Source organism: Patiria miniata, unplaced genomic scaffold (assembly GCF_015706575.1).
Source record: "Patiria miniata isolate m_02_andy unplaced genomic scaffold, ASM1570657v1 HiC_scaffold_26, whole genome shotgun sequence".
Classification (NCBI taxonomy): domain Eukaryota; kingdom Metazoa; phylum Echinodermata; class Asteroidea; order Valvatida; family Asterinidae; genus Patiria; species Patiria miniata.
In genome coordinates, this window is record NW_024037065.1 from 6583234 (window position 1) to 6645315 (window position 62082).

General features: G+C 40.8%; 1 protein-coding gene across 1 annotated transcript; it reads left to right on the forward strand.

Moving 5' to 3' along the window:
- The first annotated feature begins 4040 nt into the window (after positions 1 to 4040).
- Positions 4041 to 58366, forward strand: LOC119733921 (proteasome maturation protein-like). Its single transcript, XM_038207284.1, has 5 exons — positions 4041 to 4135; positions 41700 to 41760; positions 47627 to 47728; positions 48590 to 48683; positions 58156 to 58366. Exons 1-5 carry the CDS (start codon positions 4041 to 4043, stop codon positions 58221 to 58223), a joined length of 420 nt encoding a protein of 139 aa, XP_038063212.1. The 3' UTR covers positions 58224 to 58366.
- Positions 58367 to 62082: the final 3716 nt, after the last annotated feature.

A 62082-nucleotide genomic window follows, 5' to 3' on the forward strand; every position in this document is an offset into this window, starting at 1 on the left:
ATTGTTGCCTGCCGTGATATGGGGTCCACAGTGTTTTGTACACCCTCGGGAGCAAATGGCACCCTCGGTTCGCCTCGGGTGCCATTTGCACCCTCGGGTGTACAAGACACCATGGACCCCATCGCAACAGGCAACAATTGTGTAATGTACAATGTACAATTTGTACATCCTTAACCAGACTTGTATGATTGACTTGTGACTGGCTTGTGAATTGACTAGTTATTGACTTGTCACCGGACTTGTGATGGACCAGACTTGAGGTGAAAGCAAGGAAATCACTTGTTTCATCAATAATCAAAAATCAATTTAGTAAAATTATTTGAGGTTACCCTCGTGATCATGACTCATCCTATACGCCACGTACCGGTACCGGTACATGTATAGACACATTGCTTCCTGAATTTAAATGAAACATTTCTGCACCATAATGGTAATTTCATGGTTCCTCCTGAAACGAACTCACCGGGAACATTTTGAGCTAAACTTAGCAACAAAAGAAAAAAACCCTGGAAATGCATTGTACGTGATCTTTGCTTTATTCCCGTCACGGACAGCGAAAGCTTTTCGTTGGCACAGTAGATGCCAAGGATCTGTTCAATTAACGTTGCGGCAGATACGCGACAGGTGGCAATCGAGTGAAACACACCGGTAACTCGACATTATAAAACTGGGGGATATACCATTAATTGATTTTCTTGTCCAAGGGAAGTCCGCGTTTAAGTCTTCCTGGAAGTCTGGCCCATGGGAATATTGAACATGCACGTCGATGCAAAGATTGAAAGTAATTCAAATGTTTTGTTTCACATGTACCAGTACCAGGGTTGAGATTTGTCAGATTTTACCTGATTTCAGGATTTTTAAAGAATCCCTTTTGAAATATGGAATCCATGAGGTTTTACCATGAAGGCACAACGTATTTTATACAAGTTTTTATAGGACCAAAGAAATGAGTATTTTTAAAGATATAGTCCATCATTTGTAATTTGTGCATTTTGTTCGTTTGAAGCAACAAAAGTGTTTAAAATCTAATAAAGGGTAATGAACAACTAACCTGATGAAGGTTCAGCTCAGCTTCAGCTGTACATTCCGAGAAAAACAACATTCTAGGATCTCAATTTCAAATCAAAAGTTGCTGAATCATGTTTTGAATTGCAGCTATACGCGATGTCGCGTGCCAATGCTTGCGCACGCTGTGCCGAATAACAAAACAAACTACTAATTTAAATTTTCCAATGGTGCGTCTTAAGACGCACCGTTGGAAAGGCCTTCTTTCGTTGATTACTTCAAAATGATAGCTTGCCAGAAAGAATAATTTCAAAGGGAGTTTAGTCAACTTACTATCTTTCAACCAAGTATGTTTTTTTTAAATAATACGTCAGTTACTTTTTCGGATGGCTGCAAATGATGGACTATAGCTTTAAGGGGTACCTTCAGGCAAATAAAGACTGCCAAAAGAAGAAAAGAAAGTCCTCATTCATTGGAGGGGTCATAATTTTGAATCTGATCGTCTTATAATGACGTCATTTATATACGGGGTGAGTAAAAAAAACCCGAATGTCAGGACCATTGTTTTAGTGAATTTCTGCATGTAGCACTTTCAAAATCTAGGATATGAAAGCCCAATTCATTTGCTTTCTTTTAGTATAAGAATGACTCAAATCACTCATGTACTTTTCAAGCTACGGAGTTTTAAACACAACCACTGTTTTAAAGTTCTGTCCACCGATCACAAAAAGGTAAGTGTTCTTTCAGCAAAACGAAAGCAACAGGGATGTGTGTGAAATGTTTTCGTTTTGCTGAAAGAACAGACACCTTTTTTGTGATCCGTGGACAGAACTTTAAAACGTTGGTTGTGTTTAAAATTCAGTAACTTGAAAAGTACAATCTGATATGAACGATTCTTGTACTAAAAGAAAGCTTATGAATTGGGCTTTCATATCCTAGATTTTGAAAGTGCTGCATGCATGACTTCACCAAAACAATAGTCCCGACATTCGGGTTTCATTTTTTTTTTACTCACCCTGTAGACCTTTGGGGAATGTTGTTACTAATGGCTTAAAGATAGTGCCATTTCTATCTTTAACCCTAACTCCCTAGTGTCTTTTACTAGGAATGGACCAAGTCCACCAAAATCCATCACTGACCCTGCTTCACATAATGCTTTGGGACCAAATCTTTGGGACTGAAATCCACCACAAGACCACTACTACTATAGGTGGATTTTGATGGACATTGTACTCATGGCTTGCCTACCAAAATCCCCAAAATGGGGCAATGGATTTTGATGGATTTGGGAAGGTTAGGGTTAAACCAAGGATGCTTTTCAACAATAATTTCATCAGTGACTTTCTGGATAACTGCAAATGATCTACTCTATACCCTTAATGCGGCCGAAACTGGTCACCAAATAAGCATGTAACCTAAGCTACTTTTCCTTGCAAAGGGGCATACTGCATAGACGCTGGGAGTGATTCAAAGCAAACTCTATTTCAGGAAACCGTTTGCGGTTGATGAAAGATGGATTAAGGAGTACTACAAGTTCCCTCCACTCCCCCTATCTTTACCCCAAGGGGGAAGGGGGAGGGTCCAGAGGATCAGTGAACTACCCCCTTGGAAAGAAAGTGTTTTTGAAGAGTTCGGTCGCGGCACAAACTCTGCAAATGGCGAGTCGCAGGTGCGTCACGGGAGTGTGACTAATAAATGTGTCCCTCGCAAACCAGGAAAGGAGGAGCCAGTGACATTTTGACATGGCTGGAAATTGGCAACAGCTTTTTCATTTCCTTTCAGTCCCCAGCGTGAATTTGGATTTTTATTTATTTATTTTTTTTCCTTTTCGTTTCCTTGGAAGTTTGTCATCATCAAGTGCGCCAACTTTCGGTTCGTGGAAGGATTTTGATATCAGACAGCATTTCAGACAAAATTGAAGTTGAAAGATTGCAACCCAAATATACATGTGCATCTCATTGATAAAATGTACCCGAATGCGGAAAAGACATTCATCAAGTTTGTTGGGTGAAACAAATTTCTTGTGTCAGGAGAAGACTTCACTTTTGCTTGTAATAAATCTTAATTCTCACGAGGACAAAGTATGAAATGTATTGCCAGCAGATCTTTTAGAAACCACATTTTTTTTGACAGCCCGGTTGTCCGAAGGTTCGTTAGTCTGAAGGTTTGCTTGTCTGAAGGGTCATAAGTCCAAAGCTTTGTTAGTCCATAGGTTCAATAGTTCGAGGGGCCCATTATTCCACAAATAGAAAGTTAAATTCTTCTTCGAAACCAAGGCTCTAGGCCGACACTCGATCGTACTAAACGAGAAGACATTGCAATGACGTCCAGACGATATACAAATTCAAACACTATTCATCAAGATGACCCTAAGACCGATCTTAATTTAAGACAAGTTCAACCGCGCTGCTCAAGAAATGAGAAATTATGTTGAATGTATCTTTAACCAGTTCACGCCAGGATTATTTTGACACGAGTGGACTCAGGCACAGGAATGTTTTCACGAACCTCGATGCCAGACGGGTTCAGGCTGTCATTGGCAGGTAGCACACCCTGATATATCTGGCCTCGCAGCGAGCGAGCGGGTCGCAGACAGATATTTCAGGCCTCGCTCATCGCGTGTTTATCTGTCATCCGTTTCAAAGACTGCAAAATCTTTGCGTGTATACACATCATCCAACATGAACTGGTTAAGTTGGGTGAAATCGGTCCTATAGAATGAGTTGCGAGATAAGACGAGTTAGAGTTTTGTAAAATCAGCCCCAGTCAAGGTAAAAAGAAAAAACTCAATTTAATAGGTCGCCCAAATGTGCGTTTTACTTGAAATACTCCATACGTGTACATGTATACATCATTGACAGTCTTTTCCAATTCAGATTTTTGAAGCAGATAGGAATGGTTAGAAATCATGGGCCAAACTTCAGAAACGTTTTCCAATGTGTCTGCAGTGCAATTAGTGTGAAATTGCTCTCTCAGTTTTTTTTCTGGTTCTGTTTTGCTTGTTTCACGTCTGCAGAACTTTAGAAGAAAAAAAAATGGCAGACCAAGGATTCAGCGCCCAGCCGGTCGGAGCTGTTGAAGTAGCACATGACAGCAAGAACTACGGGGCACCAGACCTCATGCTGAATGGGTGAGTGTTTTTCCTCCTCATTTCTCAGATTAAGTAATAAAGAACAATACCACTTTGTGTAGAGCCTTATTGCCCCAAAAAGTTAGTGTGTACAATAGGTTCATGTACATTTAACATTACGATTTGCGGTTACACACCTATGTTCCGACACACCTATGTTCACACAGTCGTGTTTTACTATACGCCTGAGGACAACCTATTGTGTTTCCCTTTGTCCCTGTACTTTAACACTTTCCCATAGACTAAGCACGTAAACGTACGATCGAGGACCGTTTCCAATAAAAGACCCAATGCCCGGGGACTGAAAGGATCTTTTGTTCTCCCTTTGTGTGTCGGTCCTCGGGGGTTATGTAGAACAGTACACACATACCTATTGGGTGTGTTCCGACACACCTATCGGCATGTTCCGACACACCTATATTCCGATTGCACATATTCCTATCCCCAACCCAAAACTAACCCTAACCCTAACCAGGAGTAACACAATCTTATGTGCAGCTTGTCGGAACATACCGGTAGGGGTGTCGGAAGATACGCGGTCTTGTATAAGCGGTCACAGCTGGTCTGTTTTACGTTTACTTACCTTTGTATTTTAAAATATTGTATATTTCTATATTTACTTGTCATTTTTTGTTTGTAATTTCATGCTGATTTTAAACTTATTTTTTTCATTTTTCTTGTTAATTCTAATAATTACTTTGTGTTTAAAGGGATTTTCTATATGTTACTTTGTAAGCGCCCTGGAGCATTGTTTTTTCGATGGATTGGGCGCTATATAAATCTTTGCTTATTATTATTATTTGCTTATTAAGATAGGGGTGTCGGAACATAGAGCAATCACCGTACTTGCACAGTTATAGATTTTTGGGATTATTCGGGAAGGTTGTACCTACCGGTACTGCGGTACATGTGCATGTGATATGTAAAGTGCCAAGGGTATTCGGTAACTCGTGTGTAGTCCCTACAGTTACGAAACAAGCATCGGTATGTGTGTTCATGTATGCATGTACATCATGTGTGTCATGTCAGAGTTGTAATGACTCGAGTCAATGACTCGACTCGAGTCCGACTCGAGTCACAATTTTTGGTGACTCGACTCGACTCGAGTACCTAAGGGTAAATGACTCGACTCGACTCACTGCGAGTAAATGACTCATCAGAAGACTCGACTTGACTCAAGCGAAGGCTAATAAGACTCGAGTCCCAAAAATAAAAGTGCAACTTTGCGAAAAGTATTTGCAATGACTTACGGTGCAAAATTTATGCTCACTTTACTTTGCGAATAGCAGTCATGTACAAATATACAACGTGTCACAGACTCCCATCTCATGGTTCTAGAACGCACAAAATACTATCCAGGAACCAGATTTTTAAACACATTTTCTAATTCGCTGTTTTATCATTGGTTTTGGGCGATTTCTTATAAAGCTCTTGGATTCGAATGCTGGCTAAACTTATGGCCTCCTTTTATAATTTTGGTATATACCGGTAGTGTTCAAATAATCGTGACTCGAATTGACTAGAGCTAAATATTTGACTGGACTCGACTCGACTCGACCTTTTGACCTAATGACTCTACTCGACTCGAGTCACTTCTTTAAAATGACTCGACTCGACTCGAGTCACTTCTTTAAAATGACTCGACTCGACTCGAGTCACTTCTTTAAAATGACTCGACTCGACTCGACTCGAGTCACTTCTTTAAAATGACTCGACTCGACTCGAGTCACAAAAATCAGTGACTCATCGTTACAACTCTGTGTCATGTGCACGTTCTTGAAACATGGATCCGTCTTTCCTTTGTCTGAAAAAAAAAATCCAGAAGCATCATTCAACAGGTCTACACGTACATTAACATGTTAATTTGGAAAAACCTTAATACAAACATTTATTTAAACAAAACACATTAGAAATGGAAGGGAAAAATTATCAGTTTCAATGTAGTAAAGAACTCAAAGCAATGTATACTCAGTGTGTTTAAATGTTGGTGAAGGGCAAAACCTAATTTGATTTATATCACCCCGACGCAAAATTGCATCTTATAATAACTCTAAGCAACACAGCGTGCAGTGAGTTGCTAAACCCGTGCAACATGCGCAACACGTCTCCAAAGTGTCGTTTTTGAGTCACCGGTAACCCATCAACGGTTGGCACGCATACTGCATATATATCACGGCCTGTCTTATGTCACAGACAGGGTAGCGGGGGACCGTTTGATGGGCCACATCCTTGGACAGGTGCGCTGTGACGTTTTGACGGGATCTTTCATTACTTCGTTGCTTGCGCAGAGTGTTTGTCAATGAAATGGCATGAACTACGTGTGCATTTGCACTCCCTTAAAGGGACGTGATTTCCAGCACTGGTTTCATACCACTGAACCATCCACACGCAATCTTTAACTTGATCTCTGTAAGTGTTGGTTTGATTTTCAAAAGGGTTTCGAAATTATTTGTGTTCAAATAAAGGCATGTCAAAAACAAACTCAACCAATTTTAAGGAAAATCAATCATGAGCATTTCTAACAATGTGGAAATGCATCATGTTCTTGATGTGACGATCTCATTGGCTTTTACTTTCTGTGTTACCTTTTCTTTTTGATCCACGTAGACTACACCTTAAATGAATTCACGATGTTGTTCTTCGTTTCAAGTTCAACGTTTTTTTTTTTTTTTAAATCAACTGTTTTTTTATATTATTTCAACAGCTTGTTGACGTGACTTTGCATCTGATGTACCGCATCATCTTTTTCCCTTGAAATCGGTTGAGTTTGTTTTCGACACGCCTAGCGCCTTTATTTGAACACAAAGAATTTTAAAACTCTTTGAAATGTCAAACCAATACTCACCAGGGATAAAGTTAAGATTCCAAGCTTTAAAATCGTATATAAATAATGGTGGTACTTGTTTCCCCACCGACGCTGAGCCTCGCAAAAATAAAGTTTCAGGTACCGGTAGTTGGGACGCGCTGTATAAGATTTGAAAAACACATTTTCAGGTTTATTGAGTGAACTGCTAAGAAGTTCCTTCACGGATATTACATAATGCTGGAAATGACCTGGCCCGACTTCCAGTGTATATATTGGAAATTGGCTTATTTCTTGTTACAGGATGCTCATGCAACAACTCCCATTAAAAAAGATCTATCGATATAAGAAATGCTTAAAGTTTACTTTTATTGCACCTGAGAGAGAAATTAAAGTACAGGATGTGTGCGTTTCATCATCTTTGAATCTCTGGTGACTTATTTGTGACACGGGAGCCAGACTGGCTTTTCATGGAAAGTGAACAGAGGTCAGGGGCAGACACCTGGACTTAAAAAAGTCAACAGGTGTCCAACGTTACACCTTTACTCAGCAAATTACACCTAGGTTTAAAAATAGTGGTGTGCATCGGAACCGGGTACCCGAGTACCAGACTGCCGATGTCAAAACCGGTTCCAGATTATGGGATTGGGGACCCCTAACCAACTTTACCTGTTACGTAGCGTAGTAACTTTTCAGACAATGAAAAAGAAAGGTTTTGGATGCTATTTGTGGGAATTTTCAAAATGAAAACCAGGCTACATTGCAAATCACAACGCCCTTTAGACAACATCCGGGATTGGAATTGTGGGTTTGGGTTTCTTTTACATCTTAAAGATATAGTCCATCATTTGTAATTTGTGCATTTTGTTCGTTTGAAGCAACAAAGTGTTCAAAATCTAATGAAGGATACTGAACAACTAACCTGATGAAGTTTCAGCTCAGCTTCAGCTGTATATTCCGAGAAAAACAGCATTCTAGGATCTCAATTTCAAATCAAAAGTTGCTGAATCGTGTTTTGAATTGTTTTGAATTGCAGCTATACGCGATGTCGCGCACTGATCCGACGAATTATAGCAACCGCACGCGCCTGGGCGTCGTGCCAAGGCTTGCGCGCGCTGTGCCGAATAACAAAACGAACTACTAATTTAAATTTTCCTACGGTGCGTCTTAAGACGCACCGTTGGAAAGGCCTTCTTTCGTTGATTACTTCAAAATGATAGCTTGCCAGAAAGATTAATTTCACAGGGAGTTTAGTCCCCGTACTATCTTTAAACCAAGTATGTTTTTCAACAATAATACGCCAGTTACTTTTTCGGATGGCTGCAAATGATGGACTATAACTTTAAACATTACATGACAAGATTGCTGTTATGAAAGGGAGTAGGTCATTGGTAATACCGGTACAGTAACTTAAAAAAAAAAAAAGGGTAGATACCGAATCAATGAGAAAACCGTTTCTAAACTAAGTGAAGAATTATGGACCAGTGGTTATTTTCATGTGAAATTATTCTGCCTGAAATGGTATCGTTCTGAAGAAAACAGCCATTGAAGGTGGGTTTAAAAAAAAAAAGTGCCTGCACTGTTTTTTACATGCACTGGCAATGGGATTCCGTAACCAGACCAAAACGAATTGTGGGTATATTTTATCTGTTGTCTCTTCATGCACAAAAGCCATTGAGCTCAAAACTTCTTCAGGTTTGTTATGCACCCTACATGTACTTATTGTTGTTTGAAATGAAAAAAAAAATGCATAAAGAGCATGATCCTATGGTATGGACACAGTGTACCGTTAAAGGTACAGTAACATCATTTGCCGCTATCCAAGAAGTACATGTAACTGACAACATTATTATTTAAGAGCTTATTTTAAGCATACTTCGTTTAAAAATAGTAATAACACGAAAATCCCTGTGACATTATTCTTTCTGGCATGCTGTCATTTTGAAGAAAACAATATAAGAAGGTCATTTCCAAATATGCGTCTGAAGACGCAATTTTGGAAGTTTCCGTTAGTAATTGGTTTGAATTTGGCGACTGGTGCGCCCAATCGTTGACACGATGCACACGCACGCGCGATTGCTACAATTCGTCGGTTCAGTGTGTGACATCGCCTAACTGCCATTGGCTAAATGAGAACGTGTCCCAGATGCTGGTTTCTGGTGAAATTCAAAACATGACTCGGGAACTTTTAAGTTGAAATCAGACCCTCGAATATTATTTTCTTGGGAATGTACAGCATTCACTGAGCTGAAAAGTTAATCTGGGGCCAATTTCACGGCGCTGCTAAGCACAAAAATTTGCCTAGCACAAAAAAAGTCTGACTTATAAAAGCAGGTTACCAGCCAAAACTCCACTTGATGTATATTGCTCGTGATTAGTATTCAGCTGTTGTTTGCTTAGCATGAAAATAACATGGACTTTTTGGCTGATAACCTGCTTCTATAAGCCAGACTTTTTTTGTGCTAAGCAAATTTTTGTGCTTAGCAGCACCGTGAAATTGGGCCCAGGTTTAAGTTGTTAAGCTCTTTTCTTTAGATTTTGAGCACTTTTGTTGCTTCAAACAAACAAAAATGCATAATTGACAAATGACATAGTCGACATTTAAGCACTACACAAGGTGCTCAGCAATTTTTTGTGCTTAGCAGCACCGTGAAATTGGGCCCAGGTTAGTTGTTAAGCTCTTTTCTTTAGATTTTGAGCACTTTTGTTGCTTCAAAAAAAAAAAAATGCACTATTGACAAATGACTACTCTACCTTTAAGCACTACACAAGGGGTAGTGCATGAATATTTTGTGAGTTTTATGACAGGGTTTGATTCAGTGCCCAAGGATAGTACCTACCCAGTTGGCACGTGGCCAGAAAATTGCAGACTCGTGCACCGATCAACTCAAGGGCCAGGTCAGCGGTGTATACTACAGGGAGCGTTGGACGCCAGGGTGTCAGGTTTCATGGAGGGGGGAGGGGGGGGGGGGCAGAGGAGTGATGGGGATCTTTGGACTTGCTGGTGTCAGCTGGGAGGGGAACCAAGTTCACCAGGTCTGGTTTCCTGAGAGCTCTGTCGTGATAGATGATTGTGCATCCAGGTTTTGACTGAAAGCCTGTTTTTTATTTAGAGTCTTTTTTTTTTCTTTGGGGGTAGTTTGTGAACAGGAAGGCGCATGTACAGGAAATCAGGGTTACACATTGGGGACATAACATTTTGTGTGGCTGCTGCTGTAAATACTGTTGGAGACTGTCAAGTTGGCCTAGATCTGTAGTTGGCAAGTTATCCATGGTCCTTGTGTACCGGTACATGTACACGGTAGGCTTACATACATGGCTGCCAACTTTGAGTAAGAGCTGAGGGTGAGAATTTGGCGTCGGAGGTTGATCAGAATTATCATGCTAATGCGAGCGGGAAGCGCGAAGCCCTAACGGCGTGTGGTTCGGGGCGTGGTTCGGGCCCGTGTAAGGACCCGCAAAATGTTGGATACTAGACACTCTGTGGTGCGATCTGAGGCAATTTCTGACCTTTTTAACCAATTTTTTTTTTAGCAGAAGATCATCATTTCAACATCTTTTTCAAGTTTGGAGTCAATTTTAAATTTGTTTTTTTTTCAGGGGTGAAAAATCCTGTGTGTGTGTGAGAGCATGAGAATAACCTGAAATGCGTGGGTCTCGTGCTCAATGTGTGAGAGTGGGCAGGCCTTACTGCCTACATATATCATCAAGATGATTGGTTACTCTCTAGATGTTAGTCCAGTACAAACGCCCCTGGAAGCCAACCTCGATCTTGCTGCGCCGTGTTGTTTCCCATCATGCCTTGTGCGATCTTAACCCCTGGAATTGTGTAATTTAAATGTGCCAAATAGTGACACATTTAAATAAGGACTACAGTTGATGTATTTAACGTGTGACGCAGTGCTTAACATTTTGAAAGTTTTTCTTTTTGGAGAATCAATCCTTTCGAACATGCGATTTCAATGTCAATTATTTAGCAATGATTTATATTAAATGTACGTACCTCAACTTCGCGTTATTTAGCAAGGACTTAATTGTACTAAATGTGTCCTCGAGTCACCATAATTGACGCAGATAACGCTTGCAACGCGCGCGCGTTGTCCAACGCAAATTGAATGTGAGTGCGTCAAAACATATCCTCATCATTTTAGGGGGTCTGACGATACCAACCTCTTTCGTCCCTTTACAACACAAGATGCAGGTTTGTTTCCAGGGCGAAAAACGAGGCTTCCTGAATACATATCCTACAGGCATCGCGCAGTCTTGAAAAAATGTTCGTGACGTGACGTTCAGGAGATAAGGCGTGCAGTCTTCGAAATACGCGCACAGTATGCTCTGAATAGCCGGGTCAGCATACTTTACGTATTCCTCATGGCCAGGGGTTAGTGAAGGAACGCGCACACGCCCATGTAGTCAAGGCTACCTGGAAACGTCCATTCTGTTAATTTTCTCAAGTTCAAGGGTTAGTTTTACTGGTTAACTTGCTTATATTCAGTTATTTTTTAAAGAAAGTCATTGTGCTATTATGGACATTGTTAGTCATTTTAATATTCTTCATAGCAAAGCATTATTCAGTGAAATTAGGAAACAACAAATGTCATGTATGTTATGATGAAAAAGGATACCACGACCAGTGAATGTAGATGTGTGTTTAGGCCTACACTGTACATGTACATGTGTAGATTCCCAGCTCGGTTACTTTTGCTATGGTGTTGGTAAACATTTTTCTTGAGTCAAAATTGTCTTGGTAAAATTAGTTCAATGCGAACATGGCCTTTATAGATACATGTAATTAAGTAATTTTTGGATGGTCTATTCAAAACCAGGGGCGGTCTATTCAGAAAAACCATATCGAATATTCAGTGGATAATCGAATATTTGGATATTCAATATATAAATGTATTTAGCACAGCCCTAACATACATGTACTTGATCCTAATATTTTCTACGCAGTTATGTGTTTCCTACCAACAGCCAACCTCGGGTGAATTTCTAGAACTGCTAAGCACAGTACTTTTGCTAAGTGCAGAAAATACTTGCTTTATAAGCTAAAAATAGGTTCACCACACAAAATGTCATGGTCTACATGTAAGGCTCTTGATTGGTACTTCGTTTCATTTTGCTCAGCACAGAATTTTACTTCGAAATATTTTCTGCTTAGTACCATAAATCTGCTTATCAAATTCATGAAATCGGGACTGGGTGAGCAAGTTCCACATGCAGCACCCCTTTGCCCCCATTACTGGGTCACTGCCCGAATGCCCATCCCTATCCCCTTGCGCAGATGGGATACCCATAGAGGGCAGTGTACCCCCCCCCCCCCCCTCTTCAAATATCAGCTGAATATCAAGGATCTGTTGATCCAGGGGATTACATGTCGCTGCTGCACCAGACATGGTCCTTGAGGATTTGAGGTCTGAACTTCTCACCCCTCTCCGTTTCTCGATGATGGTTTTTCTCCAACTAACATCTGTATTTTGTATGGACTCCCCAGATTTTTTTTGTGGGCCAAAAAATTGACCCAACTTTGAAAAGTGAACTACAGACTCTTCAACGAGTTTGCCGTGGTCCAGTAGTTACAGCGTGCAACTCATGCAGAAAGCAGACATTTTTGACCAGTTACCGGTACTAGGAAATGTGCTTTAAGTCAGAAACTGCCATTTTGCAATTGAGTGGGACCAGGCAAAAATTCAAAGGGGCGGCTTATTTTGTTATAATACAAATAATGAATAGTTATGAGTGCAATGGTAAGAATAATTTCAGGAGGTGACAGAGACCGGTAGAAAGTTCCAAAATTGCAAACAGCCACAATCTGCCGAATTCTCCGTTAGCCTTACATGTATTCTTGAATGTGTTCCTTGGAGGCGTGACCACTGTCTCAATCCTGCAAAATCCTCCAGCGATCACTGTCGGTATGTTGAGGCAGAGCCAGTGACATCCTGGAGCAGTGCGGAGGATTTCAAGTATAATCTAGGCCTAAATTTATGCACGGCTGAGCATAAACAACACAAGCTTGACATAGTGCATCCTGCTAAACAAGCCACACATTTTTGCCATAATGGCCTCAATCCTGCAAAATCCTCCATTTTGCAAAGAGGATTTTGGAGGATTTGGGACAGTTAGGGTTAAAATGAGGCGTGCAAGCATTTTGGTAATCCTATTGGTTGAGGGACCCTGGAGTGCATGCATACTACATTGTGCTAGAGCAGGACACCTCAGAAAATGACTGTCGCCGAATCAGTCTGTAGCATTTTGGCTGGCGACCTATTTTTGCTTAGCAAATATTTTCGGTAAATACTAAGCCAAACCTCATGCTTAAGCAGCCTCACAAAATTGGCCCCATTTGTGTTGAAGCAGTCTATCTGGACATGGATTGTGATGGAGACTCCCTTACCGTCAACTGGGCCATCTTCCCCTTGTTCCCTGCTCCACACTCCCTCAGGGGATGGGCTTTAGCAAGATATACAGATGTAGCCTGTCAACGGAACCAGCCTCTGAACAACAGTAACAGGTGGGGACCAGACCAGAGTATCTAGGCGTCAACCAGACATCACATGCCATATAGATTATTGGTCACATCCAACAGTGGGTGCACGCGATGAAGCTTATTTTGGAAGGCCCTGATAAGCTTCTTCTTTTTTTTGGCTGAGGAAGAGAGACAGAAGGGGAAGCCAACTACAAGGATATGGGACAGGATGCTGTTACAGTCTTGTTGAAAGCAACTGAAAGAGGTTGGAGCCTGTGCTAGAATAATACCAATAGATGGTGCTGTGTGACCACTTTTGAGATCCCCAGTGCAGTGGGAGGGACACACAACGTACGCTAGCACTCTTGTTTTACTATACTCCCGAGGACAATGCTTTGTGTTTTCTTCTGTCCCTTTAATGTAAGACTAAGCACACTCCTTTTGTAACCATTGAGTGGCTAATTCTGCATGGAGTCTGCAGAAAATGACAACCTTTAATATTGCGGTGTGCACATGGGGGATGTCAATTTTGATATGGGATTGTACCCTTGGGTTGTGATTTTTGGAAGCGCTGTTCAAGAGCTTAAGACCACCGTGCTTGAATTATTCACTTATTCTGGAATTTAGGAAATCAAACAGGCTGTGGTAGGACTTGAACCCTTAACCTCCTGCTTATAAGACATTAAATACTTGAGCGGGGGACCTGTTCCACCGTGCCTCCCTTGCAAGAGGTGTGGCACTAAGGAGGGGGAGGGGCAACACTAGGCTGGAGGGGTGTGGCACTGCACAAAGTGGGAGGGATACGGCACTAAGGGGGAGGGGTGCAGCACTAAGGAAGAGGGTTGTGGTACTAAGAAGGAGGGAGGGGGCTGATTTTTGAAAGGGGGCACTCTGTTGCTTTTGGACTAGAAGCTCATTTTAGTCTTTCACAACAAATACTTGAGCCGAGTATGACCACCATGCCTTCCTTAGTTGCAGGACTGGTCTCTGGTTTTGTCCACCAAAAATATCTTTGATATCCCGTATTTATACATACATGTACACATGTACATGTACCTGAGACAGTTTACCCATTCCTAGTGGTCGAGGGCTTGTCATGTGGGTGGTTTTAAACCTCCGGTAAAACGCTGCTGTGTTCTGTGCCACATCGTGCAGGGGACAGGGGGACATGTACCCCCCACTTTTTGAAGGGTGGGGGACACAATATCAAATGTCCCTCCCCCCAAGATTTTTGAAATTGTGTCTCATTTACGGCCCTATTATGTACTACAATCCTTTGCTTAGAAAATATTGGTTAAAGTGGTCAGAAATTGCCTCAGATCGCACCACAGAGCATTTAGAATCCAAAATTTTTCGGGGCCCTTAAGCGGGCCCCGAACCCTATGCCTTTAGCTGAGAAAACCTCTAAAATTATGTTTAAATTAATATCTTTTGCTAAGAAACTATTGGTTAAAGTGGTCAGAAATCAGAGCATCTAGAATCAATTTTTTTCGGGGCCCATAAGCGGGCTCCGAACCACACGGCTATAGCTAGCTCAGAATACTGGTAGCTGATTCAATGACTCCAACCTTGAAAACGATGTTCAAATAATTATCTTTTGCTAAGAAGTAGTAGTTAAAACATGGAAGAAAGTGGTAAGTAATTGCCTCAGATCACTCCACAGAGCATCTAGAATCCAAATTTTTTGGGGCCCTTTAGCAGGCCCCGAACCCCACGCTGTAAGGGCTTTGCGCTTCGCGTTCGCATCAGTTCTGATCAAGGTATGTCCCCCCCCCCCCACACTTTTGAGAAGCGATTGACGCCCCTGGTGCAGTATGTGCCGCGCTCCTATTTCCATATTAAGAGATTTTTAGCACTACACGTGCGAGGCACATATTGTACCATAGACATGGCCAGAGGGGTGTTTAAAACCAACCAAAAGTTTTACGAAACTGATAAGCAGAAAATATTACTTAGCAAAGTAATGTACTAAGCAAAAAAATAGCTTGGAACCAGCCACAAGCAGTATACAATGCATGCCATTTTGGCAGGTACCCGTTTCTTGCTAAGAAAATAAATTATGTGCTTCACAAGTTTTCATGTTTAGCATGTCTATATAGGCTGTCATTCTTTGCAGTATTTTTACAATCACAATAGTAGTGTCTTAAGTTTAGTTGTCACCCCACCCTCTCTGGAACATGCCTCCTTTGAGCCAGCTGTGATCTAGCATTGTTGGCTCAGAGTGATTGGAGTGTTGTCGGAATTTGCTGGAGTCAGAATTGGACAGGACGGGATTTGTGGCACAGATTGTCTGCTCTGAAACACTCTCTCTCACTGGTGTCAAGTTGTGTAGGAGATGATGTCTTCATATTAGGCTGTGTAACATGTGGTTAGATCTCAGAGCTAGGTTATGTGTCTTGTGGTTAGATCTCAGAGCTAGGTTACGTGTCTTGTGTTGTGTTTCCATAACAGTCAAACGACATCCTTACTTGTCAATGGTCTTCAATTTGCAGAGAGGGGGCCTTTTTATAGAGGGGCACTAGGTCTTAAACTAAAAATCAAGAAATGGATATTAGAAACATTTTCTTGCCATACTCCCTAGAAAAAGAAAGAAGTTTATTTTTCTTATCCAAAAAAAAAGAAAACTAGTTTTTGGCAGTGTATGATCAGAATGTATACTGGTAGTTTATACCAGAATGTGTGTTCTGCATTATTCCTACAAATGTATTATTAGGGAGACACGTTAGCGTAGAAAATTCGGTAGTAGGGGGAGACGGGCTGAATAGGGAGACACCTACATGTAGGTGTCTCCCCATTGGCGCAGCCCCCCTTTAGAGACAAAATTTTGCTGTCGCAATTGGGTTATATTTGTTGCTCGTAGTCTAATTAGTAAAAATACTGAAATTTGTGGAAAAAGGACCAGAGAATATCGGGTTAGGGCACATTTAAGTCAGAAAATTTTTGTGCACAAGTCTATGGGAAAGTCTCCCTATTACCCCATTGCCGGTAATTATTATTATTATTATTATTATCATTAGTATTGTTATTATTATTTATTCATGCCACTTAAAAAAATATACACATCACAATCAAGACGGGCATTGGAAAAACAAAAGCAATACAAATCACTATGGTCGAGGACCTGTCATTACAATAAGAAAGCCACTTAAATTCCCCAACTTTTTTTTGTCGTTTGTATCATTCATACATGAACAGATTGTTTATCTCAAACATCGTGAATGATCCCACTCTAGTTATCCGTTGACATGTACAGAGTGCAGACATCCCCCTAGATGTCCCCCATGGCCCCCTACATGTCCCTCTTGTTATTAACCAGTTCTTACTTTTCGATCTCCATATAGCCATCTGGTGAGGATGAAATGTAATCTATGAAGTTGCCCGAAGGTTAAATATGATATTTATGGTACATGTGGGATATTTTGATTTTGAGAAGCCATCTCTGCCGCAAGTCTGGCAGATGGTCCCATTTGGGGCATTGAACCCAGAAAGGATTGGAAAGGGATTTGAAACTTTGGGGGCTCTGTTGCAGTGGCTGTTTAGGTTTGGAAGATCCCTGACAATCGGTTGGTTCTTTTTGATTTGTCAGAAGAAATGCTAGCCACTCACATTGATACTTTCTTGATCTGTTGGAACTATGAGATAAACAAGTCATACACATTGGATCTTTCCTGATTTGTCAGAAAACATGCTAGCCACTCACATTGATTCTTTCTTGATCTGTTGGAACTAGAAGATAGGCAAGTCATTTGCATTGAGTCTTTCTTGATTTATCAGAAGACGTGCTAGCCACTCACATTGATTCTTTTTGGATCTGTTGGAACTAGAAGATAGGCAAGTCATTCACATCGGTTCTTCCTTGATTTGTCAGAAGACGTGCTAGCCATTCACATTGATTCTTTCTTGATCTGTTGGAACTAGGAGATAAACAAGTCATTCACATTGGATCTTTCTTGATTTATCAGAAGACGTGCTAGCCACTCACATTGATTCTTTTTGGATCTGTGGGAACTAGAAGATAGGCCAGTCATTCACATTGGTTCCTTCTTGATTTGTAAGAAGACATTCTAGCCACTCATATTGAGTCTTTCTTGATCTGTTGGAACTAGAAGATAGGCAAGTCATGGACATTGGTTCTTTCTTGTATACATAGATTCGTTCTTGTATCTGTTGGAACTAGAAATTAGGTACACGAAAGTCATTCACATTTGTTATGCTTGCCACTTATCTTCACTCTGTAGTTCTTGATCTTTTGGAACTAGAAGATAGGAAAGTTATTCACATTGGTTCTTTCTTGATGTGTCTGAAGATGTGCTAGCCACTGCAAAAATTCCATGATTCTCAAAAGTGACAGTACACCAAGTGTCATTATTTCACAGGTTGCTTGAGACTATTATTCACTAATTTGGTAGTTTTGTTTTGGGATGTTTGCAGATGGTACCTCTAACTTCCCCAAAACATTTGTGACAGAGCTTTGTAACAGAAAAAAAAAATGAAATTTGACTCTTTTTTTGGAAGTGAGATTGTTTGTGTAGTGTTTAATTGTTAGGCTTTACACGTTATAAGTAACTTTCCATCACTGCTGTCCTTTCTTGTGATTATTCATTTCAACTTTGATGATGTGGTTCAAACAGAACATCGTGCTTAACATGTAGGGCCTACAGTGTAGGCCTGATAAACTTGGATCTGTTTCTCGGTCATCTCAAAATACCTTTGGATGGGGTATGCTCACAACCGAAGATAAACTCTATAAACATGCATGCCTGTCGTCAGAATCTCACTTCCCACAAGCACAAAGGCCCTTACCCATCACTCTGCATAAAACAAGTTGTACATCACCGAAATACATGTACACTGTCAGGGAGGAACCGGTGTTGCTGTGCACCAGTCATTGCAGGAAACTTTTGCCTGAGAGGTGCAACTGAAAATTTATTACAGATTCACATCAGTGTGTCTTGTAACGGCCCCCAGGTTTTGCCAAAACACCTGGACAGTAAATATATTGCATTATAGCCCAGGTAATAGTTTTCATTGGATTATTTTTATCCTGCGTAATAGTAAACCTATTGCTGGTGGAACAGTGCCAGCAGGCAAGGTGATACTTCATGATGCTCGTAAACTACAATGCGTCACGGACAGGGGGGCTCTAGGGGGACAAAGGAGGTAATTACCAACTTCCTCAGGTCAGAGGGGTCTCTGGCGGAGGTCGCGAGCGGAGGGAGTAAGAGAGCTGGATTGATTTCTCAAGTGGTTGCAGCTTGGGGTATTTAAAGGGGGTGACCTGTTTGTGTCAGTCATAATCTGTGTGTATCGGCTGTTTGCTTTGGCGGAATTGCTCCCTGTGGTAATAAAAAAGTTGATGTGTAAAATGTATATTTTGTGTAGAGTTTGTATGGTGTTGTGATGCTTTGGTTTAGAGCTCATTATTTAAGCCAGTCCTTTGATGTTACAACCTTAACACGAATTTATACACCAAAAAAGCATAGAGAGCTAGTGAAGCTACATGTACATTAGTTTACATGTACATGTACATGTAGATTTATTAATTTAGTATTAAAAATAATTTATACCTGTATGAAGTGCATGTAACAGCACGATCGAAACCGGTACACGTACATTCCCCCCCCCCCCCTCCCGTTTGCCCGTAAGTCAGATGCATTCTGGTCATTATATAAATGTAGGGCCCAAAGTGTGGCAGTTTTCCTGACCCTGTTAGTCTGTTACTTCACGACTTTGTAATTTGCCGCTCAAGATATTATTAACCCTAGCATTCCCAAATCCTCCAAAATCTTCTTTGCAAAATATAGAGAGTTTGCAGGATTGAGGCTATTGTGGCAAGAAATGTGTGGCTGACTTCGGAGGATGCACTGTGTCAAGGTCTTGGGCTGGGCCTTGTTTATGCTCGGCTGTGCATGAAGTTAGGCCACTACTAGATTTTACTTACTTGAAATCCTCCACACTGCTCCAATATGTTACTGGCTCTGCCTCAACATACTGACAATGATTGCTAGAGGATTTTGCAGGATTGAGGCAGTGGTCACCCCTCCAAGGACCACATTCAAGAAATAACGGAGGATTTTGGAGTATTGAGACTGTAGCAATTATACATGGAGGATTTGGATTTGGGCAATTGGAGGATTTCGCAGGACTGAGGTTGCATCCCAGCAAAAATGCCTAGGGATTTAAGGTTAAGAGTGAGTTCCAACTATTCTCCTTTTTTGGGTAGATAGTTTGCTTTACATAATCAGTCTTAGGGGGAAAGGTATTAAAAAGTTTAAAGAATTCGCAAAATGTACCTGTCAGATTTAACAGGGGCAGGGAAACAGTGGTATAGAAAGACCCATTTATGTGTTGCCTTCCTGTCAACACAGCTTTTCCGGACGTGCATTCATAAACCAACTTCTGATTATTAAAAAAACAGACCCCATCAAGCTGTACTCTTTGCATTCAGTAAAAAGCTTTTTCTTAAAATTCAGTAACAGCACTTGAAACACACCAGATCTCCTGGTACATATCCCGTTGAACGCAAGCACGTGCTGTGTACATGTAGGGCCTACATGCCTCAATAGCATTAGATCTATACAGAGGGAGTGAGTTCACTTCCTTCACCCACTGCATTGTTACCCAGGTCCCCATCATAGGTCATTGTTTCGTGTGGCCATCAGGCTGTTCCGGTCAGTGGCTGAGGCAACTCCCCTAAGGATCTCCATCCTGTGTTTGTGTCTGCTCTAATTGCCTCCTTACACCGCTAGCCTTTTCCTTGTCTACTAATTTCCTCTTCAAGTCTTCCTTGTTGTTTTAATGAGGTGACCTGAATAATCATCAGCTTGAGAAAAAAAAAGAACGAAGGGGCAATTCTTCAAACATTTTAACTAAAATAATTGTTGGAGAAAAAAACAGTTTTTTATGTGATACAAATGATTATGATTCACTGAAGTGTTGCTAGTCAGTAAAGACACACATTTCTTAAGATGTTTCATAAGTTGGTCTTTCCTTGCATAAATTAGCATAAATTTAATTACAAAATGTCACACTCGTGACCGATCAAAATGTCACACGTGACCATTGAACAATCCCCATTTAGTAAAACTAAAGCAGAGGGTGTACATAAAATAAAATGCATTCTGTAAAAAAAAATCACGAATGACTAGTCTTACTCCAAAATTAGTATGGGTGTGTGTGTGTCCTTCGAACTTTGGAGAAAAGAATGAGTTTCCGAAATGGGCCCAATAACATTTTTACGTCTGACGTCAAACACGTGACCAAACTTTGATGACCCCTCCTAATATTTTGACACAATTTGTGAAAGTAGAAACTATACTCTGAGATAGGGAGTAAAAAGTACTAACCTGATGAATCAGTGAAAGTTTTTTTTCTCAATTAACAATGCCTTATGGCTACAAGCAATTTCTGTTGGTTTGTTGTTTTTTGGAAATGCATACAAAAAACATACATAATTTACATCGTTTAAAAGCTCTTTAACTGTACTGCATAATGACTGGATAACTTCCAACTTTCCACATGTTCTTAAGAAACAAAGTTGAAATTGTTTGATGGTTGTTGGGCATATTTCAGGGCTAGCACCTTTGGGCTGCAACAGCCACACAAGAGTTAATGAAGGACTTTGGCGATTTTCCATCGGACAAGAAAAATAAACAAATATTGTTGAAATTTCAGGTCTTTGTCCTTCAGAGATTCTCTCCTGTTTGTAGAATCTTTTGGAGTAGCTCCAGAAGTTAGTGTCCTTTTAACCCTGAATGGTAACGCTTTAGTAGTTGATTCATTTGTAGTCACACCTGTTGGAGTCATTAGGGGTTGTGGTGCAGGGACCAGGCAAAAGTTGTATGCGTTAAGGCCAAGTGTAAAAAATAAACAGTTTCTCATCTCCGCCCGCTTCCTTTTTCCCACCTGCCTCCCTTTTTTAATCATTATTTACATTTGCAATATCTTTTGTCTTTTTATTTGTTTTTAGAAAATGTTTGGCTTATTATATTATGGACGTTCGAAATAAGGTAGATAGGGTGATAGCTCCGTTGGACACAAAAGATTCAGCAGCCTCGACTCCATGGGCGCGTGTGCGTTCCTTCACTAACCCCTGGCCGTGATGAACACGTAAACGATGCTGACTGGCTATTCAGAGCATACTGCGTGCGCATTTTGAAGACTGCACCCCCTATAATGCACTCACGTGCTATGCACGTCACGTCACGTACGAACATTTCTTTTTCAAAACTGCGCGATGCCTGTTTTTCGCCCCCAAAAACTGTATCTTTGGTTCTAAAGGGACAAAAGAGGTAGGTACATTTAGTACAAGTCTTTGCTTAATAACGCAACGTCGAAACCTTATGTTTGAAAGGATTGATTCTTCAAAAAAACAACTTTCAATATTTTAAACATGGCGTTGCACGTTAGATACATCGACTGCGGTCCTAATTTAAATGTGCCATATTTTGACACATTTAAATTAGACAATTCCAGGGGCTAAGATCGCACAAGGCATGAGGGGAAACAACATGGGGCAGCAAGGTCATACCCATGGAAACGAGGATGAAGAATCAGCAAAAGAGTTGAGAAAAAAAGGTAGAATCCATCCGCCATCTTGGAAAATTGGCAATTTTAGCAATTTTTAAAAAGTTTTTATTAAATGGTCGCCGCTTTCCTTTTTTTCAAAGCCCTGATGAGAAACTGTTTTTTTCCCTGTTTACTTGGCTGTATACACCATAGTTACGGAGGAGAGTAGGGAAGGGGGGGGGGGTAACTTGAACAGGTATTAATAGACTAGGACTGGAAAATTCATCAACTTGTTTGTTGATGTCCAGTCTACCCCCATTTCTCTTTCTTGAAGTTGCATTTATCAGAAGTCCTCAACCTCCTGAACGCTGGAGGTTAACCCCAGACCTGGAGCTAAAATTTGATTAAGTGTGACTTGTATATACTCATACTGCACGTGCACTTTTTTCAGGTTAAAGGTGCATTGTATATTTGGCCAGATTTTACCATGTACTTACATACTACCGGTACGTGTCCAAAAAATGTCCTACTTTTGATCCAAAATAACTCTTGTTGTTTAGCTATTGAATTAAACCAAAATTTCAGATCATATGAACAAGGCATGACAAATTTTGTTGAGCGAGTTTCATCAGCTTTGTGCAAGTGGTTGAGATTTAAACGCCATACAAAAAAGTGGAGGACGCCTAGCTGAAAGTGGCAGATTTGAGTATTTTTTTTTTCGTATGGCGTTTTTGTTACCCACATGATGAGGTCTGGAGCTGAGATTGCCCAGATCCAATTTGGCTGACCGTTGGTCAGTGCTGGGGGCATGTCATTTGTCAGCTTGTGTTGGACTCTATAGGCCTGCTGCTGGGATGTTGGTAATAGCTTTTAATTGCATATCGGCAGAGTCTATGAAAAATGCACTGATCACAATTTGCCAAAGTCCGTAGAGATCGGCTACCACAAGACAATGTGTATGGACTCGAACAGTAGATGTTGTTTTGTGATAACTTTCAAGAGAGCCAACTGGTCGTGTAGACAGGCACACCATGTACATGTATAGTGCATAGTACTTGACTTATTTCATTTCGAATGTACACATACATGTAACTGCGGCATATTTGCATGTGTGTCTTGCCCTGTTGGTATTGTGTTCGAATGCTTGCTAACAAATGTGAAAATCTGACAATTGCTTGTTTTTTTTTCCAAATCATCATTTTCCAATTTGTTAGTGCTTTTCTGTCACATGAACATTTACAAAGCAGACTCTGTATGCTACAAAAAAAATTCCCATTGAAATTAAAGGTAATAAACAATATTTGCAAACATCAAGAACCAAAACTACCAAATTATTATGAAATACCGGTACCTTACTTGAATACAAGTGAATACATGTAATAGTCTCAAGCATCCTGTGAAATCATGGCACCTGGTGTGCTGTCATCTTCAAGAAAAGTGGAATTTTTGTATCAATTTCCAACGATGGTCGGCCAACCATCATTGAAAAAACAAACAAATTAGTTTTCTTCAAATACTGCCCCAAATTTACCAAATTAAGCAAGTCCACATTTTGTTGGCAATCCGTTACACACCCGTGAACAGGTGCAAGCCACCTAGTCCGGTTCCCCGACCTAACAATTCTCTGACGTCTATACATTTTTCTGTTTAGTCGGAAGTAGGGGCAGGGAACCAGACTACAAGAACAGCATTTTTTGCTTGGTTTTTCCAGCATCAATAAACACTCATCTTCAAACAGGTCAGTGTAACAGTATTTGCTGTAAAACAGTAACCCCCAAATCCATCTGTTTTTGAAAATTATACAAAAAACAAATGTTGCACATATTTCCTTTAACAGCAATAAAAAAAAAATTATACCAAAGACAGCGCAAAATATTGATGATCCGCAATTCAGTACTCCTAGTCTTCCCAAATTAGCCAGAGAGAGTAACATAATCCAAAGCACGCAACGTCCCCAATAAACCCAAACAACAACATTTACACTTTAAACAAAAACTCGCCGGCGGGGGTGCAAAATCCAGGTGGGCAGGGGCTCCGCGATCAAAACAGGAAAGCCCGTGAAGCAACATCCAACTCGAGGAACCTGTATTAAAAAGAATTGGATGAGACATCCTGCTTGAAAACGGGAGTAGAGGGGCGAAGAAGGACAAGTGTCATCATCAGGGTTGCTTCGCTTCACACCACCATCTTCCATCGTCAGTGCGTTTGTAGTCAAGGACTGTGTTGTGATTACTGATTCACTTGCTAACAAGGACTCGTTACTCTAGAGAGTTGGTGAAGACAGGTCCCTGGATGCCAGGCTTTAGTTTTTGGACCTTGAAGTGAGAATATCTGTGGGGTTTTTCATACCTTGTTTTGGATATGTATTCAATTCAATTCAAACGCATTATTTATCCTTAAAAAAGCAATTACATACAGTCGGACAGCTCACTATTAAGATCACTTAAAATTTTTGTACATGTAAAAAAAATGCATCAGAGGTTCAAACAATTACAAATACAGATTGAAATTTGATGTGAAACTATACTCTAAAATATTACTTATACTTAAAGCTGTCCTCGGGTCGACCTTGCGATGACACAGATCGGTAGGCCACTGACTTTTCAGGATCAAGCTGGGTCATGTTTCAATGTATGATGTGCAAAATCTGCTGTGATGTGGTCCATGGCATTTTGTTACCCTGAGAGACATGACTTGCACGCCCATCAAAACAAGGCACGCCTGGTACAGCTAGTCCCACAGTGCACAAATTTCTTTTCAGTTGATTCAGAAGAAATAAATTCACTGGAAGCCTTTTAATGTTATGGGGTGATCCTATACAATAGCACTGCCCGAGTCACAGGTGGCAGTTGGTCAGTGAGACTTGTTCAAAGATGACACTAGGCTATAGCCCTCCGTGACCAGCAAATTTGAGGTAAACAGGCATGCAACTTTTTCTCGGATCCGCTGATTTGTTTTTGACTTCTCATGAATGCCATTTCAGTCGATTCAGAAGGGTTTAATTCACTGGAGGCCTTTTCATGTATCTGGACTACAAAATGGGTCAAATTTTACGGGGTGATCCTATACAATAGCACTGCCCGAGTCACAGGTGGCAGTCGGTCACACTGATCTCTATATAAAGACTGGATAGCGGATATGCATACAACATTCACACAGTAGACTTTGCATATTGACCAATTCGCCCCCGGTCTCACAAAGATGGCCGCGTATAATACGAACGTTCTACGCGTTAATACGCGCGCGTTGTATCAACAGTTGACGCGCATTTTGGTCACGAACACATATTATGATGTTCTAAAAGGGACACATTTCCGTAGTGATTATTATTTCAAAACGCCGAAAAAGTTATATTTGCGGCATTTTAGTAACCACGACGTTAGAAAAATTGTAGTTAACCTTGGTCAGTGATGGTGGTCAAAATATAAGTCAAGTGAGCCGCGACGTTACAAAAGAAATCATGCTGTCTATAAAAACGACAACTTGTCATTTGTAGATCACCAGCCGGTCTCACCAATATGGCGTCAAATTCGTACATTGTGCGGCTCTTTATTAGCTATCCAGTCTTTATATAGAGATCAGTGGTCGGTCAGTGAGATTGGTACAAAGATGACACTAGGCTACCGCCCTCCGTGGCCAGCAAATTTGAGGTAAACAGGCATGCAACTTTTTCTCGGATCCGCTGATTTGTTTTTGACTTCTGATGAATGCCATTACAAATTGAAAAACACTGTACAAAGTCTTGTGTGGTTTGGAATTTTCTTTCTTTTTTTTTTGCTCTGAATTCCCATTTGCATGCCTGGGTAGAGCCATTGACAAAACTTCAAAGGAAATTGCAAGGGTCTACTACTACCAGAGTGGTCCATGAGCTGATAGATCACTACATCCCACCCTCCCATGCCCCCTGTAATTTGATGTCTCCTTGTTTTTCTTTGGGGGATCCGCCTTTGATCAATGGGCCCATCCTGTGGGGCCATAATTTTTGCTGGCAGCACCTTTATTGTGCGGTGAACACTTTGTCATGCTTTCCCAGAAGCCCTTTGTTTTACCTAAACACCTGCATAATAATTAATACAATGTATAACACCTGTTGTACCATGGATCTATAAAAAGGAGTGTACCAGTAAGTAGTCTTTAAAGGCACATGCAGGAACATTTTTAACTTTAAGTTTTGGCCAAATGTAGCAATATACATTGTAAAGCTTGAGGCCAGCACTTTGGCCTAAAATGGTCAATTTACTGTAAACACACAGTTTTTCAGCTGAAGTAGTTACTATTGGTTACATAATGACTCAGTAGATAACTGTTGATACTTGAAGGCTTGGAGCTTAACATTTTCTTCATCAGTTGTACATGTAGGTAGTGAATGATTGTATCTTTTCTTTCCCTCAACATTTCTCCATCTTAAACATCAACCGTCTTCACTTCTCTCTTAGTTCAGTCCCTTGAGTTACCTGGACATCCTGTGTTATCAGGATGTGCGCAAACATCCCAGGTTACATAATGTCATTAGAAGAAAAATGATTGATGGTCAAGCAGGAAAACAATGTCTTTGTTAGCTGCCCAGACATTGTTGATGGGTGATAGATTGGTTTCTGACCCTCACTCATCAACAGGTTTGCAGAGATCCTTGAGAGAAGTCCATCACAGTGGCCCATCACACCTGTGTTTATCTTTGGTTTGCTTGGTGTAAAATGACTGAGAATATTTCTATGTCCCCCCCCCCATGGATGCTAGTCCATCGCAGGTTACTCCCCAGCTAATACAGGTACATGTACCCATTTATACTCCTGGGTGGAGAGAGGCAAGTGGGGATGAAGTGGCTTGCCCAAGGACACAACATTATGACCAGCAGCTGAATTTGAACCTCTGACCCTCTGATCATGAGTCATGAACCCCAACAGGCCACACTCCCCACACAAGTATAATAAAGTACTAAGCTGAAACTTCAATAGGTTTTGTACTCCTAGCTCTATGGTGAGACCGAGAGTGGGGGTGAAGTGGCTTGACAAAGGAAAAAATAATAATAATTTACACATTTAAATGTATATTGCTCAAGTTCCATAAGAATATTATCAATTGTGCATCACAATCATTATCCCTGTTCATCAGGAATGAAACCCTGCAACAGCTCGAGATCCGCGCAATACGGTCTGTACCTTCACAGGTACCCATTATACTCCTGGTTGGAGAGAGGCAATTGCCTTGCCCAAGCGCACATGCACCATGTTCCCCGCCAGGGTTTGAACCCATGTACCAGGGCACACACGTCGAACACTGTAACCATTGGACCACAGCACCCCACAAAGGTCAACAGCTGGATTCGAACCTCTAACTCTGATCACGAGTCACAAACCCTACCCATAAGGCAACACTCTTCCCTTGTAGACACCCTTGAGTACAGGTGCAGGGGTTGCATGCGTTGTCCTTGCTCAACAAAAAGGCCTTGTGTTTTAGTTGGCCCTGAGACACAGTTGCAAGGATTAAGGGGAGGGGTGTAAAGCTGTAATTAAGAGCTTTGTAGGGGAACAAGGCTGTGGAAGGAAATTGAGGGACGTTGAGTGACTACTTGTTGTGCATCTTGGGTCTCCGACAGCTCGTTTAGGAGGAGGACATTACGACAGTGAAATACAAATCCTTTTTTTTAGCACATTACAATGTATGCCCAAATTTCAACAAGCTTCACAATTATTGCCCCGGTTCATCAGGGCATGGGACCAGCTTTCTGCAGCAGCTCGAGATCAGTGCAATCTGGTCTCTACCTTCACAGGTACATATTTATACTCATGGATAGAGAGGCAATTCTAGTAAAATGTCTTGCCCAAGAACACAAACACCCACAAACCATCGCACGGATACTATAACCATCGAATAGCTCTGGAACAGTGTAACTCTGGAACTACGGAAGTTATTTTTCTTCATCAATCAATTTCTTGCATTTCGTTGAAAAGAACAACGTAACCAAGCTGTATCCTCTCTGATCCCGATCAGTGTTTTCCATTTTTGCAGCTTTGGTGATGTTGTTTGTTCTTTTATTATGGCGTATCGCCCTTGCCATATGATACCACTTTTGACTGATGGAACAAAAAAAATGTAAACTTTAGAGCTGGCAGAGTTATTAAGCTCTGGCAGGAGCTTTACTTGTCACTTGGTGGTCGGTCGGTCTGTCTGTCCCTTAAAAGGGCCAAAAGTATGGTGTACCATATGTGCCATCGGCGTCGCATTTTTCAGCGTCGCATTTTTCGGCTCTGGCAGAGATCGTGTTGATCGATTTCATCCAAAAACTTTTATGCAAGACTTCTTGCAACACGGCCAGAGCTTGTACACTCGCACCTACCGGTATTCCTTTCGTTATCAGTAAATTCAATCGCACTTTTTAATAACAATCAGTCAATCGACTGGTCTTAACGTTGGAAATCACCTTTTTTTCCCTTCATTTCTTTGAAATGACAGCAAGTCAGACGGAAGAATTTCTCTGGGTACTTACATGTAGTTCCAGTATGATCTTTAATCCAAGTGAGCTTTTTGATAATATTCAGTAGGTTGGGACAAATGCAAAGGATCCCCACAGTGTACAAAATGTATACCTTTAAAAACCTCACTATAAATTCGAACACTTTGAAAACCCACATTTGACAAAAATACTTGAAATGGTCCATGTTAAGACTTAAAGGGGATGTACCACATTTGCTTTTGCTGCAATTTTTAGAAATAAATGGATTTGGAGGATTAGTATGATATGGCAAATATTGTTACACTGACTTGTTTCACGTTAATAGGGTTCGTAGATGCTGGAAAAACCAAGAAAACCAATCGTATTCTTGTAGTCTGGTTCCCTGACCCCACTTACGATGAAACAGAGCAATTTATAGACTTTGGGGAATTGTAAGATAAGAGAATCAGTCTAGCAGGCTTGTACCTCTTCACAGGTGTGTAATCAATTGCAAAGAAAATGCAGACGAACTAAATATGAAAAATTAGGAGCACTTTTTGAAAAAAGCCAGTTTTCTCCAACGCTGGTCGGCCGACCAGCGTTGGAAAAATACGATTGTTCTTGAAAATGTCAGCACACCGAGAGCCACAACTTTACAGGTTGCTTTAGACTGTCATTCCCTAATAATCCAATAAGGTATTTCGTGATAATTTGATCATTTCGTTTTTTGATGTTTGCAAATGTTGTATCTTCCCTTTAAAAGAAAAGAAAACTGGTACGTGTAAACCTGTTATAAACAATGAATGCTCTTATCGATCATCTGTGTCGTCCCGTTGATGCGTTGTTTGTTTGTTTTGGAAAACTCCCAAAAAATGTCGGTATATTGCCAAATCTCCAAGCACGCCTCCATCTCTAACCCCACCATGGGAGTAGAGCGGTGTTTATGGGGAGAAAAGGCCAGATTCCCTGTCTGTGTTGATGTAACCCCATTTTCTTGGAGGAAGTGCTTGAGACAAGTGGTAGTAAGCGGTGGAAGATGATGGTTGTCAATGACAATAAGGAGGAGGGAGTGGCGCAGGAAAGAGTCAGAGGATAGGAAAACATCCAGCGTCTCTCGGCGAGAAATAAATTGGTAAAAAAAAAAAGAGTACGTGATTGGAGTTTCAACTTTGCTGAAATTGAGAAGAACATGTGTTGTTTGAGTTAGTCTCTCTTTTTTTTGTTGGAGACGAGTGTTGAGAGATATATGAGGAGCCTTGTGCAAAATCATTTTTAATGAGTTCAGACTATTTTAATATTTTTATGAGGGGGAGGGGTATAGAGGACACCTGTTTTTGTGTGATATTTGCTCCTGAACCGAAACTAAACTTCATGTCTGCTTTCGTCTTTCAAATGTAAACACCAAAGGGGTCCTTGTCCTGTGTTTACTACTCAGCCTGGAAAAAAAAGTTTCTTTAAAACAGTAGAGGGCGATAAGTTGGCTTCGTGGAATAATGGAGATTGCTTTTTAGAAGGCCTTAAAGGGCCCATGTAATGTAATTGAATGCAATCCTTGAAAATGCAATTTGTGTCCTGGATGTTCAATTTTCAATTTTCATTTTGCCATTTTCAAGGGTATTTTAATGCCTTTTTGGTTTTTATGCTAATGCAAATGTCCATATTCATGAGCAAAAGTGTGATGTCATTTCAGGCAGAAACCTCAATGTTACAGCTATTTCAGCACCAAAAGTTGCCAGAATTTATATTCCGCTGTCTTAAATTTTCTTTTGTTAGTGATTCCTTGTTGTGTCAGTACATGCGATCGAGTAGGCCAATGACCCAAATTTTGTCACAAATATTTCAAGTAAGCAAATTTTTGAATTCACGTTTTGAACAGAAAATCCCTAAACTGAACAGTGTCTTCCGGAAATAATGTCATACAGGTACCAACAGCGCCCTCAGTTGTCCAGAAAAGCATGAACTTAAAAAAAAGTTTGAAGAGGTGTACCGTACTTTTCCATACACTTAACCAAAAAGGGATGTCAAGTATTGTTCATACATTTAATAGAAGTAGAAAGTTGCCCCAAAAAGTTTCTTTGCCCCAAAAAGTCTGAAACAAATTATTGCACAAATTGCTGTGCATGCTGCAGGTACCGGTAAATGTAAGCTACAGTCTTACCACACTGTGTATACTTTCTTGTAGTCGCGTGCTGTGCTATCAATACCTCAGAGGCTGCATTGTATCACACTGTTTTCACCAGGTTTATGGGTTCTTGAAATTTAGATAGTCCTACACGGACGGACAATGAGTGAATGTTCAATTGGCGTTGATCAAACAGAGTTCACTGGGGGAACAAAAATTTGAAAACACCTGCTGGAAGAATGCTATGAACTGTTAATCAATTTATTGACCCTGCTGCATAAAAGTTGGCACTGTTGGGGCAGCCGCATGCCTGCACGTGTTAAGTGATGAGAATATGTTGGGGTTGCTTATCTGTAGGAAACATCATTGGAAGGAAGTACTTGAGACAAGTGGTAGTAAGCCCTGGAAGATGATGGTCAGTGACAATAAGGAGGAGGGAGTGGCGCAGGAAAGAGTCAGAGGATAGGAAAACATCCAGCGTCTCTCGGCAAGAAATAAATTGGTAAAAAAAAGAGTACCAGTATGTGATCAGAGTTTCAACTTTGCTGAAATTGAGAAGAACATGTGTTGTTTGAGTTAGTCTCTCTTTTTTTTTTGGAGACGAGTGTTGAGAGATATATGAGGAGCCTTGTGCAAAATCATCTTTAATGAGTTCAGACTATTTTAATATTTTTATGAGGGGGAGGGGTATAGAGGACACCTGTTTTTGTGTGATATTTGCTCCTGAACCGATACTAAACTTCATGTCTGCTGTCGTCTTTGAAATGTAAACACCATAGGGGTCCTTGTCCTGTGTTTACTAGTCAGCCTAGAAAAATAATAAGTGTCTTTAAACATAGAGGGCGATAAGTTGGCTTCGTGGAATAATGGAGATTGCTTTTTAATAGGCCTTAAAGGGCCCATGTAATGTAATTGTTTGAATGCAATCCTTGAAAATGCAACTTTGTGTCCTGGATGTTCCATTTTCAACTTTTATTTTGCCATTTTCAAGGGTATTTTAATGCCTTTTTGTTTTTATGCTAACGCAAATTTCCATATTCATGAGCAGAAGTGTGATGTCATTTCAGTCAGAAACCTCAATGTTACAGCTATTTCAGCACCAAAAGTTGCCAGAATTTATATTTGGCTGTCTTAAATTTTTCTTTTCTTCGGTGATTCCTTGTTGTATCAGTACATGCGATCGAGTAGCCAATGACCCAAATTTTGTCACAAATATTTCAAGTAAGCAAATTTTTGAATTCACGTTTTGAACAGAAAATCCTTAAACTGAACAGTGTCTTCCTGAAATGATGTCATACCGGTACCAACAGCGCCCTCAGTTGTCCGGAAAAGCATGAATTTAAAAAAAAAGTTCAAAGAGATGTACTTTTCCATAAACTTAACCAAAAAGGGATGTCAAGTATTGTTCATACATTTAATAGAAGAAGAAAGTTGCACAAAATAAATTCCTAAGAAAAATTCACTTCATGGGCCCTTTCATGAGCTCTGATGAGTCAATTTGAAGAGGTTGTGCTAACGATTGTGTATTTCTTACACACCATGGTGGAAGGAATTTATCAGTTTTACCCAACGCCTCGTTCCTCCTTAACCAAAGGTCGAAGGGTCAAGTGTATCCCTTTGCGGGTACGCTATTGGAGCAATGTCAATTCCCAGGTGTGTCATCTTCACATGATCAATTACAACCCTTTGTCTCTCCCCATGGGAGGTGGTGGGGGGGAGGGAGGGTTTTGCAGGGGTATCGTCTTTGCCCTGCCCTACCCATGGGGACGGGTTCAACCCAAACCGTTTCTGTACCCTCTCCCTAATTGGTAGGAAGGAAGAGCATTAAGCGCTTGTGCTCTTATTCATTTGCGCATCCTGTGCTTCGCATCTTTCTTTCTTTTTTCCCCTGTTTTTGTTTTATTGGAACTCGCCCGGGGGAGTCATTGATCAAGTTTTCTCAAAGATGTGTCACTTTTGGTTCATGGCCAATCGTAACACCTTTGGAGGCACCTGCATAGTTAAAGTGATGGCTGACCTGGTCTTAAACTTCCAAGGCTTACCTGCAATTAGTAACCCGTTAGCACTTGTATTACATTGTATTTCAATGTTGTAAGTACATGTAAGTAAAGTCTGTCAAGAGCAAATATGGCCCATGAGGCGGTCGTTTATCTCCGGTTTCCTTGGAATGAAACGACCGAGAATATTTCTATTCCCCATGAATGGGATGCCAGTCCATCACAGGTTACTCCCCTGCTAATGCTGGTACCCATTTATACTCCTGTGTGGACAGAGGCAAGTGGGGGTGAAGTGGCTTGCCCATGGACACAACATATGACCAAGCAGCTGGATTCGAACCCCTGACCCTCTGATCATGAGTCACACTTGGCCACACTACCCAACCATGCTTGGGCAGTTTTGGGGGGTATAAGGAGTAACAGGCAGGACACTTTTGGGCGGTACAGGGTATAATTGGTTAAATACTTGTTCAGATTTAAATACTTGTAATCTATTTCATCTGTGCTAGAAATGTCAGTGGTTGCCCATTTAAAAGTTTAAATTCTATTCGCTCTCTTCCCACTTCCACCATGGGCATGCAGAGCCTTGATCTGGCAACTTTACACAATAAATATAGCCGGTTCAGAGATTCCCGTGTCGGGGTTCAGATCACTGAACTGCCTATTTTTATTGTGTAAAGTTGCCAGATCGAGGCTTTGCATGCCCAGTGGCGGAGCGAGAAAAGAGCGAATTGTCAACCACATTCAAATTATGCACAAGTCATAGTAATCAATAAGAAAACGGAAAAGAAGCATAATTCTCCGAGGTGCATTTCTCTTTTTGTTTTGAGTTTCAGACAAGTAGTAGTAAATCCATCAGTTCTTTCTTTGCCCCAAAAAGTCTGAAACAAATTATTGCACAAATTGCTGTTCATGCTGCAGGTACATGTAAATGTAACTACTGTAGTTGCTACACAGTCTTGCAACACTGTGGTCTGTATACTTTCTCATAGTCGCGTACTGTGCTATAAATAGCCTAGAGGCTGCATTGTATCACACTGTTTTCACCAAGTTTATGGGTTCTTGAAATTTAGATAGTCCTACACAGACGATGAGTGAATGTTCAATTTGCATTGATCAAACAGAGTTCACTGGGGGAACCAAAATTTGAAAACACCTGCTGGAAGAATGCTACGAACTGTTAATCAATTTATTGACCCTGCTGCATAAAAGTTGGCACTGTTGGGGCAGCCGCATGCCTGCACGTGTTAAGTGATGAGAATATGTTGGGGTTGCTTATCTGTAGGAAACATCAGGGTGCTGTTCATTAGTAGGAGTCGCATTGTAGGGTGGGGTTGGGGTGGGTTTTAGGCCTTTTCACACCATTGTCTTGCCTACCCTTGTTGAGATCAAAGCGAGTCCAAAGTGCCTGCGTCAGACGTCGTGCTTCTACCGTGTCAAACTCAAATACTGGGAAAATTTTCAAATAAGTGCGACAGGAACACGACGTTTGACGCAAACGTTCTATTTAAAGGGAATGTACATCATTTGCTTTTGCTGTAATTTTCAGAAATGGATGGAATTGGGGGGTTGGAAATATATAGCAAATATAGTTACACTGACTTTTTTGAGGTTTTGGGTTCGAAAATGCTATAAAAACCAAGAAAAACAATCATTTCCCTGTAGTCTGGTTCCCTGACTCCATATAAGAAGAAACAGAGCAGTTTACATACATTGGGGAATTGTAAGGTCAGGGAACCAGTCTAGCTGGCGTGTACCCGTTCATAGGTGTGTAATCGATTGCAAACAAGTGCGATGGTCAATTGGGGCCAGTATTTGAAAAAAAGCCAGTTTTTTTCCAACGCTGGTCGGCCGACCAGCATTGGAAATTGATACAAAAATACCACTTTTCTTGAAAATGACAGTATACCAGGTGCCATGATTTTACAGGATGCTTTACACTGTCATTCACTAACAGTCCAGCAAGGTATTTCAAAATGATTTGGTAGTTTTATTTTTTGATGTTTGCAAATGTTGTATTTTCCCTTTAAGGTCAACTCTGTCATGCAGGCATAACAACCTCTGCTGTGCTACATGGCGGTTGTACAGTGTGGCGTCAAACGGTGTCTCATCGTCGTGTCGAATCAAAATGAATTCCAATGTGGGCCTTGACGTGCTGGGGCACAAATCTGAGGAAGAGACTTGCAAACAATGAAAGCAATAAAATTCACTGCAGAAAATCCAAAATGGGGGGGGGGGGGGGGGAGGGAGGGGGAGCTCGAGTCAGATGGACAAATCCTACAAGAAGCTCAGAGGTAGTAATACATTCTCAAATGGGCATGTACATGTAGATGTGAATTGGGCATATGAATTCTGTATATGGCTGTGTCAAAATCACACATGGGGTAAGGGGAGGAGTCATACATATTAGCAAGCATGTTGTAGAGGAGGACATGCCCTATTCAAAATCACACGCCCATTTGAGAATGCGCGCACATGTACATGTATGTGTACATTGACACTCTCAAATGGGCATATGGTTGTGAATGGGACATATGTGGAAAGGTGTATTGTTTGATAATGCGTTGCTCAAAACAACGAGGTGCATACATGTACATAGCGCTTTATACCAAAGGTCTCAAAACTCTTCACAATTGTTACCCCTGTTCATCAGGCCTGGAGACCAGTTTTCTGCAGCAGCTTGAGATCAGCGCATTCTGATCTCTACTTTCACAGGTACCCATATACAATGTATACTCCTGGGTTGAGAGAGGCAATTGTAGTAAAGTGTCTTGCCCAAGAACACAAGCATCACGTTCCCGTCAGGGTTCGAGCCCACGTACCGGTACCACGGCACATGAGCCGAACACCGTAACCATGGGACCACAGCGCTCCATACTATGCCTTCCCCCTCCCCTTTAGTTTGATTGGCCTACTACTCCTGCACACTCATTCCCCATGCCTAGCGCAGCACCCTATTGGTACACCTGTAGATATTTAAATTAAGTCGACCCATACATCATAGGTCATTCTGACAATCTACGCACTAGCTGGTATCAAACTTTAAATGGCCCGCCATTTTTTAGTTGTGTTGAGACTAGTCTTACTCTCTCTTTGTCGCGGTTGAGGCAATACTTGTGTACGCACGGAGTCCATAGACCGCTGTAGAGACGGGTAAACATTCCCAAAGGGGCGCGCGGTTGTAAATGGGACATTTATTTCAGCAGGGTGTGTTTCACTGTGAGGATGGTGCCAAATGAACTTGAACTGCACGCATGACCTACATGTACATGAACATATAGGTCACGGATACCGGTACATGTACGTTATCTGCGTGTACACTTACCTCGGACAGACAACATCCCCCGTAGGAATAAACAGGCGTATATTTAGCAACAGCCGCAGCAGGGTTGGTTTAGTGTGAAGGAAACCTGGGAACCATGCCCGGCGTGATAGGGGCACACAGTACAGGTGTAGCATAGCCTTTACAGGGGAAGTTTACGTCCTACGTCCGGATGGGTATACAGTGACTGTTAAGGTGTATGGTAGCCTGAAAAGGGGAAGTTAAGGTCCCGATAGAATTGGGAAGGAAAAAAAAACATGAAATGCTGACCAGTTGGACTTCAATGAATGCAAGCTGTGTGAAAATGTCAAGCGATTAAAAAATATACTGCAAACTTTCCAAAATTTGATTTCAGAAACTGGGGACAGGTGGTTTTTTTACTCCCTAAAAAAAAAAATAGAAAAAAGTCAAGATTCTTTCCAGATTCTGATTTTGTGCCCTTGAACCGACAAGAGGGCCCACTGGGATTTAGCACTATTCTTGTTGTAAATGGGTCAGTAAAAGTCTGGGGGAAAAAAACGAGCTCGACTGCTCAACCAAGATAGTTACAAGAAAACAATGTTGCCAGCACTGATTGTTCACGTCCTTCTGAAAACCCTTCCGATTAAAAAAGAAAGTTTAAAAGTTTTCTCAGAAGATTCAGTAGAAATCGTTTGCCGTTGCCATTTCCTTGGTACAAAAACTTAAATATTCCCATTTATTGAAGCAGTTTAGTAACTCTACTTGAATCTATAAAAAGACAGAGTTGTAATGACTTGAGTCAACGACTTGACTTGAGGCCGACTTGAGTCACAATTTTTGGCGACTCGACTCGAGTCCCAACGGGTAACTGACTCAACTTGACTCGAGTCACTGCGAGCAAATGACTCAACTGGAGTTGAGTCAAAGGCTAATCACTTGAGTCCTAAAACTGTGTGAAAATTTGCCATGACTTACGGTATAGAGTTTTATATGTTTGCATACTTCACGTTACCGTCAAGTTGTGGCCGCTTATCCTGTACAAATATACATGTACGCCATATGACGGACTCGCTCGTGGTTTTATAATGTAGCGCACAAACTACCAGACAGTTTCATCATCGGCTTCAGGCGATTTCTTAAGCCCTTGATGCATACTCAAGCTAAATGTGTGTCCTGCTTTCAAAAAATAATTAGGTATGTTTCTATGTATCATACAGATTTTGACATTGTCAGCGTAAAAATTATTCCAGACCCGAATCCAAACCAGACATAAAACCACAGTTTCACTTCTTAATTAATTGTTACGCAGAAGCTGTCTATTGGGTTCCATGCAGCATATTTTAAGTCTTTGGATCTTCATAATAAACTGGTGCCTTGTGTTCCTTCTATAATTTATTACATGGTGTTCACATACCAGTGACTCAAATTGACTCGAGCAAAAATTTGACTCAACTCGACTCAACTCGAACACAAACTGTGACTCGACCTCTTTGACCTAATGACTCGACTCGACTCAAGTCACTTCCTTAAAAAGACTCGAATCGACTCACAAAATTCAGTGACTCATTACAACTCTGAAGATGAAGATTGTGAAAAATATGATATTTGAGCTGTAGCAGTTTGTAAATTATGTATTATGTCAGTAACCTTACGTCTGTTGATACCCCAAATAGCACCTATACTTCTGTCTTGACTGTATAGTTCTGTTGGATAATGGAATACCTTCTAATGGTACACAACACTGCTTGCATTGACACATGGCTCACTGTGTCCAGTTTCTTGTCTTAAAATACATTTTCCTGTTAAAGGGAATGTGCATGATTGGCTTTTGCTGTAATTTTCGGAAATGAACTATTTGAGGGGTTAGGTATAATAGATCAAATATTGTTACACTGACATGTTTAAAGTTTTGTGTTCAAAAATGCTTGAAAAAACCAAGAAATAACCCAAAAAAATTTCAAGTAGTCTGGTTCCCTGACTCCACTAATGATGAAATGGATCAATTTATAGATGCTGGAAAATTGTAAGTTAAGGGAACCAGTGTAGCTGGCCTGCACCCATTCATGAACATGTTGTCAATAGCAAACTAAATTTGGACTGAAAAAAAAAAGTAAATTTGGAGCAGTAGTTGAAAATAGTTTTTCCAACGGTGGTCGGCCGACCACTGTTAGAAATTTATATAAAATACCACTTTTCTTGAAAATGACTTCACACCAGGTGCCAAAATTTTACAGGATGCTTTAGACTGGCATTTATTAACATCCTAGTAAGGTATTTCATAAAAATGTGATAGTGTTGTTTTTCGATGTTTGCAAATGTTGTATATTCCCTTTAATGTACACAAAGTAAAGAAAACAATGATGTGACATAAAAACATGGATGGGACATGTTCCTTGGTCCGAGTGTTTAGTCTGGAGTGAAATCAATATCCTACATCTACGCAGGTTGGTTTATTGATGTCAGGACCCTGCTCCAATAACATTTATGTACTAACAATGTTTATCAAAAAAAATGAAGAGGAAAATGACAGCAGGGTAAATGGGTTTAGGATAAACTTCAGCTGGCCAGTGGTAAACACTTGATGGAAGCTCTAGAGTGCAGTCGTCACCATCTGCTGAAATGGATTGACTTGTGTCCTAGTTGTTGAGTGGTTGTCTGTCCTTCGGCTCCCATAATAAACGTAAAGGATGCACTACAAGACTTTTTACACTCATTTTGCCTACCCATTCAAATATCAACATGGGTCTACTGTGAGCGTGGTTTATGTCTAAGACTTGATTTGATTTTTATTTTCCTACTGTAGAGTTGTAGACAACTCAGGGTGATGAAGCCGCATCGGCAGTAGAGGTTGCCATCATATAGGTCTCTCTCAAATGACGTCACTTCCTACAGAATGCCACGTGCATTAGGCCATCAGCCTGGGGGTTTGGCCACTAGAGTTAGTAACAAGCATTTAGATGGACATTTTGAAAAAAAGGGTGATAACACCCAAAAAGCTGCCACCGCTTAAATGCTATCACATATTTTCCAACTCTGGAGGTGTATACCTTGCCAAAAATCGCTATGACGATTATTCCCCTCATTTGATACTGCATGGTGGCCAAAATTTTGGACCGAGGCTGATGGCCTACATCGGCATTTTGGACGTCAAAATTTCATGACGCGCATCGGCTGCTCCGTGTTTCAAAGAAATTTCGAGCAACACGCGGGGGTTTAGAACATTTTGAATACTGCATGCTCACCCACCTGATGGCATTGAACATGAAGTTGTAATTTTCCTATGATTAGATGGCGTCCCATGAGAGAGATCTATACATGTAGGATTATCCCAAAGCAGCATTGAAAGGGCTAAATCTGGCCCATCGTGTCGATGAGATGCGGGCATAAACTGACTTTGCTCATTTCTCACTGATAGCCATTCTAAATTAATTGAATATAGAATTTTGTGTGTTCAGCCTCTGGGACCAGCTTTTTTCAGGCTTGCCTTGTCTTGTTATAAATCCTCAACCAGACTTTTGTGAAGCACTATGATTAAATTTAAAACTCACAATGGCTGCTTTACATGTAAATGGTTTCAAACAGCTTAACCCTCCTGCTGTTTAAGCAGTCACAGACAGTCAAAATTCACTTCCACTTCCCCTGCTATACTTTTAACAAAGGCTAGTCACCAACACTCAGATCATATGTCAAGCAAGCACCGTGACTAGTCACACTGAGTCACAGACAAAGCAGGCAAGTTGTGATCACAGCTGTTTTATCACCCACCCTGAGTCAAAGCATATCTGTATCAAGTTACTTAATCAGTAGGTACAGGTAAAGGGGACAAACCTGTGTTCACAGGAATGGAGTGCCCATCTCTCTTTCGAAGCGATTATTGGGCCAGACTCGAGTCCATGAAATGCTGCTGTGGGGGGATCACCACACCTCCTCCACAGCGAGGTTGCCTTCCCAGCATTGAATAATGCTGGTACCCATTTAACACCTGGGTTGAGAGGAGTCATTGAGGCAAAGTGCCTTACTCAAGGGCACAACACGCATGGCCACTGCAAGACTCTAACCCACAATCTCACAATCATGAATCCTATGCTCTACTGTTAGACCAACCACATGTGTACAAGGCAGTCAATCCTGCTTTATGTGTATGGGCTTGGAATTCTTAAGGGTTAAAAACAGTCACTTGATTGATTTTGACTGCAGGAACAACTAGGCACAGAATGTTTGTTTGCATACGAGGGTTAACGATGGGATAAACGATGGAAAACAATGTCCGATACTGGTACATCTGTAAAAAAAAAAAAAAAATGATTTGATGGCACCCACTTGTGTTCCAAGGAGGAAATGTTTCTCACACCAACCAGTTATCCTGTGCCATTATCACAAATTCTACAAATTTCCTGCAGGTGAATTAAGCTCAGATCCAACCCACGGATTTTTGATGACACATTGCAGGAACAGGTTTTTTGAATGTAGCCATTTTCCCCTCTAAACCAACTTGTTCTTCTCTGGAGTGTGCTGTATTTAGAACATGAAATATAATGTGCAACCCATCACATACATGTATGTTGGTGAACAGCACAGAAACACCTGTTTACGATGGAATCTGGAGGTGGGTCATTTCACTGGATTGGGACACAGTGTGTGACATATATGACCATATTTTGAAAAGTATGAATGCCTTGCTTGCAGTTGCTCTACATAATATTTGTTGGGTGTTTCACTACTGCCGAAAGTTTGAAATCATTTGAATGTGTTTAGCCAAAAATATGAGCAAAACTGTCATTGAATATTACGTCCAAATATTATATTTGTACCTTTTTTTACCCAAAACATTGCCCAAATTCACTTTATGTACTAGGCCTAACAAAAAAAAAAGTTCTGCTTCCAATTACATACCTTTCAAAAATAGGGTCGGTAGGTCGGCATTTGCTTGTAGTTTGTTATTACATATTGAAAAAACGTGAAGCCACGAGCGAACATAATAAGCGTGAGCTTGGCTGGCTTCGATTCATGAGTCCTCAATGTAAGTAACAGTGGGGAGATGGGATATGGACTAAGCCATAATACAGACTGCAACCGCGCCATTGTGCGCCAGGTTCAGCAATGGAATCGATTAAAGGGAAGATACAACATTTGCAAACATTAACAAAACGAAATGATCAAATTATCACAAAATACCTTGCTGGATCGTTAGGGATTGACAGTCTAAAGCATCCTGAAAAATCGTGGCTCCTGGTGTGCTGACATTTTCAAGAAAAATGGTATTTTTCCAATGCTGGTCGACCGACCAGCGTTGGAGAAAACTGGCTTTTTTTCAAAACTGCTCCTAATTTTTCATAATAAGTTATTCCGTGTTTTCTTTGCAATTGATTACACAACTGTGAAGGGGTACAAGCCTACTAGACTGACTCTCTGATCTTACAATTCCCCACAGTCCATAAATTCTCCGTTTCATCTTAAGTGGGGTCAGGGAACCAGACTACAAGAACAAGAATAGTTTTCTTGGTTTTTCCAACATCTACAAGCCCAAAACGTGAAACAAGTCATTTTAACAATATTTGCTATAACATACTAATCCTCCAAATCCATTTATTTCTGAAAATTGCAGCAAAAGCAAATGTACATGAATTCCCTTTAAAAAGAAATGTACTCGATGTGTACTCCTGAGTACTGGGGTCAAGTACCGAGTACCAAACCATCCAGTCCGTGCAAAATTCGAGTACAAAGAATCCAGTACCGGCCAAGTCCAACATTTTTTTCAAGTACTGATAGTCGAGTACGGGCCGAGTACCTGTGTGTGCTCGAGTTGTGTACGAGTACAAGTACTCCAACAGTGGTGAATAAGCACAGTGTAATACAACGTAGTACAGGTGCTAGTTGTTATAACATGATTCCAAAAATTCCAAATGCATTCCATTAATTTTCCATCATTGTGCTATAAATTTTCTGTCCTAGACCATCAAGTGTCAAGGAGAGTCTGACGTTTTCGCATCCTCTGGAAGATTCCGAGAAATACGTAAGTTGATATTTGTCAAAACTCTACTTTTCTAGAACATTTTGCTAGGAATATTGATCTTCCGAAATTCATTTACCCTAGGGCAGATTCTTTTTATGGTGACTGCACATTTCTGAATCCAGTTTCAGCTTGGGCCATTATTGGCTGGTAAAGCAAATGTAATAAACTACTTTTAGATGAAAAAATTACTTCAAATGCTCAATCCGTTCAGATTATAACACCATTTAAACGAATGACCCTAACATCTGTTTCCTCCAAAAATGTGATTTCAAGAATTGTCAATACAATTGTCTTCAAACATCACCAGCAATAAAACCTCAGTTTAAAAGTTAAAACAAAATTCAACAAAGTCCTTTTGAAGGCCCGTCTTTACAAAAAAGTGGATTTCTTAAATCCTACATGTATTGTTTAGCCAAAGCAAGGTTGTTTAAAATAAAGATATTGTGTACTACAGTTAGTTGTTGAAACAAGTATTCTGTGTCAGTTTCTTTGATGTTCCAAACAGTCAGAACACACAATCAATTGCTTTTTTTGAACGAAACTGATTCTAGGGTTACTTTGTTTAAAACAGTGATAGCATTTTAACGTGTTGAGCATTTGAAATAATTTTCTCACTTAAAAGTAGTTGAGAAAATGGGCTTCCAAGTCATAATTAATGTTGGTGCTACATATTTTTATATGAAATATATTTCTTCTTTTTTGGGGGGGGGGGGGGGTCCGCTTTCTTTGACTTGCCCTGTGAATGCATTTGAATTGTTTTCGTTTTGCTTAAAGAACACTTACCTTTTTTGTGATCCATGGACAGGAACTTTAAAAGGGTGTTTGTGTTTATTAACTTGAAAAGTACATGAGTGATTTGAATGATTCTTTCACTAAAAGAAAGCTCATTTATTGGGCTTTCATATCCTAGACTTTGAAAGTGCTACAGGCAAAAGTTCATTCAAAAATTGGTCCAGCCATTTGGGTTGCGGGTTTTTTTTTGCTCACCCTGTATGGTGATCCAGTGGGTATTTTTAGCCATGCCCACTTTTTCGTCTCATGGGTAATCGTTTTTGACTATTCATGTTTTTAGAATATAAAACCGGATTTCCTGTATTGAGTGCAACTCAGAAACGTGAAACCGATTTATGAATATCTCGCCCCGACACGAAGACAGACTGGTTTCCTCCGTGTGGGTAAAATGACGCAAACTGCAGTAGCCCCGGCCTCATTAAAACCCTGTATGACTTCGCAAGGATCCTGTACCATATAGGATGTTCAATTTATTCTTTGTCTAAAACCCAAAGTTATCGGCGTGCATTTTTTGAGGGTGTGGGGTGGGGAAGGGGGGGGGGGGAAAACTTATTCCACCCCACCCTCACAAAAGGTTATAATTTTTGTCTTCCCTTAGTAAGCTGGAATCAATTAAAGTTTTGGTCAGCTACAAGTTTGTTTAGCAACATGGTGGACCGAGAGTTTACACAGCGACAAAGGCCATTGACTTGCATCATACACGAAGAACCTCTGATACTTATCATATCTCACTTGAAAATTCATGGTCAGGGGCCACTTTCGTGGACCTAAGCACCCAAGAGATTTGATTTGTAACAAAAACCAGTTACCAACCAAAATGTTATATCATGTATAAATATAGCGCTATATTGCTGTTGACTGGTATTCCGTAAATTTTTTCTTAGCAGAAGAATTTGCTCAGCAGTATTTTCTGGGGGAGTGTGGCCTAGTGGTTAGGGTTTGTGACTCATGATCAGAGGGTCAGGGGTTCGAATCCAGCTGCTGGCCATATGTTGTGTCGTTGGGCAAGCCACTTCACCCCCACTTGCCCCTCTCCACCCAGGAGTATGAATGGGTACGGCATTAGCTGGGGAGCAACCTGCGATGGACTGGCATCCCATCCAGGGGGAGTAGAAATATTCTCAGTCGTTTCATGCCACTGAAACTGGAGATAAACGCCGGCCTGATGGGCCACATTGGCTCGTGACAGACTTTACTTTTGTTCTTAATACCGGTATCTCATGAAATTTGTCCCAGTATGAAAACAAGAAACTCACTGGTTGGGGTCATGGTTTGTGTGTGCGAACAAGAGAGGGCGCTGTTTGCCACTTTTGAGAGCCCAGTGAAAGGGACACGGCGCATGTGCCTACATGTACTTCTTTACGCTCGTTGTGCGCGGAGTACACACTACCAATTTTATTACCCCTCAGCCGAGAGGCTCGAGGGGTATTGTCATCGCCTAGGGCGTCCGTCCGTCCGGATGTATGTATGTCTGTCCGTCCGTCCGTCCGTCCGTCCGGGCAGCTTAGTTTCCGGATGATAACTTGAGTTAGAAATGTTGTTTGGGGTTGTAACTTCGGTAGGGGGTTGCCCTTGGGAGTAGGCAAGTTGGGATTGGTTTTGAGGTCAAAAGGTCAAAGGTCAAGGTCACCGTGGTGAGTTAAATGTAAATGGTTTCCGGATGATAACTTGAGTTAGAAATGAGATTTTGGTGTCTAACTTTGGTAGGGGGTTGCCCTTGGGAGTAGGCAAGTTGGGATTGGTTTTGGGGTCAAAAGGTCAAAGGTCAAGGTCACCGTGGTGAGTTAAATGTAAATGGTTTCCGGATGATAACTTGAGTTAGAAATGAGATTTTGGTGTCTAACTTTGGTAGGGGGTTGCCCTTGGGAGTAGGCAAGTTGGGATTGGTTTTGGGGTCAAAAGGTCAAAGGTCAAGGTCACCGTGGTGAGTTAAATGTAAATGGTTTCCGGATGATAACTTGAGTTAGAAATGAGATTTTGGTGTCTAACTTTGGTAGGGGGTTGCCCTTGGGAGTAGGCAAGTTGGGATTGGTTTTGAGGTCAAAAGGTCAAAGGTCAAGGTCACCGTGGTGAGTTAAATGTAAATGGTTTCCGGATGATAACTTGAGTTAGAAATGAGATTTTGGTGTCTAACTTTGGTAGGGGGTTGCCCTTGGGAGTAGGCAAGTTGGGATTGGTTTTGGGGTCAAAAGGTCAAAGGTCAAGGTCACCGTGGTGAGTTAAATGTAAATGGTTTCCGGATGATAACTTGAGTTAGAAATGAGATTTTGGTGTCTAACTTTGGTAGAGGGTTGCCCTTGGGAGTAGGCAAGTTGGGATTGGTTTTTGGGTCAAAAGGTCAAAGGTCAAGGTCACCATTGTGAGTTAAAGGTAAATGGTTTCCGGATGATAACTTGAGTTAGAAATGCGATTTTGGTGTCTAACTTTGGAAGAGGGTTCCCCTTGGGAGAAGGCAAGTTCGGATTGGTTTGGGGGTCAAAAGGTCAAAGGTCAAGGTCAGCATGGTGAGTTAAAGGTAAATGGTTTCCGGATGATAACTTGAGTTAGAAATGAGATTTTGGTGTCTGACTGAGGTAGGGGTTTGCCCTTGGGTACAGGCAAGTTGGGATTGGTTTTGGGGTCAAAAGGTCAAAGGTCAAGGTCACCGTGGTGAGTTCAATGTAAATGGTTCCGAATGATAACTTGAGTTAGAAATGAAATGTTGGTGTCTAACTTCGGTAGGGGGTTTCCCATTGGTACAGGCATGTTGGGACTGGTTCTGGGGTCAAAGGCCAAAGGTCAAGGTCACCACGTTGAGTTAAAGGTTAATGGTTTCCGGATGATAACTTGACTCTGGCTGAGGGGTTTCAACAGCAACGCTGTTATTTTTCTAAATGTGCACAAAATCATGGCGGCTTGTCGTCAACATCGGGCATCATCGTCAATGCGTTCGAATGTCTTTCCCAGTCTCTCCCAATTCTCCCTTCCTTACCATTGAGGGGGTATTTACCTGCACGGTGCACTTCAACATGAGGTACTATGTGTGTACATACCTCCCCAACTCCATCAAAATCCATCCGTTTATTTTGGGGGACTTGGTCCTGCAGGCCTGGTTTGACTACCTTCTGATGGAGTATGATGGACTTGGGCCTGGAGGCCTAAAGTAAAGCATGCATTAGAAGCAGTGTGATTGATGGATTTTGGCGGACTAGGTCCAGTACTTAGTAAAAGACAGTAGGGAGTTAGGGTTAAAGTATTTAGCTGGTCCCAGAGGGCCGGCCTAGTGTCCTCTTTCAACCACTCAATGACTGACTGTCACTGGTGAGCCAGGCAGTGCTGTTGTATAGGATGACCCCGCGATGCCAATGAGTACCGGTAGGCTGAATCCCGACCTACCCATGGAATATCCTGAAAGCAAGATTATGACATTTACTTAGCAGTTTTGAATTAGTTCTCCTATGCAGACATACATGTACATTGTGTGCCAAGTAGTCCTTTCAGTCAAAATCAATCAAGGGACTGTTTTCAACAGTTAAGAATTCCGTGCCATAATTTTTTGGACCCACTTTTTGGGGACACAAACTTTGTTTTGGCCCCCCAAAATTGTGTCCTGGATCCACTCTTGCTGTCAGACATTGTGTACGCCAAATCCAGTGTCACTCATTCCAGGCCATTATTCCTTTGTCCATGGTTGTCAGGGTGGGGGGGGGGGGGGGGGGGAGGGGGAAGGGTGGGGAAGGGGTGAACAAGGGGCACACAGGGGGCACTAAAGGGTAACTGGAGGTCGTTCATTATTGTTGTCACTCAATCCAACGTAAACAATAGGAGTGAGCTGTCTCTCTCGCAGGATGCTCCATAATTCGTGACATTACTGTTTAACGGACGCACATTCATCGATGTGACTAGGAACCCTTTTGTGTAATAACGCCATGTGTCAATGCTTATTTCATATCTGCCAGGTGTTTTTTTTATATAATTCTTTATCCGAGACATGTCAAAAAGAAACAATCACCAGTAGTACATGTATGTGATAATTGCAACTCCCTAGGGGGTGTGCAAAATCGTATTAAAATTGGAGGATTCAGGACTGTTAGGCCCCCCCAAAAAAGTTCTGCTTCCGATTACATGGCATTCGAAAATAGGGTAGGTAGGTAGGTAGGGAATTTTTTTTTGGCCACTTTTTTGTGTACAATCATATGGAGGCGTCTGCGTGCCGTGCAGTCAAGGATAAAAGGAAAAAATGATGGTTTTGGGTGTTTTTTCTCATTTTTCCCATAAAAAAAATTTGTACTGTGAACTTTTTGAGACTAAACTGCATAGTATAATCTTTGTATTGAATTGAAGGGGCCATATGATGAGATTTTCTGAGGAACACATTTTGTTCACTTTGTTTTACTCCTCTGAAACGTGTGAAAACTATTTAACATCTCTTTTGGGTTAATTTTATTAAAAAGTGCACTTCTTTTAAGCATTTAAAATTTGGCATGCTTTTCCAGACAACTGAGGGCGCTGTTTGCTGTAATGGCATTTCAGGAAGACACTGTTCAGTTTAGGGGTTTTCTGTTCAAATTGCGAACCCAAAATTTGCTTATTGCAATGAAAACGTCGGCTTACCAATGAAACACCAAAGAAAAGAAAATTGACGACAGCAAAATATCCAAAATTCTAGCAACAATTTGTGCTGAAATGGCTGTAACAGTTAAGTTTCTGCCCAGAATAAAATCACAGTTTTGCTCATAAATATGTAAATTTGATTGACATAAAAAAAATAGCCTTTACAAATGGTCAAACAAATTGAAAATGCGATTAAATGGGACACAAAGGTACATTTTCAAAAGACGTACCAGAGACTTTCTGGGTTTTTTTTTTATTGCTGAGAGATTACTTACATGTACAGAACTGTTTGTAACAATAGGCCTATGTAACAAATGTGACCAGCATTAATTGCAAAGAAAAAAGAAGGAAGAAAGAAACTTAACATACCCCCCCCCCCCAAAAAAAAAATCATACACTGTGTTTCCTTCAATATTTTGCCAGGATTTATTATTTAACTGACAAATTCTCAATTGTTTTCCTCTTTTTATCTCATGTGTAGTATTGGGAAAGACAGCAGCAGCAGGAGTTCCAGATGCTGCGTAAGACGCAAGGTCTGCACGCCCCCCTCAAACTACAGATGGAGTTACAGGCGGCAAGACAGGTTGGTACATCTTACTGGAATCATTGATTCACTGTCTCCAGAAATTGTGGGGAAAAAAATGTGCATTGAAGGCATTAGGCCAAAAAAAAAAAAGTCTCCGGTTTCTGGTATGCGCGCGCGTCGCCGTAGCCATGCTCGTCGGTAAAATGAAAACTTTTTTTTTTCAATGAAAGATGATGTCCCAAAACCGCCAAACTCACTGGTTTGACTGGAATCCTGCTGCTGCACAATTTTAAATGTTTTTAGATTGGGTTATGGTCGAGAATAAGCTTTTTGTGGCCTCTCTGGACTCCCATATATTTGCACTAAGTTTAGTCGGGCACCATTTGCAGTCATCTGCACACATTTGAAGCAAAGAAATCAGGTAAAAAAAAAAAAAAAGCCGCGTCGCCGCACCGCTTTTTGGGCAAGCTCCATACCAGAAACCGGAGACTCTTTTTTTTTGGCCTTAGTTACCTGGAAATGAACCTACCGATTTAATTAGACAATTGTTGCTCAAAGTGAAGATAGAGCTGTACCAAAAACACTGTGAAATTATTCCGCCTGAAATGGTATTATTTCAGGGGAAAAACCAGTAATTGCAGATGTTTTAAAAAAGTATGTCAGTGGGCACACTTTTTTAAATTAAAACTTTGTGAATAAAATACTGTGAGGATTATCCATCCTCTGGGACCCCAACGTCACATACACAAACCAGTCATAGCTGACCAAGTTAGCCACGCCCTCCATTAAACACGCAAAAGTTCAGTCCGAACACCTACATGCACATGTACCATAGCATGCAATTTTTTAATCCCCATATCCCATGAATCAGGCCCTTTTCCCCTGATGTTTGTCCTCCGTCTGTCCATCTTTGTTCAGATCCAGAGAGCCCCGTGCCTGCCCAGCTCCAACGCCAGCCTCGACACATTACTCAACCGTGACGAGACCATCGGCTTTGAAGATTATCTTAATGGTGAGTAAAGAAAAAAGTACTGCGGAGCTTTTGGTTTGCGGCCTTTCCTTCAAGACTTCCTACCTCATGCTTAAGACCTTCATCCATTTCACACTATAGTCTTCCCTACCCATGTTCCACCGTAAGAAGAACCAGCACCCGATTTCACGAAGCGCTGCGACACGTCGCAACTCAAGATGCGACATGTAACAGGTCACAATTTGCAACGCATCGTGCGATCCATTTCATAAAACTTATGATGTGCTGAACGCATTGTACGTTCCTTGACAACGGTTTAAAACACGTTGCAAGTTACGACATATCTTTTGGTCATCGCAAATAAGAAGCGTCATTTTTTTAGCCAGTTTTATGCCATAAAAATTACATCAACGAGACTATAATACCGAGACATTGTGTGTGAATTTGTAAATGGAATATGCATCGAATTTTAATATGTATCTGCTATGAATATTGCAGTTGAAATTTTGAAGTAGCTTACAGTTCACCGCGGGCTTGTTTTCCTTTAAAACTGCATCATACGTCCGCCATTTTGTTTTACGATTTTCCAAGAGGAGAAATGACGACTCTTTGCTGAAAATCAGACGACCATTTACTGTGCGTTGAGTAAAAATGTCACAGTCACCGTTTTTTGCTATAAAAACACCTACACTGACGTGTCGCACGATGTACCTCGATCTTTCATCTTGGGAGCAGTTCCGTAATAGAATTTTTGAGGTGCTAAACAAAAAAGGAAACAACAGTGTATACAGAATTAGCCTAATCAAGATATTTTTCATTCCCATCAATGTTAGAAGAGGTTTGGCTCTTGTAATATTAACAGAATCATTTTTCTTTTAAACGCTTCGAGCGATTTCTAGACGAAAAATGAAAGTTGAACCTGTCTGCGTTGACCAACTGTGGAGTTTATTGAACTTGACTGTGTCCGATCCACTGTATGTGTTGGTGTTTTTTTTGGTCAAATGAGACCTGTTCTGGTTAAAGCGTGAAGCCACCATCTGTCGCTGAGGAGGATGTCAGATCCAAAACTGACCAGTTGTTTATGGACAGCCTGACCACAATTTTCATGGAATTGCAGCGTACTTATTGGTGTGTTTTTTACTTTTATATATAAGCTGTTGAAGTCATTATGTCATTTGGGGGTCAGTGGTTCAGGGTTGTCGTTCAGGATATGGTGTGGTATTTTTTCTTGGATCCAGGTTCTTCGGTGACATGCAGCGCACCTGTTGTTGAGATGTTGAGTCGCTTTTGCCTATTTATGCTGTCCTTCACCAGTGTAATTTCATAACACTATTTATACTCAGTGTTGTCCGAGGGCCCGAGAGAAAAAAAATTCACAAGCTTACTCGGTCGGACTCGAACCCTCGACCTCCTGCTTACTAGTGCAGACGTCTTACCACTCAACCGCCGAGCTTGCCGGGGTCCCCTGACCAGCTAACCCTCCTATGCAAACATACATTCTGTGCCAAGTTGTCCTTTCAGTCAAAATCAATCAAGAATTCCCAGCCTACATAAAGCAGGATTGACTGGCTGTGACTGTTTATGTAATCTGATACAGCTGTGCTTTGACTGTGGGTGATTGATAAGGCAGCTGTGCCTACAACTTGCCTGCTTTGTCTGTTCATGGCCTGTTGACTGAATTTGACTAGTCACAGTGCTTGCTTGACATTATGATCTGACTGCTGGTGACTAGCCTGTGTCAAAAGTATAGCAGGGGAAGTGAATGGAAATTTGGACTGTCTGTGATTGTTCAGATAGCAGGAGGGTTAAAAAAAACCACCAGTTCCATCGTATCAATAGTGATGTTTGTGCTGTGTTGCCTTGTTTTTTCCTCAAACCAAGCATCCACAGACTGTGGGCACTGATCCAGGATCCAGGCATCCTTTCAAATGCCTGCTTGATACGGTTTGATAGTTTCAAGTAGGGCTGAATGATAAGCCTTAACCTTAACTCCCTAGGTATATTGCCAGGAGTCTTCCAACATGTAAGTTCTCCAAAATCCGTCACTAGCGGGAAGCCAACTGCACGTTCTTCGTACACTAATTTGTGAGCAGCATCGTGCCAAATGTACAGTAATCGTGGCTGCGTTGTTCCGTCTTCAATCAGTGTGCTGATTTTGAGGGATACATCTGGAAATGTATCAAGACTACAGGGTCCATGAAATGAATTTTTCTTTGGAAAGTATTTTGTCCAACTTTCTACTCTAAAATCTGTGAAAACTGCTTGGCATCCTTTTTTTCTATAATGTTATTGAAAAGTTTACTTCTTTCAAACATAAAAAAAAAAAATCCATGCGCTGTTGCCATGATGTCATGTCAGGAAGAAAAAAAACGGTTAAAAGTTGATACATCTGTAGTTGACATAGTCGGCCACAAGGGAATACTTTTCTTAATGGACAAAGGAGCAAAAAGGCTCAAAGTATCAAAGACTGTAATACACAGATAACAAGTATTGAATGGAATATTGCCAGCATGAGATAAAGTCGGATCCCGCCAACAAAGAGTTCAATATGTGACCGTGACCGTGACTCATCCAGTGATCCACCTGAAAGATTAGAACCTCTTCTCGACAAGAAAGGAAAAAAAAAAAAACTTCCCAAACTGAAAGAGGATCTCAGTGACCCTTAATATAATATATCCCCTCCCAGTCTGGCAGTATAACAAAAAAAAATTGGGGGGAAAAAAAAACGCCCGGTTTCTTCCTGTCCTTAGCTGGTTTAGCCCTGAGCCTCACCCTGCAATTCATTTCCTAGGATGGTTAGACTTTAAACTCAAGTTTCCCCCTTTGTCCTTATCCCTGACTTTGCCCCTAGCTTGTCCACCTTTCCGTGGCCAGCCTGGTCTCGGCCCAAGACGCTAGTGATGGCAAGTGGATAATGCGTAGTGCGCCCTCTAACGGCACTCACACTAACGTCTTGGGTAATTTGTAGTAGTGGTTTAACCTTTTCTTTATTTTGTCCCTAGGCTTTCCTAGGGAACCAATCAGCGGTCGCGAAATGGTTTGTAGTCAGTCGCGCGCGCTCACGCGACAGTTGAAAACATACACGCTACATGCGCTGATCAAGCATCATTAATAAGACGTGCAGTGATACCCCCGCACAAGCGCTTGACTACCGGTATCAAATTGGAGCTGCCGAAATTTGTTAATGTCTGCACTGACGGTCTAATTTACATAAAATGACCACGCCCCCATTGCTACACATTGCCCAAGACGTTACTGACAGAAAGAAAAAAAAACAATTATGCAAAGGCTTCTATAACAATGCAACTATCGCTATTGATCATTGACGTCTTGAGCGGCTTGGGCCAAGACTATGGCCAGCCCTGCTTGTTTTTTTTTTTTTTTTTGTGCTGACACACCCATCAGTGTAATTGCTTGCAGCAGGCATTAAGGAGTGGATTTATTCCGGGGATTTGCAGGTGACAAGGAGGCTAAGCATCTCTTGGTTTTTTTCTTTCGGGTTCAAGTGTCCTTTCATAATGCGCAATCATTTTTCACCATATCAACACACACAAAAACAAGGAAAGAATGTAGTATCCAGACGCCACTTCAGTGGTTGTGTACAAAGTCTGTGGAGAGTCAAGAAAAGTATTTCCTAACAAAATTGGAAATGTTTCTCAGTCCCAGATTCATGTCTTTTCAACATTTTTGCAAGGACTGACCTTCATTGAGAGATGATGCATGTATATGAAGAAAAAGTGGCGTCAGGTTGCAGCATTCTTTCCAAAACCCCCAAAAAACCCAAAAGGCTTTTCAAAGTTTCAGGCAGGATTGTACGTGAGCGAATGTGAATTAGATGAAAATTTGATGTCATGACAAGTTTGCAGAGAGCGATATTTGGTCGGAGTTCAAATTCGTTCAACTTTTGCATAGTCATAGCAAAATCTTGCCACGACGTCACAAATTGGCGTTCGCATTTGCTTTCGCGCTCAGTATAAACCAGCCATTACTGATGTGTTCCAGTAATTAAACACAGATATTTAATTTGAATTGATTTATTTACTGGGTTTATTTGAAAAACAAAATCATCAAATTTCATCAAAACACACAAGAAACCATACTGTGCTGGGTGGGTTGTAGTTGGGGATAGAATGTTGCATCCTGACGCCACTTTTTTTGCGTCATACATTATCTCAACGAAGGTCGGTCATTGCAAAAATGTTTAAAAAGACATGAATCTGGGACTAAGAAACGTTACAAATTTTGTTAGAAAATACTTTGAAAATGCACTGGACTCTCCATAGACTTTGTACACAACCACAGAAGCAGCGTCTGGATACTACATTCTTTCCTAGTTGGTGTATGGGCAGTAAGTGACAGGGTGCTCTGGGGGCATTACAGGTTAAATCACTGGAGTAAACCTGACAATCTAGGGCATGCATGTATTCCTGTAGATTACGGACAACAATTTCTGTTCCAATTTTGTGTAATAAAAAAGTGCAAGCTAAATGTAGGGCCTTCCCCTCCAGACTATTTCCTCTTTTCTCTTTTTTGGGGCGATTAATTTATAAAATCCGGCCGATAAACCCACCCCTTTCCCCCACCGGCTTTCCGTCTTCCGCCCTGCACAGAGGCGATACCCCCACACCCCTCTCAACACCACCCACACCCTGTCAACACACCCTCTTGGCACCCAACACTCCCTCTTAGCACCCAGTAGAAGAACTATCACGATTCCAAAGTTATAAAGCTGGCAACGGCTTCCTAGCCCTGCTATGGTTTGATAAGCCCAGCATGGGACAGATTAAACAAGTGTATCCAGTTTTTTCCTTTCAGTTTTTTTTTCCCTGAGAGAGTGCCCGCCCTGAATAAAAGTCTTGGCCCTATTTGGGGTTTTGGGATAGTCTGGATTTAAATTTTGCTTCCCAAATTCAGCCAGTCCTGATTCCTAGCGGGTGCATTTAAGCCACACCGGCAATAGAGGGCGCTATCAGCAAGATGCAGTCTTGGAAACTTTGGCACTCAGGGCCCTGAAATTATTTGCATGCTATATCTTAGCTAATGCATGCGTATAAACTTGAATCGGAAATAAAACTGGCATAGCTCTTTAGCTTCCTAAAAGCTACACAATTTCCCCACAAATCTCTTTGAATCTCTTTGTCAAAGTTCAGATTGCTTCAGATTTTTCAAGAAATCCGGATTTCCTGAAGTTTTACCACACGTCCTTTACTACTTTTGTGTGTGAAACTACATGTTGTTGTAAATCAAGCACAAGATTTGTACAAGTGTGGCCATTGGGTGAGCATTCTTGCATTGTTACGCTCTCTTACGATCGCAATAACAAATCCTCTGCCAAATATTTCTTGGGTTTTTTTTGTTTGTTTTTTAAATTATTCCCCGCCGATCTCACGCCTGCTTTGTGGATTTTGGGAGACCTGGAAGAATTTCATGAAGGCTTATCGAAGGCTCCCCTTAATTGTATCCCTGGATTGACATTTGATTTGTAAAACAGACATGAGGTGCTCAAAATTGATATTCCATTTTTCTGTATTTATTGGATAGTGGTTTTGGATATTGGTTTTGCCTTGGCGTAATTTTTCTCTGTCAAAAAGAATGTCATTTTTGAGTTCAGCACTAAAAATTTGTTTTCTCACAAGTCGTTTGTGAATTTTTTCCTCATAACCACTAGAGACAACACTGAGTATTGCGTCGGTGAAGAGCAAAAACCTAATATTGAATGCATGTTTTTTTGTGGGTTTTTTTTTTTTGTATTTTAAATACTGGATCATAGTTTTTGCCTGGGCGTCATTTTCTTGTGTCCGCAAAAGTATTGGGTCTTTGAACCAGTTTGCGTCAGCGGACATGATATCACGCACTGGCTGTTTTTATACACAGGTACGGCTGACGGGTTATGACCTCAATATTACCTCGACTTGCCTCTGGGTGACGTCTAAACACGCTAATCCCTTGTGCCTTTTGTACACACACACAAAGTCCATGAAGTCTGTGGAGGCGGACTGTGTGTTGATCTTGGATTCGCTGCTGTGCACGGCCTATTGTTGTACAATTTAGGCTCCAGTGCACACCTTGGAGTATTGAAACATATGAGGTTTCGGCAAGAAATATCGTACAAATACTGTTGAAATTACTCTTGCGAATCAGTCTTTGTATGCGTTTGGCTATATATCAGAAGTTGGCTGGACAATTTTGCCTTTTGCGAATATCCAAATTTTTGGCAAAAATAATCCTGGCGCGAAGTTTTAAAAAAACATTCCTGTACTATCTCTCCATCTTACATGTTCTTTTTTGGTTGAAGAGGACCGAATTAATCATTTTGTAATAGTCACGCCTGATCTGGATACAGTTACGCCAAACTGGTTTTCTAAATTTATAGTGAGCCTTTTAATTTAGCATTTATAAGTTGACCTACTTGTTTCAGAGTCCGAAATGTGTGAGTTACAAGATTGGGGCAGTGTTTACAATATCACAAGCCAAATTTCCATGGAAAATATCTGATTTTTGAAAATTGAATTTCCTGTTTATCATCAATAATCCAGAACGCTGCCAAGAGTCGAGCAGGAAGTGGTGGCCATTTTTTTTTTAGGTTACCAGAAATCAGTCAATCTTTGACTGATGGGATTTATAAAGTACACAATAAGAGCCTGCAACAGCTTTGAAAGGATTTACACAATTTTCAATCTATAGACCAAATTATTTTACAGCCACTTTTTGTTTTTCTCAATTAAAAGTTTTTGATGATAGTAAACCAATCATCTTGTAAAGAAAACTCAGTTTTGGGTTTAAGCCGTCACTGACGTTATTTCTTAACCAGATCACGCTGGGAATATTTTGACAGGAACGGAACGAGGCGCGGGATTACTTTTCACTCGACCTCATTGCCAGGCGGGTTGAAGCCATTACCCTCAGGCAGCACGCTCATATTTCCAGCCTCGCTCACTGCGAGCGGGTCGCTGACAGATATTTCCAGCCTCGCTCCCTGCGTGTTTATCCGTCATCCGTTCCGAATACCGCAAAACCTTCACGTGTATACACGTCATCCGGCGCAAACTGCACTGTACACTCAGTGCTGTTCAAGATCTTTCGGGAGAACGTTCACAATCTTACTCGGGTGGGACTCGAACCCACGACCTCCTGATTGCTAGTGTGGTCGTCTCACTCTCTGGACCAATGAGCTTGCTTGCATCAGCAATCAGTTAATTGTTTGAAAAAGCTAAACGAACTCGTTCAGTATCTCGCCATTAAAAAGTCTGAAATTGTGGACAATTCCAGGAAAAAAATGAAACAATTTTAGAGAAGGGGAGGGGGGAGCACAGTGCTAGACTTCTAAAGGCCTTTTCACACTAGACAAATGTCGGGGTTGACGCAGAGTTGACGCAGGGTTGAAAACATACAGCCTTTCATACTTGACAATTTTCAATCCTGCGCTGACACTGAGGTTGACTTCACCCCGGGTTAAACTCAACCCTACTCCAAACCAGGGTCAAGATTTTCCACCCAGGTTGAAATTCTCACTAGGGTTCAAAACAGTAGTAACCGAGTGAAATAAGCTCGGTTTGCATGAAACAAGTGTGAAACGATGCCGGGTTGAACGTGGGGCTGAAAAATCAATAACTCAACCCAGGGCGGCACTGGGTTCGCTCAGGGTTGAATCAACCTGGGTCAAGGGGGTCCATAACCACATTTGTCCTGCTGGTTAAATGTGGCACTGTTAGCCAGAGAGACATCACAGACATCTATGATTGTTGAAATTGCCTGTGATCCAAATTTGTACAGGTGTTTTGGGGGAAAACAGTTGTTCTCATTTCTCCATTTTACAACGCTCTCTTTGACTTTCTTTTATTTTGTTCTTGGTTGATCAACACATTGTGACATGTGATATTTGCAAACAGCCAGACAGAGATCGCAGACAAATTGTCTACAATCCAGATTTTTTTTAAGGGGGTGGGGGGGGGGGGGGAGATACATGTAAGAGGTCATTTTTGTTTGTTCTTGTTTCTCAGCATCATATTTTTTAAAATAAATTTCGTCGTGGTCCTTTAATTAGCTCTGATTTCATCCACATGTTTTTTACTATGACCATCAGGAAATGCCCTAGACAACCAATTCATATCTAATACGACCCTTTCCCTCAGGGCAAAAAAATACTAATTTTTGTTGAGACACAGCCAGGAGTCTCACCAGGATTTTCATTTAGGGCGGGGACAGTTTTAAATTGGGGCTTTAGACCAACACACCGGTTTTGGGCAATTCCGCTCCGTTCCACAATGTCAGACATCTTAATGAGCTGCTGTTGGAAAAATGAGCGTGATATATCACTAATACTGAGAAGAAAACAAGTACAGACCAAACTGAGGTACATGTACATGTACCACCCCCATTAAGTTTAACGACCATCATGTGGTCAGACTTACATGTACATGTACCGGTACTTTGAATTTTTACGAAAAAAGTTGTTTTGGAAACATTTCTGTAATGGTTGTAGAAGTTACATGTACAGGCTGGTACATTTGTGTAATTGTTTTTCATGTTCACATAATAGTAGTTTTCAAAGAGTGACATTACATTTTTTACAGTTTGGGGGCAATTCTCAATTTTTTACAGTCAATGCCGGGGGGGTGGGGGGGGGGGGGTGCCAGCCTCATATACTTGTGTGCTTGGTGGGACTGCTGGACTTGGTTTAAATCATCGTTGACTTTGTTAACCAAAGGAAGTATACATGGGAAATAAGATACATATGAAGATCTGACATAAATAATTATTGTTTCCATATTCTTTTATGTTTTTGGGTTTGCTACCACACTCAAATAAAACAAAATTCGTTGGGACTTCATAGAAATCAGTGTATTTCCTTTCACTCTGACTTCCCATGTGTCTAGCCTCATTGTGACGCACAGTTAGTGGTTGTGTTGATATAGACAATGTCAGTTTCACCCCCCCCCCCCATGCCCAGATCTAGCAACGGGGCTGTTTGCAACCGTATTTCATGTATATAGTGTGGGAAATTGAAATGCAAGTGAACAACATTGATTACAATTAGGATGTATTCAAATGTGTAAATGGCATATTCAATTCACACACTGATGGTTGTACAGTCAATAACTGACCGATGGACATTGCTATCTGTGAGAAAGAACAAAGAAGTAGCATCTAATGTATCATGTACTGAAGTGGGGCCACACTTTAATGAATGTCACATTTCATAGTAGTGCATTTGAATACCAGTTGAAAAAAGACGCCCTATTCGCTCTTTGCACGCTCCGCCACAAGCATGCAGAGTTTCGATCTGGCAACTTTACACAATGAATATAGACGGCTCAGTGATTCCCGGGTATACATGGGTATCACTGAACCCCGACACGGGAATCACTGAACCGGCTATAGCTATTGTTTAAAGTTGTCCGATCGAGACAACAGCAAAAGCAAATGTTGTATATTCCCTTTGTTTATTTACTGGTATGGAATTTTCTCTTGTTAATTTTTTGTTCCCTTCTTTGTTTCTTTTTTTGGTTGACAGCTCCAGGTGATGCAGAAGTCATGGGCAACCCACACGCACTCATGGAGAAGAAACTGGGCCTACTTTGATGAAAAGCTGGTCTGAAACATTTGATATCAGTGGTGGTTAAATTAGCATTGTGTAAAGCTTTTATACAGCGTGTCCCAAAATACCCGCAACTTTTTTTGTGAGGCTCTAGCGTCCGCGCGGAAACACGTACCGCCATTATTTTTATACCATTTTAAAGCTTGGAATCTGAACTTTATCCCTGGTGAGTATTGGTTTGATTTTTAAAAGAGTTTTCAAATTATTCTTGTTCAAATAAAGGCATGTCGAAAACAAACTCAACCAATTTCGAGGAAAACCGATGATGCGGTACATCAGATGCAAACTCGAGTCACACTTTGAGCGCGCTTGTTGAATAGGTACATACTTGCACGTGAATTTCAAAATTGAACTTGAAACGAAGAACAATATTGTGAATTAATTTAAGGTGTATTCCACTTGGATTGAAAAGAAAAGGAAACGCAGAAAGTAAAAGGCAACGAGATCGTCACTTCATGAACATGATGAAGCACATTAGAAAAAAATGTGCATGATTGATTTTCCTTAAAATCGGTTGAGTTTGTTTTTGACGTGCCTTTATTTGAACACGAATCATTTCAAAACCCTTTCGAAAATCAAAGCAATACTCACCAAGTATAAAGTTCAGATTTCAAGCTTTAAAGTGGTATAAAAATAATGGCGGTACGTGTTTCCATGGCGACACTAGAGCCTCACAAAAAAAATGTTGCTGGCATTTTGGGCCACGCTGTAGTATGTAAACTTCTATGAAACTTCATGCCGCGATGATATTTGTAGATTGGCCTTTCTGTAAATTTAGGGTGCAAAGTGGGACATTTTTTCCTGTCCTGTTACCTTGGTATTTGGTAATTTGCCATTCAAGTATCATTAAGAATGACTTCAAAATATTTTATATTTGTTCGGTAGGTAGATTGCTGTTCTTAATCACTCTTGGAAGGATGACGGCATTAATGTGTGTATCCAGAATTGTATCACAGATGTAACAGGGACAGGAAAAAAAAGTGCACCCCAAATTTATAGAATGTTTCATTTGTGAACAGCTTTTGAGATATGTAAACTTCCATGGAAGTTCTTGATGCATTGAAAATATTTAGAGATGTATGCCATTGCAACATGTATGCCATGCAACATGTATGATGCCCTGTACTCATAGTTTTAAGAGAATGGCGTACATTTTTGGGGGGGGGCTTTAGTTTGTACTTTTCATTCATTTCAAAAGAGAGGAATAAATTGTGTCACGTGCGTGTATGAGTTTATCACTATTGACCTATAAACAGTGTATTCGTGTACAGTTGCATCAGCCCTTGCTTATTGCCAATATGGTGTATTTTCATACGAATAAGGAATTTGGTCTGTTGCTTTGTCACAAGAGGGCGCACTTTTAAATTCATGGTGTTTTTTTTTACAAGGCAGACCAACAATTGGCTGTTTTCAATACATATCTTGGCTGTAAGTCCAAAGTTAGATTAAGCTAAAACTAAAGAAAAGGACATTGAAGGTACACCAATGAAACAACAAAAACCCAAAAGGCTTTTTTGGGGGGAATAGTAAAAAGGAAAAGACAGTTATTTTCTAGGTGCAAGGTGTGAAGGTTTTCACAAAAGACAAGCTGTGGATTTTTGTAAAGGATGAAACTTTTGTTACAAGTTTATCATTTCACATAAGGCAATCTGATTTTAATTTAATACCCTTCGATAAAATACACATTTTATAAAGGCACCTTACAAATGTTCTCACAATTTAGTTTGTTGGTTCGATAATATGTAGAAGTGATTCCATAATTGGTGTCATTACTCTATACTTATAATAAGTTCCACAACACGAAATAATTCACATCTACTTGTTACATCATTAAAGTACTGTCCAAAACGGGATACAAAATTCTTCATTGTTTGCTTTGGTTTCTTTAAAGTTATATTTTGAATTTATATGACATTTTCAAATTGGATTATTTGGAATGAAATTTGTTACCTTTGATGTTTGTGAGTTTAAAATATTTTTTAACAATACATGTAGTTACATTAGGCAAAAAAAAAAAAATTCGGTCTCTGGTCAGACCAAAGTTCCGGAATTGACGCGGCGACGCAGCTTTTGTTTTTCTTTTTCTTTTTTTCTTCAAGCTTGGATTGTACAGACAAGGTGGGGTACTATTTTGCTTTTTTGGTGTCCTCATGTACATTGGTGTCCTCCATAATTTGCCTTGGTGCTTTCGATCATTTGCCTTGGTGCAATTTCCCATTCCTTGGTGCTCTTTGGTACAAAAAAAAATTGAGGAGGTGCGGCAATGGAGGGTGCTGTTGGAGCTACCGCGGAACATTTTGGAAAAAAAAAAGATTGATGCACATGATTAAAATCGACGCACGCGCTGACCAGAGACCGACTTATTTTTTTTTTTTGGCCTTACTTGCATAAAAGTTGCATGCATTTGTCTACCATTTGAAAACAATAAAAACAACGCAAAATTAAATGGTTGCAAGCTAATAAAAATGCTAACAAAACCCGTTATGTAACACAGTTAACCAATTACAATACAAAACCACATTTTGAAAATCATGCATTGAAAACTTAAAAATTCACTAGTATCAAAAATAAATTACTTTGTTTTCACTCTACAATACAAACATGCTTAGTGATGTATCATATAAAAAAAGACATACTACATGCACACAGTACTATGATTTCCTTAGAAATTCATAACAATTGAAAAGATGTTAACCAGGCAATTTTAGTGAGTAAAGTGTGGATTCTATCTAGTCCTCCCAAGTCGACCATTAGTCCCCAGGCATGAGAATCTTCCCGTTTAAACAGGAATTCCTGGAGTTTTTTTGTTGCCTACATATCTGCTTTTTTATTGTTTTGAGCCCGTTTTGGGGGCTTTTTTTTTTTGGCCTGATTTCACATCTTTATTCCTGTTTTTGCCCAAGTTTCCTGGTTTTTTTTTTTATTGAAATTCATTCTGATGCCTCGGCCCCAAGTCAAGTCACAAGTTATTCTAAACTGTAAATTTGACTTGTGTTGTACTTGTACTTGTGATAGACCTGTGATGAACTAGTAATGGACTAGTGATGGACTTGACTGTAACACAGACACAAATTTCACAAGATTGTTTGCAATCGTAGATGCTTCTCTGCACCTCTCAATCAGGGTTTACGTTACGAGTACATCATTTGCAGCTATCCAAAAAGTAGCTGACAACATTATTGTGGAAAAGCATACTTGGTTTAAAGATAGTAATGGCACTAAACTCCCTGTGAAATAATTCTTTCTGGCATGCTGTCATTTTGAAGAAAAAGGTCATTTCCAAAAATGCGTCCTTGTAAATTTCCATTAGTGGTTTGTTTTCAATTTGGCGAAGCCGTGAATAGTTGCACGCAAGCGTTGACATGATGCACGGTTGCTATAATTCGTCGGTTCAGTGCATGACATCACGTAGCTGCAATCGGCTGAATGAGAACGTGTCCAGGACGCTGATTTCGGGCGCAGTTCAAACCATGACTCGGCAACTTTTGAATTGAAATCGAGATCCTAGAATATGATTTTCTCGGAATAACAGCATTCACTGAGCTAAAACTTCATCAGGTTAGTTGTTCAGCACCCTTCTTTAGAGTTTGAGCACTTTTGTTGCTTCAAACGAAAAAAACGCACAAGTGACAAATGAACTACTATACCTTTAAGGAACAACAGCACTAATACCATGGAGGTTGCACATTTGGAATAATACTGCAATACAATACTAAAATGCTGCAATTTGGTTATTCAGTATTTTTTTTTCAGGCAGTTAAAGCAGCTTCTTGCAGGCTGAGCAAGTGTTCGCGCTGTCCAAAGTGTGTTTGCATGATCCATATTTGGCAGGTGCTCTTGAGT

Bases quoted from the DNA above. Each gene is read 5' to 3' on its own strand.
- LOC119733921 (XM_038207284.1), top strand. From the start codon at position 4,041: ATGGCAGACCAAGGATTCAGCGCCCAGCCGGTCGGAGCTGTTGAAGTA. The intron at 4,136-41,699 runs GTGAGTGTTTTT...TTTCTGTCCTAG, and splicing joins CCAGACCTCATGCTGAATGG to ACCATCAAGTGTCAAGGAGA. The intron at 48,684-58,155 runs GTGAGTAAAGAA...TTTGGTTGACAG, and splicing joins CTTTGAAGATTATCTTAATG to CTCCAGGTGATGCAGAAGTC.